Source organism: Magnolia sinica, chromosome 14, assembly GCF_029962835.1.
Source record: "Magnolia sinica isolate HGM2019 chromosome 14, MsV1, whole genome shotgun sequence".
Lineage (NCBI taxonomy): Eukaryota > Viridiplantae > Streptophyta > Magnoliopsida > Magnoliales > Magnoliaceae > Magnolia > Magnolia sinica.
This window is the reverse complement of record NC_080586.1, coordinates 69,749,245-69,821,333: the sequence shown is the minus strand read 5'-3', so window position 1 is coordinate 69,821,333 and position 72,089 is coordinate 69,749,245. Positions and strand designations below refer to the sequence as shown.

At 39.9% G+C, this 72,089-nt stretch overlaps 4 protein-coding genes across 4 annotated transcripts in view; all 4 read left to right on the top strand.

Annotated features, from left to right (window-relative positions):
* The window catches only part of LOC131226102 (uncharacterized), an 18,307-nt gene extending 13,372 nt beyond the window's left edge, over positions 1-4,935 (top strand). Inside the window, exons 5-6 of the mRNA XM_058221791.1 lie at positions 4,319-4,402; positions 4,532-4,935. Of these exons, the coding sequence (XP_058077774.1) occupies positions 4,319-4,402; positions 4,532-4,639 (192 nt within the window). The 3' untranslated portion in view covers positions 4,640-4,935. The remainder of the gene's footprint in view (positions 1-4,318; positions 4,403-4,531) is intronic.
* A 14,665-nt stretch (positions 4,936-19,600) lies between these two features.
* Positions 19,601-29,014, top strand: LOC131226100 (uncharacterized). Its single transcript, XM_058221790.1, has 6 exons — positions 19,601-19,723; positions 19,798-20,031; positions 22,249-22,560; positions 23,083-23,244; positions 27,881-27,964; positions 28,582-29,014. Exons 1-6 carry the CDS (start codon positions 19,622-19,624, stop codon positions 28,687-28,689), a joined length of 1,002 nt encoding a protein of 333 aa, XP_058077773.1. The 5' UTR covers positions 19,601-19,621; the 3' UTR covers positions 28,690-29,014.
* A 5,200-nt stretch (positions 29,015-34,214) lies between these two features.
* LOC131226099 (probable E3 ubiquitin-protein ligase LUL4) lies at positions 34,215-53,016 on the top strand. Its single transcript, XM_058221789.1, has 3 exons — positions 34,215-34,810; positions 50,222-50,720; positions 52,644-53,016. The coding sequence occupies exons 1-3, from the start codon at positions 34,323-34,325 to the stop codon at positions 52,755-52,757; spliced, it is 1,101 nt and encodes a 366-aa protein (XP_058077772.1). The 5' UTR covers positions 34,215-34,322; the 3' UTR covers positions 52,758-53,016.
* Positions 53,017-62,484: 9,468 nt separating this feature from the next.
* On the top strand, positions 62,485-65,035 carry LOC131226098 (heavy metal-associated isoprenylated plant protein 32-like). Its single transcript, XM_058221788.1, has 3 exons — positions 62,485-62,832; positions 63,062-63,137; positions 63,353-65,035. The coding sequence occupies exons 1-3, from the start codon at positions 62,803-62,805 to the stop codon at positions 64,582-64,584; spliced, it is 1,338 nt and encodes a 445-aa protein (XP_058077771.1). The 5' UTR covers positions 62,485-62,802; the 3' UTR covers positions 64,585-65,035.
* The last annotated feature ends 7,054 nt before the right edge of the window (positions 65,036-72,089 follow it).

Genomic DNA, 72,089 nt, shown 5'->3' with positions numbered 1-72,089 from the left:
GTTCGGGTAGGAGCGGTTAGATCCGAACGACAATCGGATCGGATTCGGGTAAGTAGCAAATCCGACCGAACCGAACCGAAATCTGATCCGTTTGGATCCGATCCGATTCGATCCGGACCGCACCGGGTGTAGTAACTAGTAAATTACAAGTTTACCCCTCCCTATATCTCATATTAGTAGGTGGATCCTACAAATTTTTTAACGGTGAAAATCATTATCTCCGCTTCTATTTATGGTGTGGTCCATATGATCTTTGGATATGATTCATTTATTGGATAATGCTCTAAAATGATCTCTGAAAATAGATGAACGGTGTAGATATAATAAATACATCACTGTAAGGCTCATGTAACTTTGATCTCCTTTGAACTGTTTGTAAAACTAAGAGCTCGAGGTGCGTCAGTGCTCGTCTTCGAGTGACACATACCTAGAGCAACTGCCTGTATAGCTGGTGTTAGCTAGCTAGTAGCTACAGAGGTCAGAGAGTGGGAAGTGGATTGCGTACTGAGTAACTCAATATGCTAAGCGTACTGAGTAAACTCTGTGGGATCCACCGTGATTTATCTATTTGATCCACACCGTCCATCCATTTTAAAAGTTAATTTCATTTCCATATGCCAAAAATAAAGTATATCCAAAGATCAAATAGACCACACCACAGGAAATAGTGTGAAATGAGTGTCTGCCATTGAAAATTTCTAGGGGCCACCGAAGTTTTGGATCAAGCTGATATTTTATCTTTCCCTTCATCCAAGTATTTTTGATCTTATGAACATGTTGGATGACAAATAAATATCACTGTGGGCACTAGAAAGATTTCAACGGTCGAAATCATTATTCCCACTGTTTCCAGTGGTTTGGTTCACTTGAGCTTTGTATATGCTTCAATTTTAGGCTCAACGTATAAAATTAGCTGAAACAACGTATGGACGGATTGGATAAACCGCATACATTCAAGGTGGGCCCAAATGAGTTTACTCAGTACGATACTCAATCTTATTTCCAGAGAGTGCTTGTCTTCGAGCACGTGACTTGAAGCTTCTTCAGGAAGTCATGTTGCAGGTATAAGCTTCTTCAAGAAGCTATGTAGCTGGCGTGAGCTTTACGGTTTTATCCTACTGAGTAAACTATGCAGGGCCCGTCTTGAATTTTTTGGTTTATCCACACTGTCCATCAGTTTTTCCATATCAATTTAGGGGTTGATACTAAATTTTAAGTATATCCAATAATCAAGTAGATCACACAATAGGAAACAATGAGAATAATAATTTTCACACCGTTGGAAAAAATGAATGATTCGAACCTTGTCCAATCCGATCCGACTCGATTTTCTTGACTGAGTCGGACTCGGATCGGTTCAGGGCGGCAGAAGATCGGATCGGATCGACTAAGATGGCCCGGAATCGGTACCGGATCGGATCGAGTTCGGGTTTGACCCTGCAAATTTCGAACCGAATCGGGTTGGGCCCAATCCAATTCGACTCGGTCCGATGCCCAGCTCTAATTCCTTGCATGATTTCGAATGTGAGTAGTTGGTAAGCAATTCAATTTCCACATCTAAATGGCAAAACACCTTTCCCTACATTGACTTCTTTACTCACTCGCAATATACTAGATCCCAAAGTACTCACTGAGCTAAAGTATAAAAAAAGATAGATCCCAAAAGCTGCAGAAGGTTGTCGTACTTACTAGGAAAGTGATAAGAAATAATCAATAAAGAAAAGAAGAACGATAAGAAATTACAAAACAAAACAAAACAAAAACAAGAGTATGAAGGTTCTATGAAGTTAATAAAATAATCAGATGGGAAATATCTTCACAGCTTTCTACATTATCTCATATTCCCTCATAAGAAAAGGCTATTTTCAACTTGAAAACTAATCATAATTGTATATTTATGTAGAAGTAAATGGAAATCAAGTATGCAAAATTGTTTAAGTAACGCTGGCCACCGTTACGCGTTATGAGGTCATAACGACCGTTACAGAAAAATGACCTGTAATGGCCTGTTACGCCCCCCGTAACGGCCGTAACAGACTGTTATGGTGCCGATATAGGGTTTTTTTTTTTCATATTTAGAGAGAGAGAGAGAGAGAGAGAGAGAGAGAGAGAGAGAGAGAGAGTGTGTGTAATGGCTGTTACAGCCCGTATCCTAACGGTAACGGTGGTGGCTGTTATGGCCACCACTAGCATTACGGAATACCTTGAAGGAAATAGGAAAACAAAAAAAAAAAAAAAAAAAGATGAGGGAGAGAGAGAGTGAGTGAGTGAGTGAATTGGGGCTACACGCCCCTCTTCTCTTCCCTTATGCAAAAAAAACAAAACATAAGAATTGTGAATGCAACATGTCATTGGCGGGAGTCTTACCTATTGAATACAACTACTCTTGCCTTCTTACTAGATTCATCAGGTAACACTCCCGCCATTGATATGTTGCATTCACAATTCTTATGATTCGTTTTTTTTCCCCATGTTTTGCATGTCCCCAATAACCCCCGAAATGAAACTGTTGTCCCTTTCTTACCATGTTCTTACAACATGCATCTGTCAAAAATGTCTACACATGCATCATGTATCCTGCCGATAACAGCTATTCTACTTCCCTAATGGCAACATGAGAGAAATGTTTTATGGGAAGATGATCATCACCAAATTGTTGTCCTGTTTACCTTGCAATGGAAATGAGCAATAGATGGAGGTTAGTTTTTGAACTCTTTCCATTGGGACTGCAGTTGCTTGAAGGACAAAAAATTTAAACTTTATTTCTCAAACTTGTATGCCACAATTTGCCTCCTCCAAATGCTTGCCTATCAACTATCTCAATCATAATCTTCCCAAACTTCATCAATTTTTGGTTCGGTTGTGGAGGTTCAGTTAAATATAGAACAACATCACATAATACAGATCACATTGACTTTGGTCCGATGAAAGTTGGGCCCACTGTATGTCTTTGTACACTGTCATAGCTTTGAGATGGTGCATGGCCCTCAAAGTCTGGAAAGGGTTTCAGCCTTTGATGGACATTGGATTTGGTCGACATGAAAGTAGCACAAAAGATGAGTGGTTGAGGAGCACCGAAACGTATTCATATGTAATGGCTGTAATTCCTTCTTTAGCCAAACAGATAATCACACGGTCAACCGTAATTACTTATAAATTCATCTGCATGCAAACAGCTCACCTCCAAAGTCAACGATTGTAATTGACCCTGATGCAGGACATGAAATTTAAATATGATATGCAAGATTTCAGGCTTAGATCATACTAATTCAGAAACAATAACATAAAAATTCCACATCCTACACAAAAGTTCAAACATTCAAGCTAGGGGAATCAGTGCGGGTCCAGGCCTACACAAGCTAGGACTAGATCAGTAAAATTATGGACCAAACGATGCTTAAAGGGAAATACAAATCATCCACACATGCACAGTAACCAGTCCCTAATCTAAGAGATTCACCAATTCCAACTCAAGGAACCCTAGGGTGAGAAAAGGGAGGGCTTCACACCCACTTGAAAATTTCCACAACTCAGAAACTCAGAGAGTAGGAAAAAACTTGCAAGAATTTTTTTATTAAACTTCAATAAATCAAAAGAACTACAACGGGTGCCTATTTATAGGAAAACCCTATACCCCAAAACTCGCGCCATGTGCGCAACCTATTACTTAGTGATTAAGTAAACCAAAATAAAAACTAATCAAAGAAATCTAAAGCGTTCATGATATTCTAAGTAACATAAATAATAAAAAACTAAAATATGAAATCAATCCGACTAGTGGGCCCCGATCATGAGTTCCCATGATGGGCTTTACTTGATTATCGGGCCCACTCTAATGAACCAAAACTCCGTCTTCTAACTAGGAGGCCCTCCCTGGACGTCGTCATCGAGCCAGATCGACGGTGGGGCCCTCCCTTTCCTTCCGTAGGTGCGTAGGGGCGGCGTGCGTGCGCGTGTGCGCGTGATGTCCCCATCAGACCCACCCCCAGAAATTTTTATGGTAAGTAATCATTACAAACTTGCATTACTTTACCATGGAATTGTGAAATCCAAACACGCCCTAACTTACAAAATGCATGTGTATATTAAGTACACCTAATAGATTACATAAGGGACACATGGATAAAAACTTAAGACTAGGTAAGCCATACCACTGTATGGGTATGGCCCCTTATCCCTTGTTACATTCATCTAGGTTGGTCGTATAGTCATCCAGCCCACGTCCATAGTCATTAACAATAACATAATTCATGAAGAAAATCTTCACAACCATCACCATCTCTAAACTTCCGTTTTAAATTACTTTTGCTTCTTTCAGGATCCCGTTTGTGGGAGCGCACATTGTGCACTAGCACCTTACTGGAGTAAAAAGTTGGGAAAACATGATCTTATTGCCTACATGGTTCTCTCTCTCTCTCTCTCTCTCTCTCTCTCTCTCTCTATCTATCTATATATCTATATATATATATATATAGAGACACACACATTCATTCATTCATTGTATTCTCACCCAAATGTATACTTGAACCAGGCATCTCCACGGGGTGGAAGATTAGACCTCCATCTAGAAGAGGAGACACATCGAGTACTCATCCGAGGTGAAGCTGTTATTGTCATGACAGGTTCTCTTTTGGTTTAGGCTTTTTGTGATGGCTCAACTATGATTATTTATATCATCATTAGAAAAATTGCTCGCTTGTACTTCATTGTACTGCACACTCTTATTTGCAAGCATCCATGGTCATTTCTGTACATGTGCACATGCATGTATGCCATTGGCATGCATTGGGCCCACATTGTCAAGTACATTTCTATATCATATCCATGCATTTGTCCAGGTCAATGGTAAGCAGAATTATGCATTTGTCTCTGGGTGTAAACATTAATGTAATGGTTTACCTTAATCATCATACTTAGTGATAATGATTTCTCTAATTACATGGTGCTTGATTTAATACTTTGCTGTGTGCTTTCTATATTTGAGTGCACGAATGTTTCTGAACACTGTAGCTCATGCCTCGAGAGTTAGCAAAACATTGTATGGCAAGTAAAGATTTTTTATTTATTTATTTTTATTTAATATTTTTTTTAAAGTACGGGAAATGTCCACATCTAATTCAGTCTCGATCATTAGAAAGACTGTAAGGAAAAAAAAAAAAAGGAACACCAAAAATATGGAGAATGAAAAGTTCGGGTTTAATATGGTTCCATTTTAATGAAATGGAATGAAGGAATGGCTATTTATGCATGTATACATGTGTGGATATATTATCTTTAAAAAAGGTTAAAAGTTTTATATATATATATATATATATCCAATTAAAATGTTTTTGCATATGCAATTATTATTAGTATTTTTTTATGACGACGGGGTGTCCCTGCTCCTTTTTTAAGGGGAGACTAATCCCTGCGGATGCAAGCAATCACCCGCAAACCATGTGCATCGTGTAAAGTACTGGGAGGGGAATCGAACTTGCATCTGTGAGGAGCAAACCCATGACGCTGGCCATTCGCCCAAACCCCAGGCAATTATGTATATATGTAATTAAATACTTGATCCATAATTACGAGAAGCATGCAGGATTCAATAACTTCATTGAGCAGTGGGAGATCATTGACTTGCCTATGAATGGATCTAAGTTCACTAGGTCGAACAAGCATCAAGACCCTGTCATGTGTAGACTCTACAGGTTTTTGGTCTTGACTTCATGGGAGGAGGTCTTTCCTGAAGCTAATCTGAATACACTTCCTAGGAGATTGTCTGAACATAATCAAATCTGCTTGTCCTCAAAGATGGAATCTTGGGGTCCCAAATCATTCAGATTTGAAAACATGTGGATGGATCAGCCTCAGTTATTAGATATGATCAGAGGCATTTTTGAGTTCATGGGAAGGCTGTCTTTCAATTCTGCTAAAAGCTCCATTTGTCAAAGGGCAAGCTCAAAACTTGCAGTAAGGCTGAGTTTGACGGCGAAAGAGAGTACAAGATAAATCTGCAGAAAGAATTGTTGAAGCTGGAAAAAGAAGAAGAGGAGCTAGGTTGAAAGAGAGTCCAAGATAAATCTGCAGAAAGAATTGTTGAAGCTGGAAAAAGAAGAAGAGGAACTAGGTCGACTAACTCCAGACAGAGGCGCCCTGATGAAGTATTTAGATACTCTAAATTCTATCTTGAAAAGGGAGGATATTCATTCAAAGCAGCTATCCAGGGATAAATGGATAAAGGTGATGGCAATACAACTCATTTTCATAAATTGGCAAATGCTAGGACTATTAATGTCTCTTCCATCAATCTAAGGGGTAAGATCTCCACAGTACACATCTAAAGAAGAGGTATGTGCTTGTTTCTGTAATTATTTTAAAGATCTTTTCTTGGAAGACTTTCCTCGCGGGCATCTGCTGGAAGGATTACAATTCAAGGTTATATAAGAGGATCAAGCTAATATTCTTGAAAGATTCTTCGAGGAGGAAGTCAAAGAAGTTATATTCCAAGCCAAAGGTGATCGCCCCTGGGTCCAGATGGGTTTCCGATTCTATTCTCCCGAGTCCCGACACTGTTGAGAAATCATGAAAGACAATCTCATGGTGGCACTCAGAGACTGCTTTGAAAATGGGTTCATCAGTAAATCGGCTGGAGTGACTTTTGTTATGTTGATTACAAAGGAGTGTGCTGAAGTGGTTTCTTATTGGGAGTCTCTATAAATTCATTGCTAAAGTGCTTCAACATAAGAAGTTGCTGGGACATGGATGGCCTACTGACGCAGCCGATAGCTAGTAGGTGTTCTGTGGGCCTCACCATGATGTATGTGTTTTATCTACACCGTGCATCCATTTGCCAGATCATTTTATGGCATGAACTAAAAAATGAGTCAGATCCAAATCTCAGGTGGACCACACCACAGGAAACAACCACCACTTCTTGGGGGTCATAGAAGTTTTGAATGAAGCTGATATTTATGTTAATCCTTCATCCAAGTCTCTGTGATCTAATCAACAGGTTGGATGACAAATAAAACTCAGTGGGTCCTCGGTCTGTTAACTCAGTCGGTGCTCAGTCACTTTCATGCTCTTCATTTAGTTTCATATCTAATTTCATTCTTTGTTTAAACAACTCTCAATGTGGGCCATTTCAGTCCTGATTTCGCTCATTTATCAGGACATGCCATACCATTAAGCATTTTTAAAAAATGAAATTGGATTGGGGACCGTGCGCATATATACTATAATATACAGTGGGGTCCACCCAAACAAAGCTTAATATTTTTAAAAATTGAAAATGGATTGTGGACGGTGCGCATATATAGTAAAATATACAGTGGGGTCGAAAAAACGAAAGCAGGGATTTCAATATGCCTGCCATTCGAGGCTTCTTAGTTAGGGGGACCATATTTTGTCTTATCTTAGGCTCAAAAAAGTCGAAAAGGACGTCTGTGAGGTGTGTATTCTCGACCAGATAAAGGGGAAAGAAGGAAGCGGTAAAAGAAGGGTTTTACTGCTTCAGTGGACAGTCACAGGGGGGAGAAGTGATCAGAAATTGGTAATCTACGGGTAGGATGAACGATCAGAGAGAGAAAAAAGGAAAAAAAGCTAGGATTTTTTTCAAGGAGTGTCGAGCACCACCTATCCGCTTGAAGGAAAAGGAGGGGCATTTTCGACCTTTGGAAAGGTGTCCGTACAGCTGGGGCGTATTCTCGCAAGGGAAAATGAGGTGGGCTTAGTCTCCTAAATGGGCCATAAATGGGTCGTACAGTCGTAAATTTCTCAGCGTTAAACATACGGATGGATATTGCCTACTCACTGGACACTGCTTTGTGAGATCTACCATTATGTATGTCTTTTATCCTTGTCGTCCATTTGTTGTTTCATCTCATTTTATGTAAACTTTTGATTTGTCAATTTAAGTGCATATTTGTGCATGCATTCACGTGTATTTAGAATCAAAATGAGTGATGTGGGGCCTAACAAATTTATCTAAAAGAGTTGAAATTTAAAATTTTTAGAACTTGAGTCAACTCTAGCAGTGCCACTGCAATAATAATAATAATAATAATAAGTTTCTAGACGGTCCCCGGCGGTGCCACCGCCACTCCTCTGTTCAGCATTGCAGCAGTGTTCAGCAACTGACAGTTTCGATTAATTGACTTCAAAAATTCATATTTTTTATTTTATAACTCCAATTGAAGTGATTTAAAAGATAAATTGAAATTTGATGAGTCTAATTTCATATAAAAATAAATAAATAAATAAAAACTTAAAGGGGGTTAATTTTAGGACGTTTTGGAAACTGTATTAAAATTGTTGGTTTCATACAGTTGATACTTCCGTAATTTTTGAAATTTTTCTAGAACTCAAAATGAGATGAAATTTGGTACGGATAAAATAGACTTGATGATGAATTACTAAAAAAAAATAATAAAAATAATTTAGTAGCTAAAAGTGTCAAAAATATTATATGAAATAGACCTATTGAAACTGAAAATTTCTGCAATTGCACGTTGGCGATGGATCGTGCATATCTTTTCATCTTAGAGTTTTTGTGTTCGGTATCTTCTTAGGAATTGCATTTAATGATGTCAGAAATAATCCTGTGTAGTTAAATTTGAATTTTCTATTTTTAGTATATTTTATTAATTTGAGTAGTTTCTAGTATAGTTGAATTAGGGTTATTGATTAGGGTGGTTAGAGCCAAATCATTGTTTCCGCTAATTACGAATAAGCTGCACTATGAACTTAGCTATTCCAAACTCTAGTTTCCGTATACAAGAAATCTTGCCACCAATTTCATTTCAAAAATACCCTTATTAACTAAATAAGTCTTAAACCGCTCGTTAATGAGCAATTAAACCCGAGACTATATAAAGACGTTCGTCTTAATTGACTTGACATCCATCATTGGATATCGAGCCGAGATTGCATCTCGAATCGCTCAACTTGAACTCGTAAGGTCAGTGCATGAGATGTGTGAATATTTTTAAAATTAATTAGGAAATTAGTTAATTATTTGTATCCGGTCTTTACCAAAGTTGTGGCTTTCAGACCGTTAGATAATAACCAAATTTAGGGCACCAATCGAGATTATTACTCTCTCACATGTGTATAGTTATAAATCCGATCGACGCTTAGTGATCGTCGATATAGGTTAGGGCTTTCCCTGTTGATCGGCATGTCCGATCATCAGATGGTTATATTCAAACATAAATCGCCTAGTGGGACACTTATCCCATAGCTTAGATTGACCCATACACCTCCCTATGGGTCCCATTGGTTGGAAACAACCCACTACAGGGTTAGTATAATAAATAAAGGGCCATTGAGGCCATTTTCATCGCTTTTGGATATATAAAAGGGCCTCATTTGGACTTCCTCTCTTCCCTTACGAATTTTTCCAAAGCCAATGAGAGAAAGAGAGGGAAGGGAGAAATGGTAGAACCCGGTGCTACATCTCGTCGTCTGATCGCCGTGCTTATCAAATCTTGTAAGATCTCATCTTTATGCCCGGTTTCATGTCTTCCATAGATGAAATCCGAAGATTTCGGGTCAGATTCTCCACCCCTTGCTAAGTAAGAGGTTTCCTAGTTATCCTTATACCTATTTCTTTTGTTTCTTGCATTCTTAAGCCATTAGGGTTAGAAACCCCCTTTTGTTTTCGTCGATTCTCGCAAACTATAATGCTAGGGTTTTGAGTCACAATTATCGATTGGAGTGTCCATACTCTTGTGGGAGCCGTAATAGGACTCAACTCGATTAGGGTTTCGGTTGTGCACCGATTTTATGTCCCGATTCGTCGAAATGAGTTGAAGGATCATTCTAATCGAGTTAATTATGTCATAATTCATTGTTTAACATTTAATTAGGATTAAATATACATCATTAATGATAGTTTTGTACTTTAATTTAGGTTTAGAGTGTTTTCCCCAAATTCTTGTTGCTAGGGTGCATTCAAGTCAATAATTTTGATTCTATAGTGAAAATCTACCCTCAAGCTTTTACATGGCATTTTAGAATAACTAAATGTGTTGTTTGCTATATGGTTGATAATATGCTCAATGAAATGCTTGAATGATATAAAACTCTTAATATTAGAATTCTTCGATGTCAAATGCTTAGAAATGCTAATATGATTGAATTGTATTGTTATGGTGGATTGAGCTTTAAAAATTATTTAAATATGTGGATAGTCCGCTTTAAGGATGCTATCCTAAGGTTATATGGCCGACCGAAGTTGAACACGGACGATCAACAGTAGTTGAGGCTACATGGGACACTTTGCACCCAATGTCGATTTGTTCGGGGTCCTCTGTAGTCGATCACATCTTTCTAATGCAAGCTCAATCAATCTTATGCTTGATGATTGTATAACATTCAATAGAATCTGTGATACCACCATTATCATTGATTTAGTTTACTCATAACCATTAGTATGTTACGATCTCACAAAGACTCATGAGCCGAGCGTTGTGGTATGGGACATCGTGTTCGAGCTGTCGGCCTATGCTGAGGTGACGAGCTTCCACATAGTGACCAATGAGCATTGATAAAGGTGATAGTATATTGTTCGAACGGCCCCCCGTCAAATTACCCGGTCAATGGTTCCATGCCAGAGCACCATTCGAACGACCGGGTGTGAGTGGAATTGGGTGACGAGCTAATTTCTTTTGTATTGATTTAGTTTTGGGTGACAAGCCCACACCCTAAATTAATTGTGTCATATTTGGTGTTGGGTGACGACCCGTACCGTGTTGATACCTTAATTTGGATTAAGGAACACCGATGATGAGCCGCCACGTGCTGCAACAAATCATGTGATCCGAATAATGACTCATTATATAACGGCGGTATCAGCTTGGTCTAAAATTTTTGTGGCCCTTAAGAAGTTTTTAATGGTGAGTGTTCAAAAAACATTATTTCTTGTGACGTGGTTTACTTGACATTTGAATCTACCTTTTTTTTAGACTCATACCATAGAATGATATGGAAAAATGGATGGACACTATGGATGAAACACATACATTATGGTAGGGCCTACAGAGCACTGACTACTATTGGCTAGTGGCAGGGTCACTTTCAAATTCGCTTCCCTCTCCCTTCCAAGATCCAACTGTTACCGGTGATGTGGGGCACCTGAGTTTCTATTCAAGCTAATTTTTTTAATCTCACGGCCTCCGTAGAACAGGGCATCTCAAAATCACTCAATTGGATTGGGAAAGCGAATTGTGTGGCACGATACACACCACCGACGTGGGATGTGTGTTGATGTGGCAAAGTTCCAGGGACCCACTATGATATATGTGTTATGTCCATGTCACCCATTCATTTTTTGAGATTATTTTAAGACATGATCTAAAAAAATAGGTTAGAAAAAACAATGAGGATTAAATGCTTGCTATTGGAAACTTCTTAGTGCCCAAATATTTTGAATCAAGCTTATATTTGTTTTTTTGCCTACATTCATGCGTGACTTTACGAATAAGTTGGATGGCATATAAACATCATGCTGAGCCCTAAAAGAGATTCAACGGTGAATATCACTGTCTCCATTTATTTTTGTAGCAGCTTTGGATCCAACGCTTTTCCGAATTAATGCCTTAAAATTATCTTTAAAAAAATGTTTGGCAGTGCGGATATGACACATATTAGGGTGGATCCACGTAAGCACGGTACTACCAAAAGTTGCAGTGGTTGCGGCGCGACGCAGTCATAGCATTAAATATACCCTTTTTTCCATCAGACATGATTTTTTTTTTTTTGGGTAAACAGTCAGATTTATATTCACACGCGTGCGGCCCTTACTGTGAGGCCCACCTTGATGTATGTATTCTGTATCCACACCGTTCATCTGTCTTCCAGATCATTTTAAGGCATTATCCAAACAATTAAGTTGATCCAATTATCAGGTGTACCATAACATAGGAAACAGTGATGATTGAACGCCCTACCATTAAAATTTCCTGGGGCCCATCCAATCTCTTGATAATTGATTCTGCTTCATTTTTGGGATAATTTCCTAAAATAATCTGGGAAACAGATGGACGGCGTGGATGCAGAATACATACATCAAGGTGGGCCCCATGGTAAGGGCCGCACCGTCTTGATTGAGTCCGGGATCCCACCCAATCCGCTCCCAAGTTCATGAGAAATTTACGACTGTGGGCCCCACCTTTTATCCATTGGATATTCTTGACACAATACAAACTTAACATACGCATTTAGACCTCTTCGTACGGACGATAAATTCCAGGACGAAAATACCCCTGCTTTTCAGGGAAACGGATTGGGTAAGCCTCCTGCCACCCGCCAATGGCGAATCGTCAGTAGTATGTGGGCCCCACCATGATGTTTGCTTTTCATCCATGCAGTCCATATATTTTTCCAGATCATTTTATGCCATGAGACCAAAAATGAGGTATATCCAAGTCTCAAGTGTACCACATTACAGGAAACAGTGTTGAGTGAGCGTCAACCATTAGAAACTTAGGTGGAGCCCACTGTGATGTTTGCGAGAAATCCTCCCCGTCTAAGTTCATTCATAGGGTCACAAAGACCTAGATGAAGAGGAAAACAAATTTCATAATGATCCAAAACTTCTGTAACCCCTGAAAGGGTTTCAATGGTAGACGTTCAATTCCCCACTGCCTTTTACAGTGTGGTCCACTTGATAGTTAGATCTATCTTATTTTTCGTCTCAAGCCTTAATATGAGCTCGCCAAATAGATGGACGGTTTGGATATAACACAGACCTCATGATGGGACCCACAAAAGCAACACATAAAAAAAAGAGAAAGACTTCAAACACGTGAGATTTCCGTATTTTTCCGATGGCATTAAACAACTGTTAATGGCATTGAACAACAATATTTTTCTGTATTTTCCTCTAATACATAATTATATAAATATGTATATATAAGTATATAAAAATATTTTTTTATCTTTTAATTCATTTCTTTGTCCATGTATTCAACAAGCATATCTCCTAAACTAGAATGATTTGTTTTTTTTTTTTTACACACGCACACGCACCCCCACACACTCACACTAGTGGAATTTCACCACCTATGGATACTTGAATGCTTGACCGGGTATTGAAACTCCTAAGAGTCTACCACCCGAGCAAGAGTAAGGATCCAAACTAGAATGATTTGCTTAACGTACTATATATGATTTTGGGGTAGGAGAAGCTAATTTAGCAAGGCAAGCATGAGATTCAGCGGGGCAAACATGAAAATAAGCGGAGCAAACATGAAATTCAACGGGGCAAACATGAAAATGAGAAGGCAAGCATGAAAATTAGCGGGGCAAGCATGAAAATGAGCGGGGCAAGCATGAAAATTAGCGGGGTAAGCATGAAAATGAGCGGGGCAAACTAGAAAAGCAGGTAAACTAGAAAATCAATGGGAAACATGAAAAGCAGCGGGGCAAACTAGAAAACAATGGGCAAATTGAAATATCGAGCGGGCAACATTAGAAAATCGCGAGGCAAACTCAAATATGAGCAAGGACAAAGAAAAATAGCAGAGCAAACTGAAATATGAGTGGGGCAAATCGAAATATGAGCGGCAAACTAGAAAATCAACGGGAAAAACTGAAAAATCAACGAAGCAAACTAGAAAATCAATGGGAAACATGAAAAGCAATGGGCAAACTAGAAAAGCAATGAGCAATCTGAAATATGAGCAGGGCAAATTAGAAAATCAACGGGACAAATTACCAAGCAAAGAGGCAAACTAGAAAATCAAGGAGAAACATGAAAAGCAATGGGGCAAACTAGAAAACAATGGGCAAACTAGAAAATCAACTGGGAAACTAGAAAATCAAAGGGGCAAACTAGAAAATCATGGGGGAAAACTAAATCAGTGAGGGAAACATGAAAAGCAAGTGGGGCAAACTAGAAAATCAGGGGAAACATGAAAAGCAGTAGGGTAAACTAGAAAAATGAGCGGGCAAACTAGAAAAACAACGAGGCAAACTAGAAAATCAACGGGGGAAACATGAAATCAGTGAGGCAAATTAGGAAATCAACTGGGGAAACATGAAAAACAAAGACAAACTAGAAAAACAAACTAGGTAAACTAAAATATGAGCAAGGCAAACTAGAAAATCATCGGGCAAACTAGAAAAATAGCGAGCAAACTAAAATATGATCGAGGCAAACTAGAAAAACAAAATGGCAAATTGAAATATGAGGGCAAACAAGAAAAATAGAGGGGAACTAGAATATGAGCGGGGCGAACTATCTGATTTCGTTGATGAATTTGGAACTTTGAACATCTTTTCTTTAAGAGTAATGATCTCCTACACTCGGCTGAAAATGAGAGAAAATTCATAAGCTGAAAATCGAAGATAGCGAAGAAAAATCCCTCAATTTCAAGAGAAAATGAAAATAAATCAAAGCTCATGTGAAGAAAATACCTGGAAAACGCCAACAGAGAGAGAGAAGAGGGTTTGGGGCTTCGGGGCTTTGAGGCACAGCGAGAGGGAGAACAAGAGTTGAGGGTTTGGGGCGAGAGAACGGTTTGGGATTGGAGGTCGAGCACGGATTATGAGAGACCTTTGGAGGAAGTTGGGATGCTAGGTGGGGCCCACTGTGATGTTTGTGAGGAATCCACATCGTCCATCCATTTTGAGAGATCATTTTAGGACATGAGACCAAACATGAGGTGGATCCAAAACTCAAAGTGGGCTACACAAGAGATGAGAAATCCACACCGTCCCTTTTTCTATATTTAGAATGGTTTATAACAGTTCCAAATTTAGAACAGCTTAAAACCATTCCTAAATCAAAGATAGAACCGTTCTAAATTCGCAATTTTGGTGTAGTGACAAAATTATCTGTATACCAAGAGTCATACTAGGAGGCCCTTATCTCTCTTTTAAGATTTTACAAACACCTATATGCAACTGTTGGAAAGAAACCTCATTTTTCATGACATGCTCTCTTTAGTCTTTTTCTTCCCTCGTCAATATAACAAATCCATGATACACAAACTCAATTACAACAAGCTACCCACCGACAAGTTCACAAAACCATGATCCCTATATCTTGGAATGCTAGCATGGAAAGCCCGTTGTAGAACATTAATCCAAGCTGCAAATATGGACTCTTTTAACTGAGCCCACTTGAGGATTTACCAATTTTTCCAAAAGGAATCATAAGGTCCATGCCCAACTATGCAAGTTTGATGGATCTAACTGTGACAGCACCCCAAACTCACATAGATTTTAAAGTTGCTACCCTCAAACCTTAGACACTTCTTTAGTTGAACGTTGACCATTACATAATTTTATACCACTAATCAGAACATTAAGATTATCCTATTGAAATTTTTTATACTACTCTTTCCGGAATGAGACTGAACAGACCAGTCCAAATCATAGATAGACGATGTGGATTCCTCACAAACATCACAGTGGACCCTACCTAGCATCTGAACTTCCTCCAAAGGTCTCTCATAATCCGTGCTTGACCTCAAATCCCAAACCGTTCTCTCGCCCCAAACCCTCAACTCTTGTTCTCCCTCTTGCTGTGCCTCAAAGCCCAGAAGCCCCAAACCCTCTTCTCTATCTCTCTGTTGGCGTTTTCCAGGTATTTTCTTTATATGAGCTTTGATTTGTTTTTATTTTCTATCAAAATTGAGGGATTTTTCTTCTCTATCTTCGATTTTTAGTTGATGAAACCCTCTTCTCTCTCTCTCTCTGGTGAATTTTCTCTCATTTTCAAGTTTGCTCCATTGATTTTCTAGTTTGCCCCGCTCATTTTCATGCCTGCCCCGCTCATTTTCATGATTGCCCCGCTCATTTTTCATGCTTGCCCCGCTCATTATCATGTTTCCCCCGCTGATTTTGTAGCTTCCCCTCTGATTTTCATGTTTCCCCCGTTTTTTTTTTTTTAAAGGAAGGCGATGCCCCTAAAACTTTTAATAAATGAATAAACGATGTACAAGGAACATTTTCGGGTGGGCTCCACAAAAAACATCGGGCCTCGCCTATCATATCTGCTATTAAGAGAAAGAGAAACGAGAAAAAACGTGCCAAGCTGCCCCTCAATGGGCATAAACACTACCAGGAAGACACCACCTCACTCACTAACAACAAGGAGGCAAATTCGACTCCTCCACTCTTCGACCTTCTTAAAATCCCATGGGCTGAAGCGACCACTCTCCCTACCTACAATATTCCACTTATACAAACCAACCAGCTGCCTATACCACTGACTCAAGCAGGCCACACCTTCCCATCCAGCCCTCCCAACTTCTGACCATAGACCATAGTCTGCTGCTATGATCTCACATCCAAGACCCTAAACCAACCTTAGCGACAACACCTCCAAGGGAAGGCCCACCACAACAACACATAGGCAGCATCCACTAGAAGAAGTAGAGAAGATAGACTGAAGCAAAGACTGAAACAGAGGACGAAGGAGGCAGCGGCTTCTCAACAACAAACTACGACAAGGACCTTGTCTGGCCAGTTGTCTCACCCAATTGGATCACAAGCTGTATTTTTCTAGCACCATATGAGAGAGGCATCCCATACCAAGATCAGGGAAGCCAATCAGGAGGATCACCTGCCACGGCCTCCCCAAACACTGAAAGCCCAAAAAATGGGAAAACAACCTGTACACTACACATGAGAGGATCTAACAGAGCCTAGCCATCAACGTTTAACTTCACCGTAGGCTCCCCATTGAAAAGGACTGAGAACCAGAATTTCATTAGCATGCTTCCATCTAGGAAATCCATCTGTCACTAAAACCAAATCGCCTCATCACCTTCTTGAGAAAAATCCAATCCACCCTATCATAGGCTTTCTCAAGGTCAAGCTTGAGAATGAGATTGCCGCCTCTAGCTTTCCAGTCATTGTTGCGCATTGCCTCAAGCGTCATAGCAACATTCTCTGTAATAGACCTGCCTTTCACAAAAGCCCCTTGCTCCATGGAAATAAGCCTAGGAAGGATCTTACTCAAGCAGGAAGCTAGGATCTTTGAGAAGATTTTGTAAATAACATTGCAAAGGTTAATCGGCCGGTAGTCTACAAACCCTTTAGCGGCCGGATTCTTTGGGAGAAGACTGATCAATGATGCCGTAAACGCTCTATGCATCTGACCTCCTTCCATGAAGAAACACACTGCCTTATGAATATCATCCCCAACCACTTTCTCATGTTTCCCTCGCAGATTTTCTAGTTCCCCCGCTGATTTTCATGTTTCCCCCGCTGATTTTCTAGTTTGCCTCGCTCATATTTCAGTTTGCCCCGCTGTTTTTCTAGTTTGCCCCGCTCATACTTCAGTTTGCCCCGCTATTTTTCTAGTTTGCCCCGCTCATATTTCAGTTTGCCCCGCTCATACTTCAGTTTGCCCTGCTGTTTTTCTAGTTTGCCCCGCTCATACTTCATATTTACCAGAAGTGCATGGGTGGATGTATAGCATACTTTATAATTTTGGTGGATGATAAAATGAACTTTATATTTTGTCCCACTGTATTTTCAGTTTGTCTCGTTATGCTCGTTGATCAAGTTCAATGCACATAGAATTTAATGCTTGACAATTGCTTTAGATCTTGAATTTTATGTTTGCCCGTTGAATTTCATGCTTGCGTCGCTCTTTTCATGTTTGCCCCGCTCATTTTCATGCTTGCCCCGCTCATTTTCATGCTTGCCCTGCTCATTTTCATGCTTGCCCCCCTCATTTTTTATGTTTGCCTCGCTGAATTTCATACTTGCCCCGCTCCCTTTCATGCTTGCCCCGCTCATTTTCATGTTTGCCCCGCTCATTTTCATGTTTGCCCCGCTCATTTTCAAAGAGCTTGAAACTGGTATGGATTCCTTCGTTGCAGCTTGAATGCCACAAATCGTTCATGTCATTAGCTGGCGTTTGAACTACACAAACCTAACTTGGAAATGCTAGTTATGTGCAAACCTTAGCATTTGGTTGAATATGTAGTTGTGGTCACTTTCCAAATTCACTCGGTGTTTGGAAGGACCTTGAGAAAGAAACCCAACTGAGAAGCTTTTTGTTACCTGAGTTTACACCTCAAATAATAACTCCCATTGTTCTAATTGTTTTAACCAATTGTAGAATCCATTAGAATAGCAATTTCTGGAAATTTAACTCAAGGGCCAAATGCAGGGCTGAGAATACATGAATAAAGCTTCCATGGAACTTCCATTCTATAAACATGTCTGAGGATACATTTCAGACTATGTCATATGAGCCCTTTTAACATGTATGGTGATCTATTTAGCCTTTTAAGCATGATAGGCTATCCTTAGGTAGCTGTTGCATTAGTTGTATACTCTGTACTGATATTTCTCTTTATGGTAGTGTAATAGTGCTTGAGGAACTCCTTATAGATCTTGGAAAATAACTATGTTTGTTGGCTAAATTAGCTTCTCCTACCCCAAAATCATATGTGGTACGTTAAGTAAATCATTCTAGCCTAGGAGATATGCTTGTTAAATAAATAGACAAAGAAATGAATTAAAAGATAGAAAAATATTTTTATATACTTACATATACATATTTACATAATTATGTATTAGAGAAAAATGTAAGGGAGAAAAAGTTCTCCCCTTAATTTTTTTTTTTATTTAAAAGCCCAAACTGCCGCGGCACTACCGCCGGTTCGGCGGTAGGTTCGGCGGCACTGCCGCAAAACCCGCGGCAGTGCCGTGGCACTCTGTTCTCTTCTTTTTTTTCGCTGTATCACTTCTGTGGGTCCAATCATGAGGTTTGTGTTATATCCAAACCGTCCATCTATTTGGTGAGCTCATATTAAGGCTTGAGATGAAAAATAAGATAGATCTAACTATCAAGTGGACCACACTCTAAAAGGTAGTGGGGAATTGAACGTCTACCATTGAAACTCTTTTAGGAGTTACAGAAGTTTTGGATCATTATGAAATTTGTTTTTCCTCTTCATCCAGGTCTTTGTGATCCTATGAATGAACTTAGACGGGGAGGATTTCTCACAAACATCACAGTGGGCCCCACCTGAGTTCCCATCGCCGGACTTCTCACAAACATCACAGAGGATTTCTCACAGACATCCAGGTCCGTCAGCGCTCGTCTCTGCACGCCAGCCAGAGGAAGGCAGGGGTATTTTCGTCCTCAAATTCGGTGTCCGTACGAGGAGGTCCAAGTGCGTATATTAAGTTTGTATTGTCTCGTAAAAACCACGGGATAAAAGGTGGGGTCCACAGTCGTAAATTTCTCCAAGTTCATTGCATGTGGGGTTTGTATGGTACGTGCCGGTTATCGTTCTGTACGGTATACACTAGTGTTGAATTCTAACAAGTGGGGCCCATTTTTCAGAAATACAAACCTTTCTACTTGTTTTTCTCACCGTAGATGGACAGTTTCAAACTTTAGATGTGTGCCCCACATGGATACAGTCAAGAAACAACGGTTTACATTCAACTGAAAGAAGTCCGAATATCGGTGTCTGAATGCTTCCCATCAGTGATCGTTTGCCAAATTCCCAATCGATGGTGAGACCCAACATGCCAATGGTCTGGATTACCGAACAATGGATGGTGGGACCCACATTCCCATAAGTGGACTCGTGTATACTGTCCCAAACTCGGGTCACGTATCATATTATTCCTCTCTCCCTCTGCCTTGTATGGTCTTATGCCGGCTTCCTTCAACTCAAACGGGCTAATTTTGTCTTTTTCTAAAATTCAATCCGGCGAAGCTTCAAAAATGACGAAAAAACCAATCCAATATGCAATGGTAAATCGCTCTTTCCTTTTTCTGTATTCGTCGCGAGTATTACTTTCAATCACAACCGTTGATTTCTCGATCAGATCGACGCTTTCACTGATACGGCGTTCAAGGGTAACCCGGCCGCAGTGTGTCTGTTGGAAGAAAAGGAGAGATTTGATGATGATGAGTGGCTGCAATCTGTCGCAAGAGAATTCAACGCCCCTGCGACCGCGTTCTTGACTCGGGTCGGTGCAGCTGAGTCGGAGGATCGTGACTCGCTGAGTGGAGGCCCGAGTTCGAGATTCCAACTCAGATGGTTCACTCCTGTTGCAGAGGTTCGTTTATTTAGTTACGCAGAAAGTATGGTAATTACCATAGGTTTGAGCCGTGTGGGGCCCACCAGTGATGTATATGTGGAATCCAAACCGTGCATCTTGTGTCTCTCCTCATTTTAATTGTAGATCCCAGGAATCGTCTCGATCCAAAACTAAGGTGGGACACACCGCAGCGAGAAATGTACAATCAAGCCTAAAACAAAAAATTTACGGTGGACCACCGGCTGGACCACAATTTATGGTCGACCCAGCAGATAACTTCCAACCTTTCACTTGCATGCAACATCCAATCCGTCCAATAGATTTGGCCCCACCATGAGGATTGGCTTAAAAAAAAAAATCAACCACATCCACTCATTGAGTGGACCACACTCATAATCAGACATTGTTTTCTATGGTAGATGGGGATCATTTGGGTTGGATGTCGCATTGACTTAAAAGGTTGGACATTATCTACTGGGTAAACCATAACTTAAGACTTGAGATATTATCTTATGTGTGTGTGTGCAGCGTGCGTGCGTGCGATCGTTACCGTCCAATGCTATTGATTATGAGAAATGATACAGTGCTATGAGAGAACCTCATTACATTTAGGGGGCGTTTGGATCCTAAGTTACTTAAGATAAACTACTTATCCCTTAAGTAGTTTATCTTGGTTTCTACTTATTAAACTAAAGTGATTAAATGATTTTAAATAGAAAAGTTACTTATAATTCATCATAAACCAAACTTACTTATCTTAAATAAGTTATTTATCTACTGCTGTAAGTTGAGAAAGTAACTTATTTGGTGGTTTCTAAACAAGCCCTTGGTGTGATAGTTGGACCATCCAATCGATGGATGAGAATTGTCCATTATGTGAAGTATACATTTCCATAAGCTAAGCTGTGAAAAACACACCAATAAAACAATCCCTAGTAGCCAATCAGTAGCATATAAAATAGATGGGGGCCATTGATATAATGTATGTCCAACTTACTGATAGATTGGATAATCTGATTTGTGTGATTCTTTCTTGTTATACCATGGATTGTGTTGTGCAACTAATGGACGGTTTGGATCAATCAATTGGACCATCCAAGTGTCCTGGTGCAACTCGGAGCACTGTAACTTAGTGTTTTAAGAGCCCTTGATCATTTATCATCAATTCTTGTTGTCCAAGGTATTATTATCATGCACTAAATGCATGCATGGTACAGATATGTAGTAGATCTTGACCATTCTTCTTTTGGGCCCTACCGTTGATGGGGCCTAGACCCCAAATTACACTGTTTAGATGATCTTAGCTATTGGTTGATGGACTTGATGATTTTAAATGATCAATTAGAAGAAAGTTCAACCAACAGTTTACATTTGGTGGGTAAATTCCCACTGAACAGCAGGTCTTTTTTTCTTTTTCTTTTTGGCACATGAACCATCTGTAGTAGGTCCCAACAGATGAATGGTCCACATCCAGCATTGACTGTTGTGGTAGTGTGGATTTGGAACCCCCTGGATTTGAAATCCTCCTGTTGTGTTTCGCACCCTGGATTCAGAATTCGCTATAATCCAAAAGTAGCTATGCATAGTAGATTTGCAGGAGTTTGAATTTAAGTACTAAATCAACTTCTTTTTTTTTTTGTTTTGTTTTGAAAGTAGTATATGTATGTAATGTTTGACATGATGGTTGTAATAAGCCCGTTGAAATATATACTTTGCCCGAAAATGATGAAATTCCTAGTCTCAGATGGGTCACAAGCACAAGATCACTTCCGAGTCACTAACCAACGGATTTTAACCATTGATTTACATGGACAATGTTTGGACGGCGCAAACCATTGAATTAAAGTAATTATAATGTTGCAATTGATAATATGATTGTTTTGGGATATCATCGGAGGGCCAATGTGCCCAATAGATTAATAGCCTAGCGACACACATGTTACACATGCAATTCTTGGAAGGATTTTAGATGTAATCCAAGCTTTCACCTTGGATTTCAAACCCCCTCTTTGAAGGGATTTGAAACCCCCTTAATTTGAAACCCCCAGTTACTTTATGGTGCCAAACATATCAGGGGATTTGAACTCAAATCCCCTCAAACCCCCCAAATCCATGGTGCCAAACGACCCCTAAAGGCTACATGTCGTTGCCTTTAGTTAGTTAAATGCTATGAATTTTCTCTCGTCTATTTGATATACTGTTTTTCAAATCACTTCGCATCCTTTGAATTCGCAGATCAAACCTTGCGGTCATGGAACCTTAGCAGCTTCGCATTTTCTTTTTACTTCTGGTTTGGCTGGAACAGATCAAATCGAGTACCTCACAAAAGCTGGGCTTCTCACTGCCAAAAGGGTCAATGGATTTCGGCTATTAGACAGCATCTCAAGGCCTTCAAACCATGAAGTGGACAAAAGCTTTTCTATTGAATTGAATTTTCCTACCATAGCAGTGATTGAATGCAACTCTATGGAGATTCCGTCGATTCCGAGAACACTGAACGGTGCTTTGGTGATCGATATGATGAAAACTACTCACGGCTATGCAATTGTACCTACTCTTTCCTAGATAGATAAATAATTATCTTACAGATTAGAAATATAACTTTACAATGATAAGGAATTCAATTAAACAGCTTAATTTCTTGTTTTTGTTTATGAAGAATCAGAGCATTCTGTTGATGTGGGGCCCATCTTTCAGCAGTTGAGATATTTTATGTGGCGAAACCAACCATGGATGAGGAATGGACCAAAAATCTACTCCATGGGACAAACCCAGCCATCATAAGAGTCCACATATGGAGCAGTACAGCTATATTCTTCTTAACCATTCATTTGCTAGGCAGTTATCAGATGGTTGGTGATTGACCAGTGGGGTAGTTTTGTGCATAGCTTACCAGATGAATAGTATGGATAAGTGATAGGTGGGCCCCACCTATATGGAGTGCTGGCCTGAATGAAAACATTTTGATGGTGCACACAAGTTCAGTTGGAATAGTTTGAGGTCAGTTGTGGAGAATGGATATACTGTGTCATTTGTATTCTGAAAATGAAAGTTATTTTATTTTGATAGGTGGTGCTCTCATCAGGAAAGGCTGTTGCAGATGTACAACCACAGTTTGATGAGCTACGAAATTGTGACGGAAATGGGGTTATCATGACAGGGCTTGCAGAAGGTGGAACGGGATTTGATTTTATCACTCGCTTCTTTTGTCCAAAGTTGGGTATTAATGAGGTAATACTACATTGGCATGTAGGATAGAGCTGAAGAACCTTATATATAGAGCTTGTATTTGAGGTTTGCAATCATGCATGAAGAATCCCTCCATGAATTCCAATGTCACTACTACATCTAGAGAGAAATTTTAATCCCACTTAGTGTGAGAAAATAGTCTATGTTAAGAGACTACACACATGCATCCATCCACTATCTTCTTCTTCTTTTTAACACACTCACCCACGCAGTAGTGGGATTTCACCACCTATGGGTACTCGAACCCCATACCTCGTGTTGAAACTCCTGGGAATCCACCACCGAGGCAAGGATAAGGACCCAACATCCATCCACCATCTTAACAGTATAATGGATTAGAGTAGATTCTATTAAGATAATACGTAGTCTTCTTGTATATATGTCAAGGTGTATGGGGATTGAAGGAAGCAAATAGTTTTCCCTTGATGTAAAAACCATAAAAAGAAGGAAATTAATTTCTTTTCCTTAGCAAGGGAGGGGAATGTTTTTTTTTTCTTAAACCAATATTGGTAGCAAAATAGGTTTTCCTTTGATATGACGTTTTAAATTTATAAGATTGGAGGGAAAAAATATTTCACTTGGAAAATTGAAACCCAAACATAGGAAAATGCAGAGGAAAAACATTTTCCAAGAGTTCTTTTGTAGCGAACAAACGCGTGCAAAGCATTCATTCGTCTAGTGCTACTGTCAATTTACCATTTACTTATAGTTATATCACACTTTTACTTTCCCATTCCTACCCCCTGGTTTACTCCCAGTAATCCAAACACGCCAGGCTATTATCAAATAGATACATCTATTTTGAATATAGTCCTTGAGTTGATAATTCCTACATGCACTTTATATTTTCAGATATGTTTAGAAGTAGAACAGATATTTATACTTGGATTTGCGAGTTGCGTCGCTCAAGTGAACCAATCCACACGGACGTGTGGGGTTAGTATCCATGTACCCTCACCATTAATAACTCATATTGCGACACCATCCCAAAAAACAACAAAAAATTATATACGAAGGAAATGTGAACCTATTTAAGTTAGACAATGCCCTTTTTATATAGTTATGCTAATTTCTAATCCATTGTCTTGCTGATATTTTCATTGTATTGAATTTGCTACACCTATATGTGAAAAAAAAAAATGAAGAGGAAGATTTAAAAAAAAAAAAAATTCTAAGAACAAAATTACCTCGAATGCATATCCACGATCGTCTTCTTAGCTATACGAAAACATGAATGGAGATGAGGAAAATCCAATAAAGATGTAGATTTTTAACCACAAGAGAAGAGAAAAATATACACACTATGGGATTTTTAAATTTTGTGGACTAAGGTTTCTAGGAAGGAAGGAATTTCCCTAGAGCCAAGGCTTGAGAGGAGAGAGGGAAGTGTCTCAGACCAAAGCCTATCACCTATGTTTATAGACTTTCGTTTTAAAGAAATCTCAATTAGAGACTAACCCTAATATCTTTGTGAAATTAATCGATTAAAAACCTGTTGAAAATATCAATATATAAATATATAAATAGTTTTTCAAAAAAAGTTCACAGCAAAATCCAACCATCCATTTGATCCAGCGAATTAGGTAAGTCTCATGTGCATCACCACCACCGTATGATCACCTACAATCTTCTTCTAACTCATCTTGACGACCTGATCTTGATGGTTGTTTTCCTAATGTGCTTTTGACCCAGCTGAATCCATGCACATAGCCTTGATAGTGCACACCAAAGTAATGACACTTCATCACATCCTTATCATGTAGCGTTGAATAATAAGGATACAAGAGCCACCCAGAGAACTAGCATACTCACACAACGACTAGACTGGAATCGATCTGTCGCTTGTAGGTAATTGGTCTCGTAACACATGTGGCTCAATTCACACATCGTGAATGATCAGTGTTCATCGTCTAGGCGATCATCACATGGGATCTATCTGATCAAACAATGATCTATCCTAGCTGCAATACATAGGCTTACACGATCTTGTTGGGTAAGGAGCAAATCGTGCTGATCTATGTGAGATTTCATCCTGATCATCTCGTAAATCACGGCAGAGGTACGTCTAATATGTAGATGCACATTAACATTCATCACTTCCGTTATGCTTACTTGCACAATGGTCTATGTAGTGCAAGAAGTGGACCAAGCTTTTGATCAACGAGTATTGGCCACAGATAATTGTGATAGCCAATCTGAATATCTTTTTATATGCGTTATCACGAAACGATCACATCCATATATATATATAAACTCAAACATTAGAAAATCTCAGTATAATCCAATGAATAAATATGTACACATGTAAATGATGGTCTGATGGGCCGTACAAAGTCTAATACAATAATGATTAAGGCATACAACAAAACAATCTCAATTCTCAACTAATGTTTCTTGTGCATGACTCTAAATGAAAAAGAGTATCCATGGAGACTGAAAACTACACTCACTTTGGGTGGCCTTTGCTAAAAGTGTCCAAAACTACTTGCAAATACTTAACATTACTGACTTCTACTAACTTTTACACTCCCCCTCAAACTGAAGATTGAAAATCTTCCATTATCGGACCCATCGAGCTGATGAACAAAGATCTTCAGTTCCCCTGCAAAAGACTGAAATCGCGATTGTCTTCTCGGCAAGTTGTGTTGACTTGGCATGCCTTAAAAGCTTCAATCTCTTTGGCCTTGAAAACCCAATACCCAACCATCAATCTTCAGTACGGTTTTGATCTAAGATAAGCGTCATCTGTCATTTTGAAGAAGATGATGAAGAAGAAGAATCCAAGGGATTTGTGGGACTCATCTAATGCCCCCATTTCATATTTTCTCTCCTCAAGTGATCCTTCTCCTAAAGATATCTGGTTTACTGATTGTTAGATACATTAACTTGGAAGACCCTTTTATATGCAGTAGCTTCAACATTTTCTCTATTCATATCACATGGTAAATCATGATTTGGGTTGATGAAAAAACACCACTTTTGGGTGACAGTAGTTGATAATACTTCAAATGCATATTTTCTTTGTGGAAGAAAAACACCACTCTCCAAGCTTGATACTTGAACGCCATGGATGTATGTTAATTCCCTGAGGTCTTTGATATAAAATCTGTCTTCCAGATGTATTTAAGGGATTGAATTACTTTATCATCTCTATTTATGGAAATACCAAACATACAAAATTAAGAGAATCATACTGGAACTTTTTTTTTTTTTTTTGGTGAAGAGAGACCAATACTTGAATTTTTTATTTCTATATCTTTGGAAATCCCTTCAAAGTGGTTGTATCAATTTACAATATAAACTTGTTTTCTTTGTGAAGAGAGATCAATACTTGAATTTTTTGGTTCTATATCTTTGGAAAACCCTTCAAAGTGGTTTTATCATTTTACAATATGTGTTTCTAACTTTCTATTGGGTTTGTTACGCCATAACATTTGCTATTCTGAACCAAAATGATCTATTAGTTGATGATGTAGAGTGGGTTGCAGATACTTTCATGGCAAAGATGGACCAGATAAGGCCCAATTGGAGGCGGAAACAATTTGGACCGTTAAAACCTTAAATTAGTCGTATCTTGCAAACCGGGACGATTTTTTTGACATATTAGATATGATTTTGGGGTAGGAGAACCTACTTAAGCCAACCAACCCGCTATGCTGGGTTGCACATGCTGGATTTGCGAGATTCCATCAGATCGACGGTCAAAAGTCGCATTTAGTTTCATTTTTACTATAAATAGTAAGTTTTAGTTCGAGTGTAACTTTTGACCCTTTGAGTTGTAGAAGTCGTGCCCAACATGAAAATGGCTTAGAAAAATTAGGAGAATAACATGGTTAGGCCTAATTGGACACTTACTATGTTTGGCCGAAAACCATGAATCTAGTAAGAATAGAGGTTGTCTATAAATAGTAAGTCATGTTTTTAGGGTGTTTGAGTTGGAGTCTAAGTCTAAATCTCCGTCCTAGGTTTGAGATCCTTATTTTAAAAAAAGTTGTAATTTCATTTTTTTTTATCATCAATCAAATTATTTCGAATTTATTAGGAATTATTCTTTCTTTTATCCCTCGTGGATTCAAGGAAGCTCTGTAAGCAGTCCAGAGAGCTCCGTGGATTCAGAGTAGTTATCTCTTGAGGAAGAGGGTGATCGACCTCATCATGTCCCTCCCTGCGCCATTGATTACACCATAAAAACCAACTACTCTCAACCAAAATGAAATCAACAATATAATCCATGCTAACCTTATTAGTAAAGTAGTTTGAATCATTCGATCTTATTAGAAACAATGTAATATAAACACAGGGTTTACTATATAACTACATGCGTTTGGAGCCCTAACCATCCACAAATAGCTAACGATGTGCAAAGTAAACTGATGGTTGAAGTACAAATTCTCTGTCCATATATCTTGTATGCTGTCGTCCGCCTGAGGTGTGAATTGGCCTAATTTGTTAAGAAAAAGATATAAACAATGTAGCCCACAAAACAGAAAGCTCATATCTCACACACATTTTCTATATTTTCATGCGTGGGTGCACGTGGGTGGGAAGGTTTCATAAATACATCTTGGTTAGTTTTCTCTCTTATACACATTTTGGTTGCCTTTTAATCATATTTCAGGATCATGTTTGTGGGATGGCAAATTGTGCCTTGGCACCCTACTGGAGTAAAAAGCTGGGAAAGCGCAATCTAGTCGCCTACATGGTACTCTCTCTCTCTCTCTCTCTCTCTCTCTCTCTCTCTCTCTCTCTCTCTCTCTCTCTCTCTCCATGAGGTCAAGCTCATGGGAGCCTCCCATGAGGTTGAGCTCTGTCGGCCCCACCGTGACATGTGATGGACATCCACACGGTGCATTTGGTAGGTCCCCTCGTGCAAAAAATCAGCTGTATACAGAACTTAGGTGGGCCAAACCATATGAAATCATGAAAAATCATGCCAAAAACATCTAAAAGCACTTGGAGGGTACCACCTCAGTTTTGGAATGGCCTAAAATTAGTGTGACCCCTCATCCAAGTGGGACGCGCACGGTGGATGGATTGGATGTCTAAGCCACATCTCATTGGGCCCTATATGTAATCAGGAAGGTTTCAATGGGCGGGCATCTACTCTCAACCATTCTATGTGGTATGGCCCACGTAAATCATGGATTGGCCTGATTTTTAGGCCCATGAGGGTGAATTTGATTAATGGGATGGATGCTTGTCACACATCATGGTGGCGCCCATAGAGCTCGACCTCGTGGGAAGCTTCCTACAAAGTTGACTCTCTCTCTCTCTCTCTCTCTCTCTCTCTCTCTCTCCTAACTATGTCAATGGAACCAGGCATCTCCAAGGGGTGGAAGATTGGACCTCCATGTGGAGGAGAACAAGGAGAGGGTGTTGATTCGAGGCAAAGCCATTACTATTGCATTGGGTTCTCTTTTGGTATAGTTTTGAAGGGTGTTTACCATGTGCCACTGGTCGGCTCGTCAGGTCGGCAGGGAAAGGAACGTAGTTGCCAACAGGATGGGAAGGGAGTGGCCACCCTCTCACCATTTTTGGCGAGCTGACCCATCGTTATTTTCATTGTGTGAACTTATTAAGTTGTACAATAGCAAGGATGACTACAGTGGGCCATGTGAGGCACTCTCTTTTGAACTCCTGTTCTTTTGTCATCTTTGTTTGGTTTTCTAAAAGACAGTTGTTTGAACAATCATGTATGGATATCGAATTCAAGAAAAAAGAAAAAGTAATAATTATTCAGTGATTATTTTCACACATATGATAAATACATAGATTCCATTGCAAGGAGTCTTGTTTGAATAGAAAGTTGAAATTTCTTATTTATTAGACAACAATCATTTTGCATTTTATGTTAGAGAACTTTGACTATGGAAAAAGCTAATAATTGCTTTGTAGAAACTACTATTTTCTTTGTTACCGAAACAAACATAGAAGTCCTCATCAATGGAAAACCTTTTCCATTTCCCCGAGTTTCCATAGTTTCCTTGCATCCAAACAAGGATGGTAGGAAAAGAAAAGAAAAGAATAGAATATTGTAATGATTATTCAATAATGATTTTTCAAGATTTTCCATGAGCATGAATTTCATTTTGGGGTCTCGTGCAGATAATAAAAAGAAATTCAAGTAAAGCTCTCACAAAAATCACTTTATATTTATTTGTAAAAATTTAACTATAGTGTTTGGATAATAATTGCATTATAAAATCCAATATCTTGTTTGCTATCCAGACATGGTAAAACAACATGAAAAGGCATTTTCTTTTCTTTTCTCTTCCAATAATACAAATGGGCGCCGAAAGTAAAATGAAGGGGTTCAGGTTCATGACAATGTGTTTAAGAGAAATAATAGTCTTAATGAAAAGGGCATAGTCCCATGATCTACCACTACCATGTAGGTCTCATGGCCCCTTCGCTGGATGAGATATTACTAAAATATCTCCCGGACCCGAAGTTCCTCATCCTTAGATCAGTGTCCTACCAAGGCCTGAACTCTATCCAAGCCTGGGATGGGCATAGCAGGCTCAATCCTGGCCCAACAAACTGATTGAGCTTGTGCCCGACCTGGCCCGGCATGAAAATTGATAAAATCCTTATTTCCCACTAGATTGTTCCTAATCTACGTACATCAAGTGGGCCATGAGTGCACAAAAATGGATATTTTAGAGGAATGAAACCAACAGTCTGCATTCAAGATTGTAAAAAATAGAATGGGCCATGGACGCAAGGCCCAACCCCAGACTATGGGCCAAGCTGGTAGGTCCAAGCCGCGGCCAAGCGGATTAGCTGCCCTTACCATGGGGCCCACCTTGATGTATGTATTATATATCCATGCTGTCCATTTGTCTCACCAGATCGTCTTTGAGCATGATCCCAAAAATAAAGAAGAACCAAATCTCAAGTGGACCAAACTATAGGGAATAGTGGTAATTGAACGCCTTGACATTAAAAACTTCCCAGGGCCCATTATAATGTTTCTATAATGTTTATTTGCCATCCAAACCGTTGATAAGGTTACAAAAACCTGCATGAAAAGGAAAAAACCAAATATCAGCTTGATCCAAAACTTCAGTGGCCCATTAATGGTAAATCACCCCTCTTTCCTACGGTGTGGTCCAACTGAGGATTGGATCTGCTTCATTTTTGGGCTCATGCCCTAAAATGATCTGTAAAAATGGATGGACAGCGTGGATATAGAATACATACGTCAAGGTAGGCCCCCCGCTAAGGGCCACACCTAATCCGCCCCCCAGATCATTAGTATGTTGTGTCAACGGTGGATAGAGTATTCCTCATAATTCTCCTCGGAAGACAATCTAGAATCTAGACCTTTCTACTGTTATATTACAGGCAAATGGCTTATAAGAGATACGAAAAGTCCACATCAGGACCAGAAAGAGACGTAACGTTGGTTTATGAGATCTTCCAATCTGGGAGATATTTGGGCTTAGTTGGTCTAATTTCTATGGGACCCCATGATGTATGTGTTTGATCCACACCGTCCATCTGTTTTACTAACTCATTTTAGAGTATGAACGGAAACAATGAGGCAGATTATAAGATCAAGAAGCCACACAACAGGAAATAGTGCCCAAAATGAGATCCACCATTGAAGCTTACAACCTACTTAGGGCCCATAGGGATGTGTATCTGTCATCCAACCCATTCATAAGGTCACACAGATATGGATGAAGGAATACACAAACATCAGCTTGATCGAAAACTTCTATAGTCCTTTGAGAAGTTTTCAATGGTAGGCGTACAGTTACCTCTGTTTCCTGTGGTGTGGTCCACTTTTTCTTTGGATCTACTTCATTTTTTAGATCATGCCCTAATATGAGCAAGTAAAACAAATAGACAGCATGGATCATACACATACATAACAGTGGGCCCCCAGAGTTTTGTTCGTGATCCATTTTCTACCTTGGTTTTACGGTCAGTCAATGACACAAATACTGATAACCTTTATAGGTATTTACACATGTGATTTAAAAATCAAACACCCCAGCCATACAGTGAAAAATGCTCCAATGCTCTTAAAGAATTGTAAGTTATAGTGCTCCTAGTTGTATTGGAACATTTAAACAATCCTATCCATTGATCCTGACCATTCATTATGTCCAACACGCAGTTCATGAACTACCTTGCAAACATCACACTAACCCAACAAATATTAACCATTTATCAATGACCTTTATTACAGACGGTCATGATTGTCTACACAAAATAGGTCCAATCAATTGAATCCGTCCATCTATTTGCTAGGGCCAATTAGTGAGGGAATATGATTCTAAGCAACCACTTTCATAGCCATCCTATCCATAGCTTTGATAAAAGAAAATAAGGCCAAATAAAAGACGGTCTAGATCATCGAATCATTGTGATTTTTGCATAATAGTGGATGAAATATGTTCTAAAAAGATAGTTCAGATCAATAGATTGGACAGTCTAAGCAACTGAGGTAGTACTCCAGGAGCATTGGAGCATTTCTCTCCAAGGACACAAGAAATCTTTTAAAATAAATATAAGGCATTTGAGTAATTTATAGTGAATCCATGTAACATTCATCAACCTTTTATTATTATTATTATTATTATTATTATTATTATTTTATTTTATTTTTAAGGTAGAATAAACCTTTGATGCTCATGGCAATAGTACGGGGCATCGCCCGCTATGTTGGTGTGATAAAGTCCTTTGATATACATTGATATATCATACTTTGATAGCATAAGCTTTTAGAGTAAATGATTGTTTGACATAGTATTAGAGAGGAAGGTCTTATGTTCGTATCTTGAGAGCGGCTAATATGCCCCCCTAATATATTATCCTCCCGAGGGTCAGGAAAATTAGATCCAAGCCAAGGCCTGGAAGTCAAGCCCAACTAATTTCTGGTGTGAGTATCCCTACATTTGTCCATTCCTTCATGTTAGGGATTTTTCAAACAATGTTATTTTGAGATGATGACTTATCTTGTAGCAGTTTTTGTTTTTAAATGAATGGTTAAAAATTAGTAGCATGTGTCGAATGTGCAAGTTAAAAATATGTGCATATAAAGCCTTATTATCTGCCCTATTTACAATTGCTTCTCCACCCTTTTCTCTCCAATGCATGATTTTTTGAGACTTGCATGAGTAATGTATGACTGGGACATCCATCAAATACCATGAACCTTAAAAGCATGTGTAGATTGAAGTTAACTTTGGGTTGACTCAAACGAGTCATTCTACAATTCATTAATACATCCCTGCATTGGGTGATGTTAACCCAAGTGACTCATTTGGGCAGGAATTTGTGAGGGCTATGTTTGGTAATCTAAGCTGTTGGTTTCACAAGGATCACTATAGATGATCTTTACTCAAAACAATTTCAATATTAAAGACATTAAAGTATATTAAATAGATTAGGATACTGCCACTTTTGTTAATATGTATTTGTTGGAAATTTTTAGGTTTAGAGATCTTTAATTTCTTCTATATATTCTTCTAATTCTTAACGAAAAAAATATGAGTTAATTTTTTTTACAAATTAGTTTATATGGTTTAATACTGTATCATAGCCAAATTAAGTAATGTTGTCAAGAACAATTAAGTAATGTTGTCAAGAACAACGAGAATCAAAGTTGTTGATTAGGACCGGTGGGTCATGGATAGGGGTGTCTTGGCAGTGGCATGGTAACAACAGGGTTTCGAGGGTAGGGCCGGTGAGTTAGAGTAACAGGGGTGTAGAGGGTTGATGTAGCAACACCCTAATGCATAGCTCATCGATCCCTAGTGGGGGTGGCTAACAGTGAAGTGTGAATTGTCAGTGGGGTGTACTAACAAGCTAACAGGGAAAAAAAAAGGTTAATGTAGCAGCAACGGTGCAACAACAGCATTGGAGTAAAAGGCAGAAAAAGATAAAGAAAGATGAGAGATTGTGCCAGGTTTGGGTTTAGTAAAAGGTGGATTGGAAGCGGTCACAATAGATGTGGAACATGGTAGATCAAAATCGGTGCTCTAATATCATGTTAAATCCAAAAAACTATATTGAAAAATTATAACATATATATTTTTATTAATAATCAAGGGAATAGAAAAAGATAAAGAAACATGAGAGATTGTGCCAGGGTTTGGGTTTAGTAAAAGGTGGATCTATCTAATATACTATAACAATAAATATCACAGTATCCAATATTGTAGATTTTTTCCTAAGTATAAATAATTATCATATTTTTGTATACACGTTAGATGGATTATTTGAAACGTAGTTCTAAGAATTGTTAACGTTTTGGCCATGACTCATCTAGTTCTAATAAGCTCACACCGTGGAGAATCTCTAAAACGGGATATTGAGATACAGGGTCCCAAGTTCAAATCCAAAAGGTTTGAATCCAATGCAGCAATATGTGTTGTTGCATGACCCCTTGAATTTTGATACGGTTCAAGTTCAGATCCATAGGAATTGGGTCCAGTGACCAATCAGCTAGCAGCTAGCATATCCACCCACCCCTCAAGGGGCCGTAGTGTTTAGTTCTTTTGGTAGCTGGCGGGCCAACACGCGATGGATCGGCCTACCCTGATGTATATTGCTTATATCCACGCCGTCCATCCATTTAGACTACTCATTTTAGGGCATGGTCCCAAAAAATGAAGCATATACAAATCTCAGGTATACCACACCAAAGGAAACAATGTTGAATGAATACCCACCATTAAAGACTTCTTGGGAGCCACCAGAATTTTTATTTTCCATCCATCCTTTTGAAAAGATCAAAAAGATCTTTCAAAAAGTATGGACGGTGTCGATGTAATTAAAACACATCAAGGTGGGGCCCACAGGGCCTTGCATGCCCTTGCCTACTTGAGATTGGACCATTTGAGGCCTAGGTCCGGTCCATCTCTCTTGGGTCGGGTTCGGCGGCCCATTGCCACCCCTACACGCAAGCGTGTCCCTGCTCCGAGGAAGAGGCGCCTTCTTCCAGAAGGTCTCTGCCTCTCTCTCTCTCTCTCAAATCCATCCCACCTCCTTCCTTCTTCACAAAAGAAGTCCTTCCCTCTCTCTTGCATAGACCAAAAAAGAGAATGGGTCAGTCCTCAAGCAATAGAAGAAGAAGAGAAGACCACCCTCATCCACCTCCTTCCACTCCTTCCCAATCTCTCTCTCCACTTCCACCTCCTATTCCTCGTCCACTTCCACCTCCTCCTTCCTTCGCTTTCGCAGCCAACGCTCCTTATCCTTCACACCCTTTCCCTCTTCCAAACCCTTATCCTACGCACACCGTCTATTCCCAGTACTCCCCTTTCTCAAATCATTCTTCTTATGCTCCTCCTCCCATCCCTCGTTTGAATTACCCTTACTACCCTAACAACGGTCGGTCCCAGTTCCGCCCTTCTTCTTCTTCGCAGGCGGTTGCCCCGTTCCCTCCGCCACCTTACGTGGAGCATCAGAAGGCGACGACAGTGAGGAATGTCGTCAACCTGCATAAGGAGACGATCCGGCTTGAGGTGGATGAGCGGAATCCGGATTCGCATTTGGTTTCGTTCACGTTCGATGCTGTGGTTGATGGGAGGTATGTGTTTTTGGGCTTTTGGGTTTCTCTCTTTTCTCTTTTTCTTATTGGTCTTTCGATTTTTTTCTGGCATGAATGAAATTGTAGGTGGTCGTGATGAGTTTTATCTGATTCTTGAAATTGAGGGAGGGAAAGTCTCTCTCTTCTCTTTTTCTTCTTGGTCTTTCTATTGTTTTTTGACATGAATGAAATTCTATGTGATGGTGATTAGTTTATCTGATTCTTGAAATTGAGAGGAAGGAGGGAGCAATACAGAACCCCCACATATGAAAGAAGCTGAAAACACTGACAGCAAAACCTGCATACCTCAACCAGAAGATTCCCAATTGCTTGATAATTCTTCCATAGAGTTCAACCCTAATCCAGGTTGCTGTTATGTTGGTATGAGAATGGTTTGCTGTTCTCTACTTCCTCCAATATGTGGTACACCAGGGGTTGAATAATGTGTGTCACTCTAATACATTCACTAAATATATGCAGTGTTATTTTACATTAGATTGATTTGTATATGAAATAATGAATGTTATTATAGATTAGATATGTATCATATTATATTAATTGCATGCTATTGCATAAATTAGAGTGTAAATCTCTACATTCTAAATCATCATTGTCATCATCTAAGCCTTATGCCGACTAATTGGGGCTGACACTCCCCATGGTTTTGCTTTCGTAAGGATGAAAAGGGAAGAGGAGCTGTGCGAGGCAGTGGAGGTGCTTAATGGTGAGAGCTTCGGGGGAAGAAGATGGCGGTGCAAAGGGCTCACTATGGGCTAGACCGCTAGATGTAGTTAACAGGGAGGAAACCATGAAAAGGTGAACAGGAGCAAAGAAAAACGAGGGGAAGGGAAAAGTGAGAGGAGTAGAAAGGGGAGAGTCTAGCTCGGGTTACAGAAGTGAGGAGGCATATGGGGGGAGAACTCTGAATGTTTTAAGGATGCATTTGCAGGGAATAGATATGAGCAAAATTAGAGTGAAGGGGGGGAGGATGGGCTATATGGAGGAGAATAGGGTGGATAAGGGAAAGCGGGTGTGGAAGGCAGCTTCTAAGGCTAGTATGACGGTCTGAGTAGATCTTGTAGTGGTGGCTAATGCTTGGACAGTGCTTCAATGGTCTCTTGTAGAGGAGATGAGGGAAGGAGCTTTGGTCTCTCAGATAAACACATGGTTGAAAGCTTTTGCAGGCCGGTGGAGGGCGATCACATGATCAAACCTCTAGGAGCAAATGGAGTCTAGATTTCTGTCAAGCTGGAGACTAATCTCAATCAGATTGTAATGTTTGGGCTTGTCTTCAATCATGCACTAGTAATATCGATTAGAAAGTGGGAAGAGAGCTCCCACTTCGACAGAGAAGTGTGGTTCCTAACTTGGGGGTTCTTGCAGGAATTGTGTTTTAAAGAAGTCTTTGTGGCAATCGAATCATGCGTGGGAGAAGTGTTAGCCGTTGATGAGGGGACGAAGGTTGGAGAAGAGATTAATGCAGCGTGGATCTGTATTAGGAAGAAAAGGGTTGTGGTTGATCCAAGGGCTATCTTGATCGTTGTCAGCGAGGTACGAATGATGCATAGGGTGGAGAGGGAGGAGGTATGGGGGGTGTTGACTGCCCAGTGGATGGGGAGTGGAATGGAAGAGAAAGAAGCTTCTTAGTCAAGGAGGGGAGGAGGAGGAACGAGGAGAGGAGTACTTGTGAGGTGGACCAATGGAGCACCGAAAGTTGGGGGGTAACATGCGAGAACCTGGTTAGTGGGAAGAGGGTTGGTGGATAGGTGGCTCCCTTCGCTTTGACAAGTGGAGTAGCTTCTGTTGGTGAGTAGAGGCAGTGAGACGTGTCTCTCTCACCGGCTATTTGGCAGTAAGTGTTGACAGGAAAGAGTTAGGTTTGTCAACATGTGTCCAGGATGTGCCTTGCATAGGGACAATCGTGGAGGCTCAGATTGGGGCTTGGGCCTCTGTATAGAGACGGGTCGAGGCTTGGGCATCAAGTGCATGAAGGGTTGAGGAGAGGGAGTCATGTGGAGGCTTCGATAGGTGTGGGATGGCGGAGGTGACATGTGGTAGGAGTCGACTGATGATGGTGTGGTAGCTGGGCCAGTGGAGGTGGTGGTATTGACACGTGTCCAACCTGAGTTTTGAGAAGAGCTCTCGCTTGTGCCAACCCCGAATTGTGTGATGGGTCTGGTACCCTCCCCTGATTTGCCAAGACTCTCTAGTCTCCACATGTGGGGGGAGAGGCCTTTTATTAAGGAGGCGAGATGTGTTCGCCCCGCGGGGCCTTGTTATCGAGCCAGAGAAGGAGAGAAGTGCTGAGAAGGTCGAAGCAATGCTTTTAGTTACACCTTATCTAAACATCGCTGAATCTCCACAAGCTCCCGATGTAGAACATAAAATTGCAAAGGAATTAGTGGTGAACTTTGTGAAGGAGGTGGGTCCTGATGTAGGCAAGGATTTGGTGGTAGCAAAGAAAAACTCAGACATATAGAGATTCCTGCTAGGTAAGTTAAAGGGTCTCCCAAGGCCAGATTTACTTGGACAAACGGGCAGAATGAAGTTGTTATGTCCTGTCTTGACAGGATTGTAGTTTCCTCGGACCGGCTAGAGAGATTCCTGCTAGGTCAATTAAAGGGTCTCCCAAGGCCAGTTTCAGATCATCCTGCTCAATTGTTCTGGAGGTCGATGAGGAGCTGGTGCCTTTGTATCCAGGGGTGGGTCTCTGGATGCAGTGGGCTCATCTGGGGGCATTGCGGTGGCTTGAAACTTCGATGTGTGGAGAAAAGAGGATTGTTAGTGCATGGATTTTTCTGTTTTAGTGGTGCTCAGGGAGATGTCAGGGGGTTTCAGATTGGTGTTAATTGTAGTTTATGGGCCATGCAAGTCTGATGAGAGGACAAGGTTCTGGGAGGAATTAAGAAACATTCTAGAAAAGTGAAGGGTGCCATGGTGCATTAGTGGGGGCATTGTGGGGCATGAAAAGGTAGACTTATGTGTGGGGCCAGATTTACTTGGACAAACGGGTAGAATGAAGTTGTTATGTGTCGCGTCGTGATAGGATTCTAGTTTCCTCGGACTGGCTAGAGAGATTTCTGCTAGGTCAATTAAAGGAGACCGGTTTCGGATCATCTTGCCCAATTGTTCTGGAGGTCGATGAGGAATTGGTGCCTTTGTATCCATGGGTGGGTCTTTGGATGCAATGGGCTCGTCTAGGGGCATTGTGGTGGCTTGAAACTTCGGCGTGTGGAGAAAAGAGGATTGTTAGTGCGGGGATTTTTCTGTTTTAGTGGTGCTTAGGGAGATCTCAACGGGTTTCAAATAGGTGTTAATCGTAGTTTATGGGCCATGCAAATCTGACTAGAGGACAAGGTTCTGAGAGGAATTAAGCAGCGTTCCAGAAAAGTGAAGGGTGCTGTGGTGCATTAGCAGGGACTCCAACATCATCAAATTCATCAACGAGAAGTCTAATGGTACTCGTATCACTAGAAGCATGAAAGACTTCGCCAATTGGATATAAAGGTAGACTTATGTGTGGGGCCAGATTTACTTGGACAAACACGCATAATGAAATTGTTATGTCGCATCTTGACAGGATTCTAGTTTCTCGAACATGCTAGAGAGCTTCTTGCTAGGTTAGTTAAAGAGTCTCCCAAGACTAGTTTCGGATCATCTTGCCCAATTGTTCTGGAGGTCGAAGAGGAGCCAAGGCCTTTGTATCTAGGGGTGGGTCTCTGGATGGAGTGGGTTTGTCTAGCAGCATTATGGTGGCTTGGAACTTCGACCTGTGTCCTGTGAAGAAAAGAGGATTGTTAGTGCGGGGTTTTTTTCCATTTTAGTGGTGCGAAGGGAGATCTCAACGGGTTTCAGATAGGTGTTAATTGTATTTTATGGGCCATCCAAATTTGATATGAGGACATGTTTTTGGGAGGAATTAAGCAGCATTCTAGAAAAATGAAGGGTGCTGTGGTGCATTAGTGGGGATTTCAACATCATCATATCATCAACGAGAAGTGTAACGGTACTTGTATTGTTAGAAGCATGAAAGACTTGGCCAACTGGATACAAATGTATGAAAAGGTAGACTTACTAATGTGTGGGGCCAGATTTACATAGACAAATGGATACAAACGTATGAAAAGGTAGACTTACTGATGTGTGGGGCCAGATTTACGTGGACAAACGGGCAGAATGAAATTGTTATGTTGCGATTTGACATGATTCTAGTTTCCTCAGACTAGCTAGAGAGATTCCTTCTAGGTTAGTTAAAGGGTCGCTCAAGACCAGTTTTAGATCATCTTGCCCAATTGTTCTCGAGGTAGATGAGGAGCTAGGGTCTTAAACCATTTGTGTTCTAACTATAGTTTTGAAAATCGGTATCGTATCGGCCGATACAGGCGTATCGTGTCTGTATTGGCTTGATACAATACGCAATATGGGGCTGTATCGGTCGTATAGGAATCGATTGGACCGTATTGGCCCATATCGGTCGATACGCCCATAAAACCCCAAATTTGAATTATTATTTTTTTTTCCCCAAAAATTCACTCATGTCTCCCCGTCTTCTTTTCATTTAAACCATAGAAGAATCTTAAAATCTCATTTTAGGCTAGATTTAGACCTGTTTTATGATCAAAACAAATGATTTGAATGTGATTCGACAAATCGAAGCGAAGTGGACCATTATGGGAAAAATCGGAAAGAAGGGTAAACCTTCACTTAATTTTTTATATTTTCATCTTCTTTTTGTTGCATTTCCAATGTAATAGGCTATTGTTCACCAAATCATGTTTAATGTGTGTTCAATTAGGGCCCATTTAGTTGACCTTCAGCAAGTTAAATCGACAGACAACATTCTCATCAAAAAATGGTCTGGTACACCATTGAATACATGGTCAAGACACAAAAAATGATAGATTTGTGAATATCTCATTTTTTCCTATTTATGATATTTTTTCCTTTTTTTTTTGCTTTAAAAAAATTATGACCGATACAGGTCGATACAACCCCGATTCCAATACGCGACGTCATATTGTATCGTTTTTCCGCGAGGCAGATACGGCGGTCAATACCATATTTAGAACCATGGTTCTAACTTATGTGGATGAAAGTCGAGGGAGTTGCAAGGCTAGTGCAAGAAGCTCAATTTGTTAAAAGAAAAGTTGAAAATTTGGAAAAGGGAGGTCTTTGGGGCTCGTGAGGTTGATCTGGGTAATCTCCTTGCGGAAATCCATGCCTTGGATGTCATGGAGGATGGGGGAGAGCTGTTAGAAAATGATAAAAAGAGGCGCACAAAGCTATCCATAGAGTACTCGAACCGACTCAAGGAGGAAATCAAGTACTTGAACTGACTCTAGGAGGAAATCAAGTGGAGACAACGTTCGAGAGTGGTATGGTCGAAGAAGGAGATAAGAACACGCAGTTCTTCTACAACATAGCTAATGCAAGAGCAAGAAACAACAAAATTGGCAACTCAGTGGTGGATGGCATCAGATTAGAAGAGAGGTCACATGGTTGTGATGATATCATCAAGTAATGAAGGAGATTTGCTTTCCAAGGAGGGGTGGAAATCAAGTACTTGAACTGACTCTAGGAGGAAATCAAGTGGAGACAACGTTCGAGAGTGGTATGGTCGAAGAAGGAGATAAGAACACGCAGTTCTTCTACAACATAGCTAATGTAAGAGCAAGAAACAACAAAATTGGCAACTCAGTGGTGGATGGCATCAGATTAGAAGAGAGGTCACATGTTTGTGATGATATCATCAAGTAATGAAGGGGATTTGCTTTCCAAGGAGGGGTGGGAACGACCTTGGTGAGATAACCTGGGCTTCAGTTGCCTGTCGAATGCATATGCGGGTTCTGTTTTTCGAGAAGGGGCAACTGTCTTCCGAATTAGGGGGTGTTATTCATTGCAACTATTCTTAAGGTTGAAAGGGCGGAGAGTTTAAAAGACTACAAACCCGTTAGCCTCATCGGGGGTCCATACAAGGCCCTAGCCAAGATCCTTATTATGAGATTTAGGGCGGTTATAGCTAGCATAATTTCGGAGAACTAGGGGACCTTTGTGGTAAGTAGGCAAATACTGGATAGAGCCCTCATCGCCTATGAGTGCATTGGCTCCAGGCACATAGAAGGAAAGGCAAGGATTGTTTGCAAGTTGGACATTGAGAGGGCCTACGACCACTTGCATTGGGAATTCCTTGATATCTATAGGACAAGATATGATACATGCATATGTGGAGGAATTGGATCTAAGAGTGTTCTATTGGCTTCTTTTTCCTGTTCTAGTTATTGGGTCTCTGAAAGGATTTTTATTTTTATTTTTTATTTTTTATTTTTTATTTTTTATTTTTTTTAGGGTGATGAGGGGTCTCGAGTAGGAGGACTCTCTTCTCATTATTTATTCCTAGATATCGCAGAATCTCTTTAGCAAATGATCGACAAAGGTCAAGAAGTCAACCTCATTAGCAGATTTAGGGTGGCGAATGTGGGCGTTCATGTCTCTCATCTTCAATTTATTGATGCTAGCATTCTCTTTTGTGACACCAATACAGATATGGTGGACAACTTGCACAAAGTTGTCCGATGCTTCGATGCAGTTTCACGTTTGAAGGTTAATATTAACAAAAGTGAGATGCTAGGTATTTGTATGGATAGAATTGAGATTTCAAGGTTGGCTAGGGTGTTTGGACATAAGGTTGGATCTCTTCCCTCTTCCTATCTAGTCCTTCTATTGTTTATTGGGAAGCCAAGTACTTTTGGGACAAGGTGATCAAGAGGAAAATTTTTAGGTAGAAAAGTCAACATCTTTCTCTGGGAGGCCATTTGACCCTAATAAAGGCTGCTTTCTCTAATATGTTGATATACTTCATGTCTTTTTTCAGTTGCCCATAGTCTCTTGGATAGGTTAGAGAAGCTTTGAGAGACTTTTTGTGAAAGGGGGTAGAAGAGAAGTAGATATTTCTCTTGAAGTGGGAGGTGTGGAAGCCTGTGTATGAACTATGAAGGTGGAGTGGACATAAGGGAGTTACGAACCATGAACCTAGCCCTCCTACGCAAGTGGCTATGGTGGTTCGGCATCAAAGAAGGGAGGTTGTGGTGAGAGATCATAACAAGTAAGGGCGTGTTTGATTTTTCAAAGCTTGTGTAAATACGCTTGAAATGAGTAATTATTACCATTTCACTCGTTTGAAAATCCATGGAAATTTCTACCTTGGAAACCAGTTCAAAAGAGCTAGTTTAAATTTGTGGATTCCAAGGTGATGTATATATATCCATTCCGTCCATCCGTTTTACTACAACATTTTGAGGCATGAGCCGAAAAATGAGGAAGATCCAAAACTCAAATGGCCCACACCAAAAGAAACAATGTCCCTTAACAGTTTTTTAATGGTAAGTGTTCGATTCCCCTTTTCCCATGGTGTGGTCCACTTAAGCTTTGGATATGCCTCATTTTCTGGCTCATGCCATAAATTCATTAGGCATAATAGATGAACGGTGTGGATAAGCGACATGCATCACGGTGGGACCCACAAATATGTTGTGGCGGTCTTGATTTTTGCATCAAAAAAGCAATGGTTAAATCAAACATTGGGAAGAGTGATGTAAATACTAGAGGAAATAATTATTACCTATTTACATGGTATTTACCAATGACTTGAAAAATCAAACAAGCCCTAAGCTTGGTACTCAAGATAGGGGATGCAGTGTGAAGGAGTCTTCTCTCTACAGGGCTTTTGGCACTTAGAAGACAATCGCCTCACTGACCTCGAAATTTAGAGAAGGAATCTCTTTCTTGATTGGGGATGGGAGGAGAGTTCGTTTTTTGGAGGATGTTTAGTGTGGGGCAGAGCTTTGCAGGATGTATTCCCAAGGTTGGCTCGTTTGCCGCTCAATAGGGAGGTCATAGTAGCTCAGTGCCTCACCATTTGCGGCACCTTGATGGCTTGATCGCCTCCATGTAGAAGGAACTTACTAGATGAGAAAATGGATGAGTTCATCCGTTTGTTTGATCGGTTGCAGCTCTTCCACCTTATCATTAAAGCTATGGATTTGATGGTGTGGCATGCTCGTAATTCTGGCTAGTTCTTGGTCCAATCCTTCTATTAGCTACTTTGGAAAAATGGGTCAGTTGAGAAGCCGAGTCACACATTCTTCTTCTAGCACTATGTGACCCCTCCAAAAGCCATATTTTCCGTTTGGCTGGTGGGGAGGAAAAGGGTCCTGACAATAGATAACCTCCAAAAGAGATCCATGGTCATCCCCAACATTTGCGTCTTATGCATAAACACCTTGTTGGTTAGGATGAGCAATGTTGTTGATCCTTTGTGGGCCTGACATGGTGGAGGGGTTGGGAAGGAAGGTGAGGTGGTTTGCCATGTTGTTCTCCTAGCCTTGTGGTAGGTAGGATGGGCTTTTCTTTTGGAAGCCATAAATGATTGTAATATATCTAGCTCTTTTGGGTTGTAATCTATTTGGGCTTTCTGAAATATTTTTTCTTGCCTAGCTTTTGCTTCCTCAGGCCTTCTAAATAATTTTATTTTATTATTATTATTATTTTTTGTCATTCTTAAAAAAAGAAGAATAGAAAACTAATTGATGCTAGCCACACGAATCAAGTTATGCCGTTCCACTCTATCAAGGACCATATCCTCTGTTAAACCATAGATTGTCAAACAATTTTCCTATTTCCTCCGCCCATGTATTTTTCAGCCTTCCTCTTGCCCTTAGAGAGCTATCAACTTGAATCAACTCCCAAGTTCATTGTCTAAACCATTTGAGTCTACTTACCCTCATCTTAAAGCCTATGTGTGATACTCCTAAGTTCCCCTCGAAGGCATTCACTTCTAATTCTATCCTTATCTTTTCACTCTTCCATCTCAACATCGCCCTTTAGTTTGATTGGTTTGTGGTGATCACATCAAACTCTAGAGGCGCATCTCCACTTCCTCCAGCCAACTCTAATTCAAAGAGCAGTTGTTAGGATTTTTCGAAATGCAACTTAAAATAAAAATATTCAAAAATCCAGATTTTAGATTTTACAGCCCTATGGACCCCCTCGTAGATATTCTCAAGCTTTTAGGAAAGAAAATCACAAATCATATGGCTAGGATTTACCTAATCAAGCTGCTAAGAGACCATGGATTTTGTCGATGCCGTTCCTTCAACTAGGTCTCTCCCCATTCTATATTAGATGAAGGACAAGGTAGAGAGCCAACCCATCTGCCGTTGGAGCAGGGCCAACAAAAATGCACAGAGCCGTGTGTGGGTGGGTGGGTGTGTGTGTGGGTGTCCCAAGGCTCTCTTTATCTCTACCTCTCCCTTTAGGACATGATGTGTGTGTGTGTGTGTGTGTGTGTCCCAAGGCTCTCTATCTCTACCTCACCCTTTAGGACATGATCTATACATGAGGACTTCAAGAAGACACCGATTATAGGAATACACCGATTATGGTACTTTACAGCCTTATAGTCGTCCATATGCCCTATTACATTGTAATCTTTTGTAATCTTGCCTTAACCATGTATCACATTTAATCCAATCCCTCCACTGTCACGGCCATCCACCATTGATCTTATGCCCATGTAGATCAAGTGATGGAACCATAGGTCTAAACCATCAGATCATTATCAAGTGTGATAAAAAACTTCTTAACAATTAATAAAAGTTTAATGGACAATGTTGAAAACATCCATAAAACCTTTTAAAACCTTTTGAAAGCTAGGCCCAATGGAAAAACCACTTCATGAACATCTGATCTCCAAGATTTAAGTCATAAGTTCGTTCTTGGGAAACTAGTGGATCCCTTGTTGGACTATGTGAGCCTCAATCAAACCTTAATGGATGGGCTCAATTGCACCCACTTTTGTTGGCCACATGATGACCTTGTAAAGTGAGTCAAAGCACATGTAATCAAGACCTTGAACTCACACATCCTTACGTTTAAGATTAGTTAGATTCGGTATATCCTCAAGTCGATCATAGTCCATACATAATAGGCCTTCCAGTCTAGAGACTTGAACTTGATCCACCAATGCGCAAGTGTCCAACAGGTCCAATACTAGGAGTATTCCCATGGCACACTCACACTCCTATGTGGGGTATGGCGAAGTCACATTGACTTGTCATCGTGCCCAATGATGGATGCCTTCCATTCCATGTTGACTCATCATTCCCCTTGCACAGGATAACCACATAATAACAATAGCAATAACATTAGGTCCATCCTATAACCCACTAGGTGGTTGTGGAACAACAGGGTACTAAGATCCATGGCCCACAACTATCCCATGGTCATTGATCGTTGTGTCCATTCTCAAGTTCCCAATGACAGCCAGAGGAATCTCTTTCCTTTAACCCATGCTCATGTATATTCAAGGTACTCCCATATATTATTTATGGCATTGTAACTTGTCCATCTCGGACGCATGGTCATCATGATTTATGATCAAGATTATCAATATTACCGGATACCATCCATGTCATAAATGGATAAGATTCACTTTGGTTTTCTCAGACACAACTCCAATAATCTCTCATGACTTACAACCAATCATGCTTAAGACCCTTAAGCGCATGCATCAAATAGGACTTCAGAATAACAACTAAGAGGATTAAGGTGTCATACTGGTCCTTCCATGAAAGTCCTTTGAGTCTTTCTAATGGTATTTCCTACGCTGTCTACCATGTGTAGTTCCATCATAGTATAGGACTATATTATGTAAAACATCTATTCCATGGTTATCATGCATTTAGAATCCTTTTGAACCATGATCATGTACCGATCATTTGACAACTTCTAGTTCATTTAAGAACTCCCATGATCCATGAGAGTATAAAGTGTGCTTTCTGCACACTTGGATAATCATGCAACCAACTTGCGTTTCTCATGCAGAACCAGATAACGTTACCATAAGAGTGACAAGAGCAATTGGATTTCTGAGACACCATCATGAGTGAGAAGTTGCACATCCACACAGGTGAATTCAGAGTCATCCCATCTAGCATGAACATAGAGATTGTTCTAACATGAACATCCTCTAGCATGCTCTCTAAATCAAGGTGATTACAATATATATATATATATATATATATATATATATATATATATATATATATCCTCCCACTAACCGAGGCACCCCGTCTCTTATCTCATTTAATACACAAGGTTTACCAAGTTCCCTTTAGCTTAGGGGCAAGGAATAATTCACTGTCATAGGGATTAATTATGAGTAGACTATGACATGCCTTTGGGCATCCAATCCCTAAAGCGAAATGACCAGGTCAGTGTCATCTGAATAACCCCCTCATATCCAACCCATAACATGGGAGGAAGGTAGATACACCAGTAATAAAACCCTCCATTAGACCCAATGTGATTAGCATCTCACTCTCAGTCCCTTGTTCTCATGATCAGGGCATGATAATCGTCAACTTCAGTGTTTTCATGTTTTTTTTTTCCTTTTTCCTTTCTAGTGTGAGAAGCTTGGGACTTGAACATGTATAGGTTGTGGGTTACACCAATATAATGCTTGACTTGCATGGGTTTACTGCAATAGGTTGTGGGTTACACCAATATAATGCTTGACTTGCGTGGGTTTACTGCAAGGCTTGAAAACTCAAGACTCGCACTTGACTCATCCTACTGGGAAATTTTCGCTTGGGTGAGTCGACACATGAATCAGAATTTTTTCTTATTTGATAAAAATAAGCAGACATTAATGTGAGAGTAAAGTTCATAAAAATAAATTCATGAATACACACACAGACACAGGTGTTCATTTCATGTTATTTTTTCCTTACATAGTGAAATTCACAAGTAACCCTCGGGACCTTATTTAGTTCATTTTTGCCTTTTTCATTGTCCAAAATTAAGAATTTTTTTTCGTCGTTTGAGAAGTTTCAAGTACTTGGGTCTTTTTCATTAAAAGAAAAATCTACGTTACATTTCTGAAACTCCCAACAATATTTACCAGTTGTTTCATTTTGATGCTAATCTCTCAGTATCCTAAATCATTACAATTGCTGAAATTGGTCTCATCTTGTGTATCATTGTCCAAGTTTTCTTGTCGTTAAAGCCTTAACCAACAGAACTGTTACTTTATGAGTTGAGACTCAAACTTGAATCATACAGTAGAGATTCAAACCTCAAGAATTGCATAAGATTTTAAATAAAAGTCTTTAACAACTTGGCCCCGTTTGGTTGCCTCTTAAAATGATTTTATCTCATTTTAGTTAACAATAATTATGTATTGGAGATCATAGTTTATGGTGCCTTTGGTTGCACCAAATATCATGATTAATCAAACTAATTTGGTGCAATTTCACGATATTTGGTGCAACCAAAGACACTCTTATACAAAATCTGGGTTATCAGGATTATTTTTAATCCTCAATGACCTGTTTGGTGCAGATCATAACAATATTTGGGTAAGAACGAAGAAGCTATTTTGCATTTGTCACAGAAACAGCCTATGCAAATTGAATAGCTACACTATTTAAACAACACTACTTTTGCGCCCTTTTTAGCAAGGGAAAATCTCGTTGCGCATAGCTGGGTTCTGAGAAAAACTTGGAGCACAACTATTTTGAAAAAGGAGGCAGGATCCACTGCAACATTCATTATTCTATTGGTGTTGTAGATGGGGCCAAAAATGCTTTTTATGTGCGGCATCTAACCCCTTCAAAAAGGTTGCCCAACCATGAAAGCAAGATGTTTAAAAATCAGACCAATCCAACCATCATGTGGGATACCGCTTAACTTAGGAGGTTTTTGGATGGTTGTCCACTGTTTTCTATGGTGTGGCCTACTTGATGATTGTAGAGGCCTGGTTTTTAGGAAATCCAAACATCATGGTTGGACTCACTTGATGAGCAGTTTGGATTGTGTAAAAACAGAATGGTGGGCTACATGTCTACATCATGGAAAACAATGGACATCCACCCGAAAACCTTAGATTCACGTTGTGGCCCACATGCCTAATCTTTTAGGCCTGCTGATTTCATGGCTGGGAGACCCTTTTGGACAGGTTGGATGCCTTGGAATCATCAATGGTTCCACGGTTAATCACCGTAGAATGTGCTCGTTATACAAACGCTGCAGAGGATCCGAAAGGGAGAGGGGAATTTTTCATAGAATTAATTTTGCCTCTTTGGTGGAGCGTCATACAATAGTGTGTCGCTGCCCACCTGTGCCATGAGTTTTCCGATGATCAGAACCGTCCAGGTCGTGGAGTCTATATGAAATAGACCATGATAAGATACCTATGCTGAACAGATGATTGTGACCACCAACATCTCTGGATTAACTTGGAGCAATGAAAATAAAATTTTCAATGGCTTGTACTCAAAACTCTAAAATTGAATGATTTGGATCATCAATTAATTGTTGTGATTATGGAAAAAATATCTTATTTATACTAATGTTGAGCAATGTTGTCAAAAATGTTATCGTATCGCGAATCATCATGGGAGTTGAATCATATCGAATTGAAAATCGTATCGGAAATCATAAGATTTTTAAAGTTAAAAAAATATGAAAAAATAAATAAATTAGAAAAAAAATAAAATAAACCATCAATGATCCCGTTGCCATCAATCAATATACACCTTGTAATACCATGTCATGATAGTGTTAAAGGACTCATCTTTCCTTCGTTTTTTGTCTTTCAAGACATTTCCCTTGAAAAACATACAATGACCCTTCAATAAATTATGTTCTCATTACCTTTCTTGAACGTAGAATCACATTCGAAAAGCGGCATTTGATTCTGTAGACCGATGAAAAAGATAATTTGATTTCTAACCATCATTGCACAATACATACAAGTCAATATGGTTGTAACCATCCATAAAAACATTCCAGATAAGTTATACATCAATTTGGTGTTTTGACTAGTTAAGAAGTAAGAAATCATAAAAAAGGAGCTCCATGATTTAACGTTGAAGAGAATTTATATCATTTAATCTCCTATAACGAACAAAACAAAATAATTTACCTTTTCTAAATGACTCTTAAAATCCCCACCAATTTAAAAACATAAAATGAAAGCCAAGTGAAGCTTAAAATAAAAGAGAACAAGTAATTTGAATCATAAATCGTAGGACTCAAATCATAGAATTATCTTTCAAACAAAAAATAAAATAAAATCATAGAATCATAGGATTCATATAAAAAAGGGATTCAAATTGTTTTGCTTAAGATTCGACTCATATTGTATATGGGGAGAATAGAATAATCGTTGCATTAGGAACCTACGCGGTCAGCTTTGAAGACTTTTAGGAGGGCAAAATCAAAGATATTGGAGTGGGCTTCTGGATTGTTAGGTTGTTGTTGTTGTTGTTGTTTTTTTTTTTTTTTTTTTTTTGGTATTTTCCTTGGCTTGTAAATAGTAGTAAATTGTTGGTGTTGCTAGGTTTTGTGGCTGGTTGTTTTCTCACCTGTAGATTTCAGGCTCTTTTTTCCAAATAAAATTTCATTCTCATCTCAGAATGTGTGGTCCATGGGATGCTGACATGCGCCTCCTCCTCCTCTTTATCACATCCATGGGGTGGTGGCACGCGCATCTTATTATTATTATTATTATTATCTCATCACACTAATAGTTACTGTTGTTGCCAAACACTAAATATGACCATCTCAGAATGTGGCCCATGGGGTGGTGAGTCTGGTGACCTGCTAGATCCTACATCATGTGTCTTCTAGGCCAGGAGGTCAGTTTCTCCACATGTCCGCTAGGGTTGTGTATGGGGCCATCTTATTATTATTATTATTATTGTTTCTCACATCACACTGATAGTATTGTTATTGCCAAACACTAAACATGGATTATCGTCATAGTAATAATAATCATAAATTAACAAAAAACAACCACATCAAGTTTACTCTATCCACATAAGGCTACAAATGCATGCCAAATGGAGCCTTGCCAAAATCTCTAGTACGTAATTATTGTTAATTAAAATGAGATGAACTCATTTTTAAAGTGGCAACCAAACAGGGCCTTAAAGTTGTTGACTTGCAAGAATCATTTTAATTGGTAAACTTGTCGATTCATGATTCAACAAGGATGATTTGATTGTGTTGAGTTTTCTCAACAGAATAAAATCGATTACTTGGATGATTTGTTTTCAACTGAGAGTCACCATGTCCAAAAAAACTTGGCCGAGTTGAGTCCTTTTTGCATAAGGAGAGTCTTCAGGCTTTTAGAATCAGTTTTAGTGAAAAATGGGTTGTGTCGGGTGAGTCACGAGCAACATGTCATTTTCTCTAGTCAGCACGGTACATTTTAGAAAAGAGAAAGGAATGAACTAAGCAGTAAACATGTTGGGAACTGATTGTAGTATACAACTACTTAAAATCTAAACAGCTACCTGATGTTTGATTAGTTAATTCCTAATAATAACTTTCTATTTTTCACAACAGTATCACCATCTATTACTTTGCAAAGGAAGGGACAAATTGTAGCTTCTCTCCTCAGTATCCTGATATCACTCCAGTGAGAATACCTTTCCAAAAAGGTTTAGGTCAGAAACTACGTCAACCTTCAGGAACTGGCATTGATCTAGGATTCTTCGCGTTGGATGATCTTTTGAAACCAGCACCGGATGATGTCTACCCACTTGTCATTTCTGCTGAAGCATGTTCATCACCATCTTTCCCCACAGATGAACAGCTTGCTCAGTCTCCCCCCACTCATGCTCAAATTACTCAAGCTGTCATTGAGAAGAAGCATAATGAACCATTCCAAGTGAAGGTAATCAAGCAGATATTGCGGTTCGATGGTGTCCGCTATGAGCTACGTGAGCTTTTCGGCATGGTTAACCCATCAGAAGCAGAGTTCGATGACAGTGATCCTGGTAAAGAATGTGTTATTTGCCTGTCTGAGCCAAAGGATACAGCCGTGTTGCCTTGTCGACATGTGGTGAGAATCAAAGCCCTCTTATTCTCTTCTCTTTCTTGAAGCACAAGTTTTCAAGATCTGTGCTGCCCATTTGGAAGGACCCACCATGGATGTTGCCATATCCAAGAAAAAGCATCCCAACTGTTGGAATTTGACAGAATGAAAAGATAGTTGTAAAAATGTTTTCTTGACCTGTCCACATTTTTTCTCAAATTCAGCAGTTAGGATTATATGTCCTTGATATTTGGATGTGGTGACTTCCATTCTCAAATTCAGGTTCAAATCTTGTTTTTTAGGACCCGATTCCAAATCTGATTGGGTTTGAGTACCCATTGGGTCTTGGTTCAAAGTTGGGTTTGGGTAAGGTCCACATCACATAAGGGCATTTATGTGGTCAGATTGATGGATTGATCACATCACATGTGTGTGCCACTTTGACGTGTGTTGTAAAGGTGCTCTCTTACATGTGCTTAGCAAATCACATTCATTACTAGAATAATTTATATATTTTAATATAATATAATATTACTATTAAAAATAACCAGATTCAACCCATACCCGATCCAAATCTGACCACCTGTTTCTTAACCGGGTCCAAAATGGTCCGAGTGGACATGGGCCTGTCAAAATCAGGTCAGTCTATTGGGTACCCACGGGTCTTGGTACCCTTTGACAGCCCTATCGAAGACCAGATGCGTACCTGAGTCTGATCAGATTGGGACATCAAGCATAGTACCAGGATTTGAACCTGACATGATACAAAAACCGACCCCTTGGATTGTGACACCAAGACCTGACCTGAACACGAGCTGTTGAAAGCCCAAACAGGTTCCTGTAATTCTTGCTGAGCAATATTAACAAAACCTTTTCTTTTGAAAAAATGATCTGTATAGTACAATTAGGGCTGTCAATGGGGGGTCTGGGCCTGGGCCTCCAGCTGGGGCTAGCAAATGCAAAAAGTTGAATAGGCCGAGCCCAAACAATTCAAAATCCTGGCCTAAGACAATCTTAGGCCCAACCCCTTGACCGCTCTACTTCCCGTAGTTGCTGGTTTCGGTCCTGGACAATCCATTACACCCCCATTGAAACCATTATAGAGGGGGTGACTAGCCCTGTATTGCTTCACAAGGGCCAACCCATTCAATGGGGAGAGATATACTGAGTCGCCCTTGTTTGATTTGCCTAGATGTTGGCCGTGTGGGGCTCATTGTGATTTCTGTCTGAAATCCATCCGGTTCATCAGGTGTGCCCTTTGTTTGGCCCTGACCCCAAAATCAGGCCAAACCAGATCTCAGGTGGGCCACAACACAGGGAACAATGACCAGCATAGAAAAATATTAAATCGTGTGGGGCACCTTGGGGCATATGTGCCATACAACACATTCATAAGGAGTGCCCCACTAAGATGGTGACACCCAAAAAATCAGGCTGATCCAAAACTCAGGTGGGCCTCACTACTTGATTTGGAGGTTTTGGTCACATCTTTATATTGTTTCCAATAGTTGTGGCACACTTGAGTTTCAGATCAGCCTGATTTTTGGCGCAGCTTATCTTCAAGGTGGGGCAAACCTGATGGCCGGTTGGCATGCCACACACAAATCACGCCGGGCCCACAAACAGCTCAATAGTATGCATGGTAAGTTACGTCAAAGCCTCACTGTATCAAATCATTTTATGAAACTTGAAATTTTAGAGCCTACCTTTTCTTGATCAAAAGGTACAACTCATAAGAAGGGATAGACAGACTAATCCAGGCTGTTTGATCTGTCACACTGGATTAGAGCTGTCAATGGGTTGGGTCCTAGAGATCCTGGACCTGGGCTGATCGGGTTTGGGACTTGCAGGTTCCAGGTCCTTGCGCTTTCTTCTCACCACTCCATGTTTCACTTTCTTCTCATCTCAATCTTCAGTTTCTCAACTTTGGCACTGGTGCTGTGTTTACAGTGTATGTGCAGTGAATGTGCAAAAGTGCTGAGGCTTCAGTCAAATAAGTGTCCCATATGTCGCCAGCCTGTTGAGCAACTCATAGAGATCAAGGCGAAAAAGGAAGATCATTGAGAGACTGTCTTTCATGTCTGGTGTGCTGATATGATGCCTTTGTATTCATATCTGTATTGGGTTTGCATATAGCTCTTGTATTTTTGTACGCATTCTTCTACAAGTTAGGTTCTTAGTTGCTTTTTTGCTTTTCAATCTTATTTGTATTTGAATTTTATTGTATAATTTCATTGGAAATGTTCATCACACCCATGCTATGTCCTACATGTAGTACGGTGATATTTTCTCCGCTCATCATTCAATTATGTCCTGTTCTTCCCATGATGCCCAGAGAGCCAGGTACTGATACAGACATGTAGTTGAAACAGGGGGATGCAACTCACTATTTCTCAAAAAGTTCAGGACACAAATGTGGATATGGATCTTGCCATCACATTTGTAACATGCCATTTGTTTTAGTTTTATGATTTTTTATTATTTTTTTCCTTTTTGTCTTTCTTAGCTATGATGATTTTATCTGAGGATCCTCTCATCATCTTCCAGGATAAAGCAAAAGTTACAGCAAATAAAAAAAACAACAGGAGCAGAACAGGCAACCCCAGAGGCCAGCACGTCCCTTGCACAAGACTCTACCAAAATTCCAGTCCCCCAGCTGGCCTCCCTGAACTCCAATGTTACCTTATTGAACGAATTTTCAGAAATGGACTGGCACAAATACAAAGACCGAGATGGACTTCTTGCTGACCGGCCCGTATTGATGGAGCCATTGAAAACACATCAAGAGTCTAGCTAGAAAGAAAGCAAAAGTATCTTAGCCACATGGAAATAAATAAATAAATGGTCCACTGACCCCTTAGCTGTTTGGAAGTGCAAAGTTCTGCTTTTTAAGATTGTAAAACATGAGATAGTTATTAGCCAGGCCATCCATGTGAAAGCTTTCACTCCAGGAGAGAATCCATAGTTGTATGATTTTCACTTGGAAATATTTGATCCATTCTATTTACTTTCATTTAGAAACTGTATTGTTGTTAATCTTTCTAATATGCTAAATCTAATGTAATTGTTAATGTTTGAAGTCTTTACAGTATGTTTTTTAAAGATTAACAGAGGAAAAGAAGAATTAAAAAAAGGAACCATCCTAGAGTATCTGGTACCAATATTGGTATTGTGTCAGACATGTATGTTGAGTGTATACATGTATCAGGATATCATAGCTTGCTCGATTTAATCCATCCATGTATGTGGAGTCCATACATGGGTGGTATGTGACTATATCTCTATGTAGAATCATATATGCTTGATAACATAGAACTTAAAAATTTGTAATGTGGGGTCTTCCTTTGGATGGTCATCTTGTAGCTGCTATGGCATAAGAAATGTTTTGAATGAGATACATTCATCTCATGTCTCATGAATAAACGCCTGGAAATGATAATGATTTTTTTTTTTTTTTTCTTATAGGTGAGAAACACACACACACACACACACACACACACACACACACACACCAAATATTTGCATTTCATAGAAAATTAGAAACTCAAACAGGTCCTAAATATTTGTAATCCTCACCCCAATACTACTGTTAACTAAAAATAAGGCCACAGACGATGGCTTTCTTGGATATTTTATTTATGTAAATACAGGCAATTTCAATTTTTGTTGATTTCTGATCAAGAACCTATGGCAGAGGACCATCTTGTTCAAAGATTAAACGGACAAGAAACTTTGGATTACTGGAAAGTTTTAGATTTTTTTAAAAATATAAATCTAAAACAATCTTAATGCCAAATATCTGCAATCATATTTAGAGAGTTTCAAGAATTGATAATCCTGTGATATGTATTGGATCCAATCTAGCATGGGCCGACGCATGTGAAGGTGGACCTTTCCTTTCCCATGATGGGATATGAAATTTATATTATCAAGATAATGTTGTCAGGGACAGTATCAGTTTCATCACAGAACAACTCCCACTGACAGGAGATGAGTGTGACGATCATTTGTTTGGCAGGTAGGAGGATAGGGTGGGCCATTGATTGGTTGGACATTTATTATTTTGGGTCCTGGTGGTCGTTTGTTGCTTATCAATGTCGAAGGCCCAGGTTATTGTATTTGTCCGTGAGTCATGAGCTTGGGTGGAACCTGTGGGAATTGCAGACGAGGCTTGCTGGGCTTGGCTGGGGGTGTGATAGATCAGGCATACGGTCCCATCCTCGTGTCTCTCTCACCTGTTTTGTAATTGGTTTTTCGGCTTCATGCCCAAGATGGCTGGAGTAAATCTGAGGCCTTGGTCCAGCCCATTTATCGATGGGCACTTATAATCATGCCTGGGCTATCGATGGTCATATTTTACAGGCCCTATGTTGGGCTAGGGGACATGAAATGCTATGGTTGGACCCACCTGTTGCCAACCTCTCTCAATGCCCCGATGTCTTTGGGGCGGGCATGATACATCGATGTGTACACGAACCGAGCTAGCTCGGTTAGCTCGCTCGACTCAACTCGAAAAAGCTTGATTCGACTCAGTTCGAAGCTGAGTTCGAGCCGAGTCGAGCTGATTTTTTGAGCTCGAAAATGAGTTCAAGATGGCCCCAGCTTGAATCGAACCAGTTCAGTGACTCAGTTACTTTGATATTGATGTTGCTCACCAAGTATTTGATGAAATGACTCAAAGAACTGTGGCTGGTGGCAAGGAAGGTATGTATGTGAAACCAACACCATTTTTTTGTTAATTTTTATGTTGCTTAGAAAGTATTTGATAAAATACTTGTAAAACCATTGCTGCTATCTCAAATATAGTGAGATTTTGAAGGTGTGGTCCAGGTATTTGTGAAAATGCTGTAATGGCGAACTCGGCTCGAATTGGCCCGAGCTGCTGACCGAACCGAGCCGAGCTGGCCAGTCAAGCTTGAGGACCGAGCCGAGTTGAGTTCGAGCTGAGGTCAGCTAGTGGCCAAGTTGGTTTGACTCAATGTACACCCCTAATGATACATGAGCCATGAGAGGCTAACTAATGCAAGGGCATTTTCACATCGGATTCGAGTGGGGTGGCCCGTGGGATGCGGGAGCACACTCGGGGTGGGTGGCTTGTATGAGGCGGATGGGTTGTGTGAGGTAGGCCTCATCTGTACAAGGCAGGTGGCTCACGCGAGGTGGAACACATGTTATGTGGGGCTTAAGCCATAAGATAAAGGGATTGATTCACGACACTATTAGTTTGAGCTTTTAAAGTAAGTGGTTAGTTTGTCCTGCATTACTAACCTAGGCTGCTTCGTCACAGTTAAGGACACCTGGCCAATCGATCAAGTAATTTCTATTACAATTTCGTAAAAGGAAGATCTTGATTTATAACTGTTAAAATATCAATTTTATTATTGTTGAGTACGCTAATTCAATTTTGTCATATGAAAATAGTACTGTACCTAGCTGGTTGAGTGTTCGTATTCTAGCTTTCAATTTCTGCAAGTGGGCCTAAGTTTAGTGGTCCAACATAGATGGACCATGCATTAAAGATCTCTCAATCAAAATCCAAAACCAATGAAAGTAAGAAAATCATAAATCACAACGGTGGGCCTAAGTTTAGTGGTCCAACATAGATGGACCATGCATTAAAGATCTCTCAATCAAAATCCAAAAGCAATGAAGTAAGATAATCATTAATCACAACGGACTTACAGATTTTCATTTATGCTGGAATCCTTGTCCGTTTTAGGCTTTTAGTTTTCTCTATCAAAATACAGCCTAAAATTTAGAGCTTTAGGTAATTTGAAATTCTTTTCATTAGTAATTAGGGGTCATTTGGTTGGGTAATAAAGGTTAATGGAAGGAATTGGAGGTAAACGACTCTTGACGCCTGTTTGAGTATGAGTAAATGCATGAAAATAAAATAAATTAAGAGTAAATAAGCCCGTAAATGAAATCCTCTCTCAAAAGATAAATTTAGAAGTAAATGGGATGAAATGGCTTTTTAGGCTCTCATGAAGAGTCATGTCATTAAACAGAGGTGTCACTATCCAATTATTAGCTATATTATTAAAATTGTACTAATAAAATGATTCAAATCATTCAAAGGTTTCCAATCTAAATGGATGGTTAACAAATATTGGCAAGTCAATTATTTATGATCTTTATGTTTGTGGTCCACTTAATATTAATTTTTTTTTCCCATTTTTTTACTAAAGCACATATATCAATGGACTTATTACAATCACTTTATTAAATATCATATATGTATATTAATTTGGGATATTAATGTTGATTAGGATATCATATATGTTACTACCAATATATTGGAAAATCTTAATGTATTTCAATTTCTCTCATTCAGTCCTATTCAAACAGTATTTGAATTTCAAATGCATTTCATTTACTCTCGTCCAAACATAATTGAATAAGTCATATACTCTCAATTCATTTTTTACCTCCAATTTCATTCCCCATTTACCTCCATTTACCAGCTCCGAAACGAGCCCAATGCAAGCAGAAGTGATGACATTTTGGCTTAATAAGCTCCGTTAGGTAGAGAGATTGGAATACGATTTCACACCATAGTTGTCATTTTAATAAAAAAATGCCTTGTTAATTCATTAGCAGTCAATTTCATTTTGAGGGAAGAAATGTTACAAAAAAATATTGATTTTAATAAAATATATTTTAATAATAAAATAATATATAATATATAAAAAGTTGTTTTGAAAAATACCTTTCTGTGGGTTTTTGGGAATAGTCCCACATGGAAAAGGGAAGAGAAAAATTTGTGATTTATATGAAGAATGTGGAGTATTATAATATTTACCTACCTAGTCCGTGGATTATGGACCTTGCTTGTTCCAGTGCGTCTCGTGCACGTGCTCGGGCTCGGATACGGGCTCGGTGCGAGGGCGTGGGCATGTGAGGCAGTGTGGCTGTAGTGGCGTACGTCCGCATCGTGTCGCAGAGGGTCGCTCCTTAGCGACCTTGAGCGAACCGGAGCGAGACGTGTGCGAGTCGCTGTGCGACTAAGTGGCTATGGTGGGTGACTGGTTAGCAGAGAGACTAAAGGACTGGGAGAGAAATCTCTCAGTATAAATAGAGGGACTGAAAAGAGCTGTTGCAACAGAAACTGTAACAGCTGAGCCATTAGTGCAGGGTCCAGCTGTAACTGCTGCATAGCTAGCCCAACAGCTAGAAAACGGCTAGCTGTTGTCTCACAACAGTCAGTATGCAGCAGATTAATGGCCCATGCACAACAGTAAAAAAACGGCTAGTTTTTCAACAGCCAGAAATGACTTAATGAAATTTAAGTCTCTAGACCATAACCCCCTAGCCACTATAGCCTATAAAAGGAGGACTTGGATGGGTTTCTAAATCATCTCAACTCACTCCAGCAAACCTATACGAACTGAGACAGCTAGCCCCTCTTCACTTATATATTCTAGTGTTTCTAGTAACATAGCAAGGCTTAAACCTTAGCTTGAAGAACAAACCAGCGGTGTGGTCTAGGACGGTTCAACTGAACCAGTGGCTGAAGATTTGAACTGATCTGTGCAGAAGTCGAAACTACCTTTTGTCTTCTTTTCTTCTTCTTTTGAGATTTTTCTTTTATACTGTAATACTGCCAAAAAGTGTGTGATTGAGTTCCATTTGGTGGGCCTTCGTGTTTGCTGAACGCAGACCCACACCAGGCTCGTCGTATCCTAGAAGCTGTTTGCCTGTAACCTATCGGCATACTCAATTCACTTGAGTAGGGGCAAATAACGCTTTAAGGACAGCGTTTTAGATGTGCTCCAGCCTGTCCCGATTTCAAATTATTTTACAATTTTCGGTTTCCACATTATACAGAAATACATTAATCTGTATAATTTCCAATAAGAAATAGCTTAATGCATTCTGTTTTTTTATTTGCCTTTAGAAAATTTGTAAATAGAGAACCGTGGAGCCCACGAGGATTTGAATTTTTTTGGGTTTTGTTATTGTTGTTGTTTTCTTTTAATGTTTCGGCCAACCATATGATAGGAATCATTTGGATTTTTGGCTCATTTGATTATTGCATTGGGTTGCATTTGTTAGACCATTTTAGATCACATACATGTATCCCATGCAGGTTCTACAATTTTCGACTTTACCATCTTAAAAAATTAAAGGGCATTTTAGTCATAGGATATGTGGGGGACTATAGCCGTTTGATGTAGGTCTATGTTCGGTGATCCAAACCGTTGATTTTACGAAATACACAGATGATGGTGGCACCCTCAAAATTTATCAAGATTGGAAGATCACAGACGTTTGATCACTCTCCCATAAAATATGCTAATCTTGGAGTTTCATTATTGGGTGTACCATCCATGAGAAGACCCATCACATAGACGGTCTAGATTTCCAGAAGATGACCAAGATCCAAAGGTTGTAATACCGGCCAACCTTAAAGTTAAAAGACATGGACAGGAAACGTGATCATTGCTTCTTGAGGAACTGTAAAACTGAAGTGACATTGAGAGATTCAAATGGTTAGTTATGAGATTTCATTCAAATCTCATGAGCTTCAATTACAATCATTTTCAAAAAATAAATAATAATAAAATAATAATAAAAATAAATATTAGACTCGGAAATAACTCAGTCGGTTCGGGTTGATTTGATCAACTCGACTGATTGGGTACTGAGTAAACTCTGTGGGGCCCACTGTGATTTATATATTTTAACCATCCCGCCCATCCATTTTACCATATAATTTTAGGCTTGATCCAAAACATTAAGTATATCCAGAGCTCAAGTAGACCACACCACAGGAAACAATGTGAATTGAATCTCTACCATTGAAAAAAAATTCTTAGGAGCTACGGAAGTTTTGGATCAAGCTGATATTTGTGTTTTTCCTTCATCCATATCTGTGTGATCTTATGTTGTGGGGGCCTAGGAATGTTTCGACGGTGGAAATCGTTATTCCCTCCTTTTCATTTTGGTGTGGCCCACTTGATGTTTGGATACACTTCAATTTTGGTATCAACCCCTAAACTGAGCTAGAACAACGGATGGACGGAGTGGATAAACCACATACACTCACGGTGGGCCCAACAGAGTTTACGCGCGTGCATGATATATGCCGTTCATTTGGAGTCCCCACCGCGTATGTCCTCCAAGGAAACTGCCAAGCCGGTTCACCATCAAGTGGGCCCCACCTACACGTGGAAAATGGACACATTTGGAATTCTTTTGTCCGTCCATTTTCCATACCATGACGGACTCGGATTGCCTAGTGTCGGTGGTGTGTATAACTGGCAAGACTCTGTAAGCCACATCATGATGTATGTGTTTTATCTACTCCATTCATTCATTTTTTAAAGATTATTTTAGGGCATGAGCTCTTAAATAATTCTATTCAATTTTCAAGTGGGCCACACCACAAGCAGCAGTGGAGATAATGATGCCCACTATTTCCTGTGTGGTACACTTAGTTTTGAATCTTCCTTTGCTTGAGAAAATGCTCTAACATGATCTGAAAAAATGAATGAACGGCGCGGATAAAACACATACATCATGGTGGGGCCCACAGGGTTTTACCTGTATATACAGTACGGACTCAGTACTGTATTCTACACTACGCAATCCGATTCCACCCGTGACCCGCCCGGACGCGGATTGCGACCTGCCCCCGCCCATCTCTAGCCCCGAACGGGCGGTTCTGTGGGCGGGCCCACCGTGATGTATCTGTTTATCCATGCCGTTCATCACTTTTCACATATAATTCCAAGGCATGAACAAAAAAATGAGGCAGATCCAACGCTTAAGTGGACCACACAAAATAATAAGCTTGGTTACATTAAATGCCAGTTGCATTAAATGCAAGGGTCATATTCGGTGTTGTCCACTTGAATGTTGGATCTTACTTATTTTTGTATACTTGCTTAAAATGACATAATACAAGGGATTCACGGCATAGATAAACAGATGCATCACGGTGGGTCCGCCCACGGAACCGCCCGTTCGGGGCTAGAGACGGGCCGGGGTAGGACGCAATCCCCGTCCGACCCGCCCGACACCCAAAATGGCGGGTTTTGGTCCATGCTCCATATGGGGTGGCCTGCTTGGTGAAGGGTCTGGATCTCTCTACCTGTGCCGCAGGAGCACTTTCCAGGGAGAGGATCTCACACATGTGTGCCAAGTGCCAATTGAGCTTTTGGGTATTATTGTAAAAAGTGTTAAAAAGAAAAGATATTTTAGTAATTACACCAACATAAAGACATTAATATCCTCTTTATTATATACACCTATGTTCAGCGAGTTTATCTGACAGATTCATTTCACCTTTCCTACTCTCTTATAACCCTTCTACAGCTGCTCGCGCGAATATCCATTTACTTGGCTTCACTCTCCATACGCGCGTGCGAGCTGGCCGTCCATCAGGTGGGCCTCAATCAAATCAATACTATTTACACACTTCCGACCTACATTCTCATCAGACATACCTGATTATCAGAGCATCTCCCATAGAAAGTGGGACCCAGGAGATGAAGGGTAGAAATATTGTGGTATATCCACATGTATCAGTTTAGGATAAGTTGGGACTTTATCCATTGCATCTGGAGTTTTATTTGAATGATCTAAGCCGTTCATATGTTGAGCCTCGCCTTGGATAAGATATATACAAGAAATTATAACCTTTTGATCATTTGATCTTTTACGTTAAATATGGACAGTTTACTAACCATTGGATAATCAAAGTTCTGATGCAATTCAACCGATTAAAAAATAAATCTGTTTATCCTTCATAGACTTTGAGAAACCATCATGTAAACCGTTTAATTCATGAAAAGTATACGGATCTAACGGCTAAGATCCCTCGACTTGTATACAGTAGTGCGTGGGGATGCCTTCTAGCAAATCTTTTATTAATGACCTCGCTTTCTTACCGTGACTATTCTCATTCACCTGATCTGAGGAGGTTAGCATGCGGGTAAATTTCAATTACAGTCGCAGCATCTCCAAGCGCTACAAATAAAATCTACCACACATGACAATCTAGCATATTTATGACAAATCCATCACGTTCATCATACAGTCTCAACAGTTCATATTCTTTCTCTGGAGTTATAGCACATCATTTCTAACAGATGATTAAAAAGGTATTACCAACGGTCTAAGATCAATATTGAATTGTGGCTCACATGCTTAATGAGTCATCCTGATTTTTATAATAATAGACAAACACCTGAGGGAAAACAGTATGAACGTCACTGATCTCTTACACGAGTACCAAGTTCGCTCGTGTGACATTATCGTTTAGCGGCTTGAAGATATAGTATTTGAAATTGGGAGCCGATAATCACAAGCCGAATCTATCAGGTAAGCCAAGCCAAACAGTCCATATCACAAATCTCCTTCTCGTCAATTTATCGTCCAGAATTTCTCGAGAGATTAAAAAAAATTTTCTAGCCATATTAACCGAAAAATATCGCCATAAGTAAAAATATTTAAAAATATCTATTGTAAATTATTATAAATTAAACTTATTTTATATACACACAAGTTTTTACTATTTTCAAGGTAATGTATCTATAACACCGCAATAAAATTTTCGTTTGGAGTGTGTGTACTAACATGTGTGTGCGCTAACAAGCTAACCCGGAAAATATAAAAGCAAATAAAAATAAAATTTTCGAGATTTTCTGAAATATCGTTAAAATATCGAGATATTTTGCAAATCTCGGTGATATTTGTCACCCTCCTCAATCTCACCAAACAAAAAATAAAAATAAAAAAAAGCTTGAAAACATGGTCAAAAGAGAGAAGGCTAGAACTTGCTCTCTCCAGTAAAAAAATCTCTCTCTAAAAACCCACTCTGTATTTGGCTCTCTCAAAAACACACTCTCTGTGTCTGGCTCTCTTCAAAACCTTCTCTCTGTCTCTGGTTCTCTCCAAAACCCTCTCCCTGTTTCTGTGCTTAGACATGGCAGCAGCGGCATTTTAGTCGTGTCTGTCTCCTTTAAACCCCCTCTCTCTCTGGAAAAAAACCCACCAAGGAAAAGATCTCTTTGTGGATTTTCGTTGATTCACCTTCTCCACTTTCATCAGATCTCTGTCTCTCTCTCTGTTGTAAGCAATTTTGGTGCTTGCATTTGGAGGAATGAGTAAGGAAGAGTTCTTGAAGATTCAGGTACCCTATCTTGCGTTTGCTTCTTTCTAACTAAAACATATTAATTCCTCTTTTCCTCCTTTTCTTTTCTTGGTTTTTTCCTTTAAACATTCTTCTCTTCCTTTCTTCCTTTCCTCTTTTCTTTTGTTTTTTGTTTCTGTTTTTTCCTTTCTAGTGTCTGTTCTGATTTTGGTTTCCTTGGGTTTTCTTTTTCTTTACTTTTCTTGCCTTTTTTTTTTTTTTTTTGTAGACTTGTGTTCTTAAGGTACACATACACTGTGATGGATGTAAGCAGAAGGTGAAGAAACTTCTTCAAAAGATTGATGGTATTTCCTCACTCTTTTTTTTTTTGAGAAATTACCCCATTGGAATGTTACTTCCACTCCAAATGGCTGACTTCATCATCAAAAGAACTGAAAAAAAGAACCTTTTTTTTTTTTTTTAATACCAAGTTAGTCCTGTTGGGGTGGAAGTATCAATTTTAGGGGGTATATTTTAATGGATTATTTTAATTTTTAAAATTTTTTATATGGGTTTTTAGGGGTGTATACAACCAGTATAGATGCAGAGCAGGGGAAGGTGACTGTTTCAGGTGATGTTGACCCTTCTACCCTAATAAAAAAGCTGCAGAAGGGTGGGAAACATGCAGAGATATGGGGTTCAAAGGGTGGAGGCAACCAGCCCAAAGGCCAGTTTCAGAACATGCAAATCGATAATGGCAAAGGCCAGAAAGATGGGAAATCTCAAAAGGGTGGAAAAGATCAAAAAGCCCAACAGCCAAAGCAGCAGCAGCAGCAGCTGCAGCAACAGATTAAAGGTTTGAAGCTACCCCAATTCAAAGGCTTAGGTCTGCCCTTCAAGGACCAGAAATCTGTCAAGTTCGAGGATGATGGTGATTTTGACGATTATGGGAGTGATGATTTTGATGACTTAGATGCTGATGATTTTGATGATGATGATGATGATGGTTTCGATGATGAAGAGGAGCTGATGAAGATCCATCAGAAGATGAAAGGCATGAATGGTCTTGGTGGGGTGGTCCCAAATGTTCAACAGCAGCTCCCCAAGGGTGGGAATGTAAATGTGCAGGCCAAGGGCAATGGTGGAAATAATGATGCTAAAAATGGCAATGGTGGGAAGAAGGGTGGTGGTGGTAACAATGGGGGAAATCAAAATCAAGGTGGAGGTGGTGGCCCCCAAAAGAATGGGGCTAAGAATGGTGGGCCACAGGATAACAAGAATGGTGGCAATGGAAATAACAAGAATGCCACTGGAAACAATAATGGTGGTGGTGGTGGTGGTGGTGGTGGTGGTAATAAGAAAGGGGGAGGTGGGGCCAAAAATGAGGTGGGCCATCAAATGAATAACATGGCTCAGGGCTTGCAAGATCTTAATCTGGCTGGTGGTGGGGTAAGAAATATGAGCCAGATGAACATTCCCATGGGCCAGATGGGCAACATCCCAGCTGTTCAAGGTATGCCAGCTTCGGCAATGAATGCTGGCGGATACTTCCAGGGCGCCGGCCCTGAAGTCGTCCCTGGAAATCCCTTCTACAACCAGCAGCAGCAACAGCAGCAGCAGCAGCAGCAGCTAATGGCATTGATGATGCAGCAGCAGCAGCAGCGGCAGAATGGGAATGAGCGGTTCCAGCCGATGATGTATGCCCGCCAGCAACCGCAGGTGGCCTACATGCCGGCACAGTACCAACCGCCGCCTCCGCCTCCTTATAGTTACTTCAGCGATGAGAATGCTAGTGGTTGTGCCATAATGTGACTGAGACGTCCCCGCTGGAGGCGAATTTTCCCGTTGTGCTTGGTTTTGGGTGTGTGGGTGTGGGTGTGGTGGGCCATATTTCGCTATGTTTGTTGTTGATGATCATTCCAGATATGCATATGCACACCGGACAATATGCGCCGCCGGCCCGGCCGGCGCATATACATATAAGTTGGGTGTTTAGCTTTATTTTAATTTTTAATTTGAGTTTGGCATAGTATTAAAAATATAATATCTATTGATATATCCATTAGCTTAGATTATAAATTAAAATATAGGGTATTAAAGGGTGGTGGACGACTTATATTACTGAATATAAGGAGAGGTAGAGATAGGAGAAGAGAGGCATCTTGCCTCTTGCTTTTATGAGATAGAGGTATATGTGTCAATGTGTTTATAAAGCTTAAGCTGAGAATAATATATATGACTGCAAGCCTCTTATCCATTGCAAGACTCTCATCGTCTTTTATCTTTTTATATTTATGTTATGCTTTGATACTCTGGCAAAGTGTGATGGATGATACTCTGACGCTGGGAAATTGTTCTTGTGGCATACAATGGATGGATCGAGTTTAGGTGTATCATAAACTAGAGAATGTAACTGCTGAATTGGTGGATATTGGATGGTTAAAATGAAAGATATCTGATGGTTTGATGTCATCAAAGCAGTTGCCTACTGGTCGGAGATTACGATTGTTCAACTAATTAAATTTCTGGGGGACTGCGTATCAAGTCTCTTGTGGTGGTAGAGTATCAAAAAGGTGTCACTGGCTATCATGGAGGGTCATATGATGCTCTGCCTTTGTATACGGCTTGATACACAGGCACCCAAAAATTGCACACGTAGGATCGGTTCAATAATCCTCCAATCTGATTCGTTGGCACTTGTTTGCTGAAATAGCACAATTGAATTTTAATTTCATTCTTCAAAAAGGATTTTATTGGTGGGCATTCCCATCCTAACCTTTCCTTATGTGAGGCCTACTAAAATTGACCAGATATAAATTGACCAGATATTTATGTGTTTAAGGAGAGTATTGTGGGGTGCACATGATCGATGGATTGAATCTAATTAAAACATCAAGGTGGACCGAACGGCAATTTGTACTTAACCTGGCTCGAAAAAGCTCGATTTGACTCGGTTCTAAGCTGAATTCGAGCCGAGTTGAGCTGATTTTTTAAGCTCGAAAATGAGTTTGAGCGGGCCCCAGCTCGACTTGACATGGATCAAACTTTAGCTCAAATCGAACCAGTTCGGTGATTCAGTTACTTTGAAATTAATGTTGCTCACCAAGTGTTTGATGAAATGATTCAAAGAAGTGTGATGGGTGGCAAGGAGGTATATACATAGAACCAACACCCTTCTTTTCTTGATTTTTATGTTGCTTAGAAGGTATTTGATAACATACCTGTAAAACCATTGCTGCTGTATCAAATAAAGTGAGATTTTGAAGGTGCAGTCCATGTGTTCGTGAAAATGCTACAACAGTGAACTCATCTTGAACTGGCCAACTTGACTCGGATTGACTCGATGTACGCCCCAGCTTGAACTAGCCAACTTGACTCAGATTGACTCGATGTACGCCCCTAATCATATTAGGGTATGTATGCTGTGAATACTATTGGAGAGGAATTAGGATCTTTGCTTATCACTTACAGAAAATTTTTATTTGTTGCAGTTTGATCACTAATAATATAAGTGATGACATGGACCAATGAATGTAGGAAAACAAGATTTTTTTATTTGTGACAAGCAAAGGATTTAGATTCTTTTGGCAGAGGTGTAAGAACAGAATATATATATACACACGCGCGCGCGCGCACACACACACCATAAAATTGTATTTTCAAAGATGATCCAATTGATTAGGTAAGTAAGACTTTATGAGCCTTAAATGACTGAAAGACTGTAAAGTACAATCAGGTCACTATCTTTAAGACTAGTTTCGTCCTACATAAAAGCAATGGTCAAGATAACAGAACTTTTCTTGGGATCATTAGGCCCACCTCAAAAGTGTAAGTCCATGTCTAATCTACTAGATTGGACCTGAAAATCTATAATGGAAATTAATTACACAAGACTAAGGTTTTCTAATAGGAAGCGGGAGATGAAAAAAACAAAATCTGTACTTCTATTAATTTTATTTCTGCTTTGATTTTTATAAGAATCAAGCACTCTTTGTTTATATAGTGGTTAGAAGTGGTTAAAAGAATTAGGGCCTGTTTGGGAGCGTGGATTTGGACCCCCTGGATTTGCAATCCTCATGGAGTGTGAATCAACTTTAATCCAAAAGTACCCATCCATGCTATATTTACATGGGTTTGAATTTAATTACTAAATCAACTTTAACATATCTAATTAGTGAGATATATAATTTTTGACATAATGGTTGTGATAAGCCCGTTGAAATATATGCTTTGCTCGAAAATGATAAAATTCCAGGTCTCAGATGGGCCACAAGCACAAGATCATGTTTAAGTGACTAACCAACAATTTTTAATCATTGATTTACATGGACAATGTTTGGACAGTACTGATTTACATGGACAATGTTTGGACGGTGCTGATTATCATTAGTAGGCCATGTGCCCAATAGAATGATAGTGTATAATGACACACATGTTACACATGCAACTATTGAAATGATTTGGGTCCTTACTCTTGCTTAGGTGGTAGACTCTCAGGAGTTTCAACACCAGGTCAAGGGTTCAGGTACCCATAGGTGGTGAAATTCCACTACGACGTGAGTATGTGGGGTGTGTGTGCGTGTTTTTTTTTTTGTTAATATAAAAACTATTGAAATGATTTTAGGTGCAATCCAAGCTCTCACCGTTGATTACGACCCCCTCAAAGAGGGAATTGGAAATCACCTGGATTTGAAAACCCCAGTTACTTTATGCTGCCAAACAACCAGGATATTTGAAACTCCCTCAAATCCCCTCCAATCCCCTCTAATCGACCACTTAAAGCCTGCTTGATTTTTAAATTACAATATAAATGTGTGGTAAAGTAGTCATTATTATTTACATTTGTAATGACAACCATCCTAAAGTTGATGTCGACAAGTGTGGTGTTTTGGCGCAAAACAATGATGGAAAAGAGTTTTGATGCAAAAATTGTGGGACCCACCATGATGTATATGTTATATTATCTGTTTTACTACTTATTTTAGGCCATGAGCATGAAAATGAGACAACTTTAAAGATGGAGTAAACAATATTGTCCATTTTGCCACTCATTTTAGGGCATGAGCCTGAAAATGAGACCACTTTAAAGATTGAGTGAACCATACCATGGTAAACAGTGGGAATTGAACAATTACCATTGTTAACTTCCTGGTGGGCCACGTAGGTTTTGGATCAAGCTAATTTTTATATTTTCCCTTTATCTGTGCTTATATGACCTTATGAACTGGTTTGATGACAAATAAACATAAGTGCATGTCTTAGGAAGGTTTTAACTTTCAATAGTTAAGGTCTATTAGGATCACCATTTTATGTGGTGTGATCCACTCATATTTACCTCATTTTTGAAATCACACCCTCAAATAAACTTGTGGAATAAATTAACAACATGAATATGACATATTCATCATGTTTGGCCCCATAATTTTCAGACACATAAACATATAGAATTTACATGAAGTTTACCAAGGTTTCAAGATAGCAAATCCTCCAACCAAATAAAATTAAAAAGTCATGATAACCCATTTGTTGGCATTTATTTGAGTACAAATTTAAAATTTTATCATTAAGAACTTATAAAAATATAAATTTTAAAAAATGTGACATTGTCATGTCACATCATGTCATATTTCTAGCATATTTTTGTTTTAACACATACTCACCCACCTACTACATGAGTACCCAAACCCATGATCTCAGTTATAGCTGTACATGAGCAGCAAAAGCGTAACTCGCTCGACTCGGATCGAAAAAGTTCGACTCGACTTGGATTGAAACTCTGTTTGAATCGAGTCGAGCCATTTTTTGGAAGCTCGGAACATTTTGAGTCGAGTCCGAACTGGACCTAGCTCGACTCGAATACTGCTCGAACTCGGCTCGACTAGGTACATGGTATATATACCCTTTAAATAAATAAAAAAACCCTACCCCCCTTTTCAAAATATATCCTGCCCGCGTGACCCTAATCCTACCCCACCTCTTCTTCCCTCTCTGTCAGTCCAGTTGACGAAGCTCCTCCCTCTCTCTCTCTCTCTCTCTCTCTCTCTCTCTCTCTTTCTCTCTACTCTTTGACTCTCCCTTCTCCTCCTTTACCCGCACGGCTGCACCGATGCATGGCTGACGGCCCATCTTCCTCCGTCTCTTCCTCCTCTATTAGTTCGAAAACTTGGCTCGAACTCAGCGGAGCCGAGCACGAGCTGCTGTTCTGAGCTTGAATGTTGAGCCAAACCGAGTACGATCTGGGACTTGAGTAGTCCGAGTCGAGCACGAGCTGGGCAAAGTTCGGCTCGGCTCAACTCGTGTACACCTTTGATCTCAGTGTTGAAATCTAATCCAGGACCGAACCATGAGGGTAAGAACCCGATCATGACACTCATAAATTGCACTCCTTCATATACCTGGAAGCATAATCTTTAAAGGAGTTTTCTTACAATGAGCTGCACTTTTCTTTTTTAAGTCATGCGGGACAAAATAAAACTTGTCAACATATATTTATTTATTTTGAAACTTTTATAAATAGAAGATCAAAGTCGTTTTATTAAAGTAATGGGTGGAAATTTATCTATTAGACAAAAATGAAAAAAATCCAACCGTATTATTTAAGTAATTAAGTGTCGAAGAATCAGTGGTTAGAATTGTTTAACTTATCTGAATCTCAAGATTGAGACTTAGTTACAGTGGGGTCCACATTTTAAGCGGTTTAAAATAGCTATATGTATATGACATGTATGTATTTAGTGTGCCAGCGTATCAAGCATCATTCAGTACGAGAGTATCAAATAGCACTGCTTGGATCTATTATTATCATACATGCTTGGTGTAATAATACCGAATTATCATATATTGTAATGATGTTGCTTTGCTTTTGTCTCTGATCTTAACTGGATCTACGCAATTTCTAAGCTGCAAGTGCCTGCGTATTATCCATCACACCTAACAGAGTATCAGACTTTTGTGAGATCCATATCATTGGACCTGCCCCACAGACTGCATTGTTGGATGATCAAACGGTTCACCTGACGAGTGCCAGATATGGCCCACATAACTGCATGTTTCGAAGATTTGTACGGTCCATCTGATGGTTACCATCGTTGATCCGTCTTTTTCCGTGGATCCCAATGGTTGGACGTCTTTATCCACGGATCTTTACAATTGAATGCTGGCCGTTGAGTGGTACGTTTTTTAACTATCCGTTAGGATGCCACCCTGGTGATCATCTTATTGTGGGCCCTACCGTGATGTATGTGTTTTATCCATGCTGTCAATCCATTTTGCCATATCATTTTCAGGCATGAGTCCAAAAAATGAGATAGATTCGAAGTTCAAGTGGACCACACGATAGGAAACAATCGGGATAATGACACCAACCATTGAAAACTTTCTAAGGCGCACATGATCTTTATTTTCCATCCAACATGTTCATAAGGTCAAAGGTCGGGTATAGGCAAAATACAAAATATCAGCTTGATCAGAACGGCCTGTAGAAGTTTTCAACGGCATGCGTTCAATCCCCACTATTTCCTAGGGGTGTACACTAACTGAGTTACCTCAGTTACCTTGACTCGACTCGAAAAAGCTCGATTCAACCCGGTTTGAAGGTGAGTCGAGCCGAGTTGAACTGATTTTTTGAGTTTGAAAAAAATTTCGAACCAAGTTTGAGCTTGCCCAAGCTCGACTCGACTAGGATCGAACCCCAACTCGAATCAAACTCGGATCGAACTAGTGTAGTGACTTAGTTACTTTGATATTGATGTTGCTCACCAAGTGTTTGATGAAATGACTCAACAAAGTGCGGGCTAGTGGCAAGGAAGGTATGTATATGAAACAAATACTGATTTTCCCTGATTTTGATATTGCCTGTAAGGTGTTTGTTGAAATACTTGCAGCAAAATGTACGTTTTACATATAGTGAGAATTTGAAAGTGCCATGCATGTGTTTGTAAAAATGCCGCATAGGCTTGATTTTGCCTCGAACTCGGCTTGAATTGGCCCAAGCTGCTGACCAAACCGAGCCGAGTTGGAAAGTCAAGTTCAAGGACCGAGCTGAGCTGAGTTCGAGCTGGGGTCAGATAGTGGCCGAGCTGATGCCGGCTTGACTAGGTTCAACTCGGTGTACAACCCTTTCCTTTGGTGTAGTCCACTTGTGCTTTGATTCTGCCCATTTTTAGGCTCATGCACCTGAAATAATATGGTAAATTGGATGAACAGAGTTGGGTCTCCATGCATCATGGTGGGCCCCCACAGAGTTGGGTCACCGGGTCTCCATGCAATCTGATTGTAACCTTGAGAAACTGATGGAGATAGAGCATATCTGTGGGCCCCACATAGCTTCCGACCACAGGAACTTATGTGGTCAGGGGGCACAGGCAATTTGTGTCCCATTCACAGTAGCCGACGCGAGGTGGACCGTCAGAAGAAGCTGGCATATGGGCCCCACCAACAGCATGCTAGATGTGCGGTCAGTAACGTCATCTGACGGCCCCTGAAAGCTAACACGCGGAGATGCCCCCACTTTCCACACTGAAGCAGATGCACGTTTGTCTTTCATTGCGATGCGCGTTCCAACTGTCCATTTCACTTCTCTTACGAGCGTCGGTTACATGCACCACCGTATTGCCTATTTTTAGATTATCATAAGGTAGATCCCGGAGCACCCTAATATGGTAGGTACGTCATTACCTCTGCAGTACATGTGGAAGATTTATATATCAATCCAAACGGTCCTTTGATTTCCTCCTACTGTGGATTGGAGTTTCTATTAAATAAAGATTGATCTGATGATCCTATCCATCTAATCACCTATCATTGAATTTTTGAACCGATGGGAGAGAACAAGATTGGTTTCCGGTCGATATCTAGTGCGGGAAAGTGAAGATAATTGATTCCTCTCATTCTCTTGTCTGTGTTTCATGATATTGGCCATCCATGACAGGGCCCACTAGATGGAGGGTTACAGTTGGTGCTTCTACCATGCCTATTGGTTGTACCAGCTCTATCGTTTCTCTTCCTTCTCCACCACACATTTCCAGGCGAGGATTCAGCCAGTTTTGGACTTGCCCGAAATCGGCGGGTGTGGATCGGGTACTAGAAATAGGATTGCGTACTGAGTTACTCGGTACGCTTTTATCGTACTGAGTAAACTCAGTTGCGCATGCTATGAATGTATATGGGTTATCTACGCCGTCTATACGTTTTTCCAAATCATTTTAACGGTTGATTACAAAATAGAAGTATGCCTAAAGCTCAAGTGGACCACACCAAAGGAAACATTGGGAATAATGACTTCCACAGTTGAAACCTTGCTAGGATCCACAGTGATG

Bases quoted from the DNA above. Each gene is read 5' to 3' on its own strand.
- LOC131226099 (XM_058221789.1), top strand. From the start codon at position 34,323: ATGGGTCAGTCCTCAAGCAATAGAAGAAGAAGAGAAGACCACCCTCAT. The intron at 34,811-50,221 runs GTATGTGTTTTT...TTTTCACAACAG, and splicing joins GATGCTGTGGTTGATGGGAG to TATCACCATCTATTACTTTG. The intron at 50,721-52,643 runs GTGAGAATCAAA...CTGTGTTTACAG, and splicing joins TGTTGCCTTGTCGACATGTG to TGTATGTGCAGTGAATGTGC.
- LOC131226098 (XM_058221788.1), top strand. From the start codon at position 62,803: ATGAGTAAGGAAGAGTTCTTGAAGATTCAG. The intron at 62,833-63,061 runs GTACCCTATCTT...TTTTTTTTGTAG, and splicing joins AAGAGTTCTTGAAGATTCAG to ACTTGTGTTCTTAAGGTACA. The intron at 63,138-63,352 runs GTATTTCCTCAC...ATGGGTTTTTAG, and splicing joins ACTTCTTCAAAAGATTGATG to GGGTGTATACAACCAGTATA.
- LOC131226100 (XM_058221790.1), top strand. From the start codon at position 19,622: ATGCCGGCTTCCTTCAACTCAAACGGGCTAATTTTGTCTTTTTCTAAA. The intron at 20,032-22,248 runs GTTCGTTTATTT...TTGAATTCGCAG, and splicing joins GGTTCACTCCTGTTGCAGAG to ATCAAACCTTGCGGTCATGG. The intron at 22,561-23,082 runs GTACCTACTCTT...TTATTTTGATAG, and splicing joins CTACTCACGGCTATGCAATT to GTGGTGCTCTCATCAGGAAA.